Source organism: Mustela erminea, chromosome 2, assembly GCF_009829155.1.
Source record: "Mustela erminea isolate mMusErm1 chromosome 2, mMusErm1.Pri, whole genome shotgun sequence".
Classification (NCBI taxonomy): domain Eukaryota; kingdom Metazoa; phylum Chordata; class Mammalia; order Carnivora; family Mustelidae; genus Mustela; species Mustela erminea.
The window spans coordinates 127,986,933-128,059,021 of NC_045615.1; positions in this window are offsets into that span (position 1 = coordinate 127,986,933).

Sequence of the window (72,089 nt, forward strand, 5' to 3'; positions counted from 1 at the left end):
ACCTGAAACTAATATAGCATTGTGTCAACTATACTCAAAAAATGAATGAACTATAAATCTATTTTGGTCTGTTATACTCTTCAATCCACATCTATGAAAATTGTTAAACTGTGTTTCTTTTCTTCTCCTATTCCTTTTTTTCTTAAGATTTTATTTATTTATTTGAGAGAGAGAGAGAGAAAAAAAAAAAAAAAACACAAGCATGGGAAGAGAGGCAGAGGGAAAGGGAAAATAGGTTTCCTGCTCAGCAGGGGGCCCCATATGGGACGCCATCCCAGGACCCAGAGATCATGACTGAGCCAAAGTCAGACACTTAAATGACAGAACCATCCAGGTGTCCCTCTCCTCCTATTTCTATTGCACTAATAGTGGGCACTTAACTGCATCAAAAATGGCGCTTTTAGCCACTAGTCTGCCCAGCCTTGTGCAACGTAAAATGTAAAACTATGCCTTAACCAAATGTTCTCTGGTGCCAAACAGTTCATGCCACCTAGCATATTTGAACCCTGCAAAACCTTCTTCATTTATCTGTAGGCTGGCCTCCTTGATTCTCCCTTTTTATAAGAATTCTATTCATGGTGTTTAATTAAATTATGAACCTAATCCATATCACTTTGTATTTATTCCCACTTTTCCATGGCATTTTGAAGTTGTGGTTTGTACCTTCTTGGAAAGCTGCTTGCAGCTGTCCTACATCAGTGCAATCCCCAGCACGTGGGCATGTCAATTCTACGCGGTATTGAGCCCATAACACACGAGACAGGAGTTGGTGCTCCTTAAAATTTTTTGGGAAGAATGAATGAACCAAAAATCATATATTTACAGGGAACATTTTAAAAGTATGAGAGGATGAGTTTTAAATATGCACATTCAGATTGAATACAACTTAAGTTTTATCCTTTGAATATCTCATGCCCTTCTAGGTTACCTTTGGACTCATTTAAACTGAAGATAGGAATAATAGGAAAAGTAGTAGGATATTTAGTGTACTGAAAAGTATCTTCCCTCCAGCCCCATGGGCAAATACACTCCCAAGGACTGAAATCTTAGAGTACAGGTGAGATAAGCTGATTCTTCACAACTCCTCAAACCCTGAATTCCTGAATCCAGCAGGAACTTCTAAGACCACTGGTAGCTATTCTAAGACCCTTCAGAACCTCTTTGGTGACATTTATATGTATATGACTGTGCCAAGGTCAAAGTTAGATGAACACAAGCATGTTCTCTGATATAGGATTTCGGGATAGTCATTCCTACAAGAAATATGGCAGGAAAGGTGGATTCATATTTCTCAGTGCTTGGTGCCAAGACTGACGTTTGATTTTTCTTTTTTCTCAGTGTGGATAGAGTAAATAAATAGTTGTGAACTCAATTTTCCTTGAGAAAAGAATCAAACTAAAATACAACTATGTACGCTGCGATGACTAAATTTTCAACTAAATTTTAGGCGAAGACCCCAAGGATGAGTTTATATGCTTTTTCGTGGATTATAGTACAGATTTTTGGAAAATTTGTGTATTTTTTATGTTTCTTTGGTTTCAGTCAATAATTACTTTCTTCAAGACATTGCAAACGTATTTGATGAAACTTTTGTTCATAAGTACTTATAAGAAGGAAGTATATGTCTGAATAAACTGATTGTAATTATATGTAATCTGTGGAAGAAGAAAACTACATCATCTTGACAATGCAATATATTGAAAACTAAATGAGATTTTCAGTTATGATTAACACAATTTTATTCTTTTTATGACTACTGCCAGTAATAAAGAAAACCATTTTTTTATTTTTATTTACACCAGTTTTTACATTTTTGCCACCACTTAGCACTTTTGATATAGATGATCTAATTCCTGTTTATCCTGAAGTAACTGAAGAGTGAAGTATTCAGGCAGGTTGGGATGCTGACTGGGTAGAAAGACAAATGGTGTGGGTGTATAGTCCAATGAAATACTGCTTCAAACCTAATGTAGAGATTGTATGATGGAAAACAGGAGCCAAGCAATGTACAGATAAAGCTAAGAACCTTGTCACACAGTATCAGCTTCCTATATTTCATCCTCCTGAGTCCCTTTATTCATATATTTATTTATTTATTTTAAAGATTTTATTTATTTATTTGACAGACAGAGATCACAGGTAGGCAGAGAGGCAGGCAGAGAAAGAGGGGGAAGCAGGCTCCCCACTGAGCAGAGAGCCTGATGCGGGGCTCGATCCCAGGACCCTGAGACTATGACCTGAGCTGAAGACAGAGGACCCAACCCACTGAGCCACCCAGGCGCTCCTCATATATTTATTTTACACAAAAAAATCATTGGGAAGTCAAACCTAAAACTTTCACCATCACAAGTCTGTGTTTACTGTCTCAGAAAATACTTCTCCTCCTTCAGCAGGATTACTGTTTTCAACAGCAGTATTTATACTGGAATCTCTCTCCTTACTATGTCAAGAATAGTGGGGACACCTGGGTGGCTCAGTAGGTTAAAGCCTCTGCCTTTGGCTCAGGTCATGAGTAAATATGTCATTTTCTCATTCAGCCTTCTTCCCCTAAGGTAGCTCTGAGCTTGGCAATACATGGGAAATTTACTAGATATCTATCTATCTATCTATTTATCTATCTATCTAAATATATATATATATATATATATATATATATATATATATATATATATTTTTTGCCTATGTGTCATCAAGGGGAGAAGAAAAAGTACCTCTCACCTTTTTTTTTTTCTTTTTGCATTTTACACTTTGTCCAGTGGAACCCAGGGATGAATCCTGATAATTCTTGTGTCAAAAATATAACTTTATATCTTCAGAATGCCTGTATGTTTTTATAACAAATCAACACTCTAGTTAGAACACTTGATCCTACTGTTTAGGCCTTTATGTCTCTAGCCTCAAATTCTTATATGAGTATCAAAAAGATTTGGCGGGGGGGGGGGCACCTGGGTGGCTCAGTGGGTTGAAGCCTCTGCCTCCATCTTGGGTCATGATCCCGGGGTCCTGGGATCGAGCCCCGCATCGGGCTCTCTGCTTAGCAGGGAGCTTGCTTCCCCCCTCTCTCTGCCTGCCTCTCTGCCTACTTGTGATTTATGTCCAATAAACAAATAAAAAATCTTAAAAAAAAAAAAAGATTTGGGGGAATGTAGTGAATAGAACAACCAGCACCTACACAATTGGCTACTTATGCTCTCCACATTATTTATTGATGCGTAAGAATGGGCTTTATTACACCAAATATTGCTTATCAGTTATCAACTGACTAGTGATGATTTGAAGATCTTACATAATAAAGCTTTATGCCAGGACTTGTCCCTGGGGCTTCTCTTAGTATTTATGGGTGAACATTTTCTAAGATGATAGAGATCTTGTAGGAGAGAAGGAGGGCATTATTTTGCCCTGTTGTTGTGTTTGCCCATTCCCAATCCAAACTAAACAATCAGAATATTTTCTTGCTTGCCACTGTAAGTAGTTCAGGGATAGACAGCTGATTTAAGCCAAGCAAGGAAGATGAAACCAAAACTTGGCACTTTTGCCTGATCTTTGGAAGATAGACTCTACCTGCCAAGATATAGACCCAGAGTTCCTGGTGGCTCTCCTACCACCACCTGAGGAAAAATGTAGCTTAGCGCAAAGGGCACAGAAGGAAAATAAGAGCCAAAAATTAAAAAGGGTCAAGTGTCTGACATCACTTAAACATCTGATCAACCATTCCAGAAATGAAATAGACCACTGGAGGTTTCAGTTACATTATCCAATAAATCCTTTTTCATGCTCAAGCTATTTTGAGTTGGGCTTCTGTCATTTGCAAGACCTGAAATGTACACCACTTACTCTGTCTAGAGAGCAAAGAGGGCCACTTAAAGATTCCCAACTGCCAGGAAGCCTAGAGTTTTTTTTAACTGAAGATCATATTGCTTAAGTTTCTTTAGGAATAGCCTCTTCCGATCCCACTCTATCAAAGTTCCTCCCATTAGGGTGGGGAGAGAAAGGGAGGCAATAACCAGAAATGATTACGTGTGAGGAGAGAGTGGAATATTTGAACCTCCCCTGAATCATCATGTGTAGAAAAGATAGAAGAACAGAGTACATGTAATAATATTGGAAAAAAAAAATGTCTTGGGGACACTCAACTCCAAACGAATCGTATCTTCTTGTCAGATAACTAACACTTAACAGAGAGCTTATCATTTGTCAAACATTGTTTGATTTCAGTTAATCCTGTTAAATTAATCAAACAGGGAGACCATTAGACTGATATAGTGCTAATATTTTGGCAACCTCTGTAAGTAAACTGAAATCTAATCCTGTAAACACCTCAAAATTATGAAATCAAAACACTGAAGTCAACCGATTATAGCCAATCATAATCATAAGCTTTAAGCTATGGACATCAAATAATTTCCTTTCTTTGCTTCCAAACTTTCTATATTGTAGTCTTTTCCCTGGTTCCTGCATGCTGCCTGATTCAAATTGATTTTTGCTCAAATAAACTCTTGAAAATTTAATACAACTCATTTTATCTTTTTACAATCCTCAAACAAGTCCTTTGAGGTAGGTACTATTATTATCCTCAACTGGCTGATGAGCAAATTAAGGGCTTAAGTAACTTGCTTAACATCATGCAGCCAGTAAATTGGCAGAGCCGTGAATTGAATCCAGTATTGCTTCTGCCCTGTCTACTAGAATTAATTGTTAAAAACATGGGAGAGGCCCAAACCTTATTATCAAGTGAAGGAAAGGAATGGGTCTCAGTGTCTGCACACACAAAAAAGAAATTCTAAAATAATTATAACAAACCCATGTCACTGAGCTGATATATGCAGAAAAAGACCTATTGAATGAAATTATTTTGCATTATAATGGAAGTATTCACCTTTTCCAAAGGATTCACCTTTTCCTGCAAAAAGGTGTCTGCAAATTCACTAACTTTTACAAGTTTAAATTGGATATACTTATTGGCCTTACCTCACCTCTCTTTTTCTCCTCCTGCCAGCTAGAACGTGGAAATTATGGGTAAGCCCACTTTGATTTTATAGATGGCGAAAATGAAACAGTAGAGAAGGAACCTGTTCCTTGAATGACCTCAGGAAGTACAGTAACTTACTTTCCCTCAACCACCAACCTTCCTTGCATTTGGAAGTCCCTTTTTACCAAATCTTATCTAGTATCCTAATACAGACCCTTATCTAAGATAGGTTCACTTGGCATGGAGAAGAGAAGAATGATTTTTGAGGAAATCGAAATAATAAGACTGGGTGACTGATGGATTCTGTAGTAAGGAGAGATGAGGGAATGGAAAATATACCTGAGGATTTTCGCTTAGAGGACAGGGATGAGGATAATGTCATTAATCAAGTGAAAGATGTTATGTCAGGAAGGAAGGGTGGCATAATGAATCATGTTATGAATATGTTAAGATGGAGCTGCCTCTATGACCTCAGGGTGAATATTTCCAATAAATGTTCTATTCCTTGCTTCAACTAGAAAAGATACAAGTGTATCTGTGATTTACACATTGGCTTTCAGCATTAAGATTTCATGGTTCTGTGCCTCAATGTAAATGTTTAGTTCGCAGGAAACTTCCTCGTGCAATCAGAAATATAAGATGATAGGTAGAGATAAAAGACATTATGTATCTTATATTTATATACAAATAAACAATTGATATATCTATACTATTTGCAAAATATGTTATCATGCCTTTTTCTTAGAGTAGGTATTCATAATAATTTACCATGTAACTTGAATAAAAAACATAAATAATACATAAGGGCACATTTTAGGAGCTGCAACCATTTTGAAATGTTACTTAATATCCATCACTCTAAAAAAATATATATATATCCATCACTCTAATTACGGGGAATACATACGTTTCCCAAGGAGTTTCTAAAACTCAGTGTCTCTTCTCTTCAAACCTTGCTAGAGAAACAGATAAGCACATATTTAAAATGCTAGGCTAGGTCTAAATAAATTTTTATAAAAAGTATAAAAGTTTGTCCTTAAGATAACCTTTTATAATACAAAACTTGTGAAATATTTCTTGCTTCGTAAATTTCACCTCTAAATGTATGTACTTTCATTTATTTGTCCACACAAACATACATAAAAGCACACACAATATTCCCTGACTTAAGATCAGTGGTATCAGAAACTTCAGCTTGAAAGTGTCATTAACAAAAGAATAAAGTTCTTTTGGGAGTGGGGAAGTGGTTTTTTTTTTTTTTTTAAAGATTTTATTTATTTATTTGTCATAGAGAGAGCACAAGTAGGCAGAGTGGCAGGCAGAGACAGAGAGAGAAGCAGGCTCCCCGCTGGACAAGTAGCATGATGCAGGACTCGATCCCAAGACCCCGGGATCATTACCTGAGTCGAAGGCAGCGGCCTAACCGACTGAGTCACTCAGGTGTCCCAGGAAGTGTTTTTATAGTTCTCCAAACTGTTAAAATTCAGCACAAGTTAGCTGAGTTGATTGTGGTCCACCAGGCAGGGAACTTAATGAGTCAACCTTGTGGGTCAATGGTCAAGATTTTTTGTCTGCTACTCATCTGCTGTTAAAGACAACAAGAATGAACCCATGAAAAAGAAGCAAGTACCATGGAGAAAGGAAAGTCAAAGCAGAGTAATCTTCTCCAGACTACCAAGATATTCACAGCTGGAAAATAGAATCTTTATTTCACATACGGGAAATAGATTGTCAACAATTAAGTCACACCATAGTCTCTGAAGAAGGGGTTACTTTTCACCTTTAAAATGCAGCACAGGAATGCTATAAAACCCTTAGGAGTCCTAGGGCTAGAATTTGCTTTCATTGTTGCAAAGGGTGGAGGAGTATGTAAGAGATTATAGCATTCTTCTTTTATTGCTATTGTTATGTTTTCCAATAAAAAATGAAATTGGGATAAGGGTGAAGAAGCTTCACTGTCTTAAGGTGATTTTCCAAAAAATTCAAGAGGGGCACTCAAACATGGGTCATTACTCTCAAGACCTAGAGCTTGCTTTTGGAAATTGTTTTGGTAAAACACAAATGAATTTTTGATGCCTGAACGATCACAAGCAATGCTCATGGGAGAAATTTTCTTCCCTATGATTTTAGTCCATCAATAAATTGCTTCACTTACTCTTTCAAATGTAGAAACCTTTTCATTCACTATTTTTATATTATATACTACTTGACTGCCTCTCCTCAAATTAAATCCTCCTGGAAAATTAGCTCATTGAGGTATGTTGAGTTTGATATTTCAAATGTAAAAATAATCAATTTTAAATATAAGTACTTTCTCCTTTAAAGTATACTTATGAAGTATTCAAATGTATTCAAAATTTAGAATATACAAGACATAGACCTATGATGATCTCATTAGTTATGTAAGAGAACAGATATGTATATACGTATGTACAGCCTTTATGTTGTAGGAAATCCAGTGGCTAAAGTTGTAAATGTATATTCATTTAAAAATAATACACAACAAATAATGATGAATAAGAACTCTTATTCCTTGTCAGGCTTATTTCAAAATTTGGCATTAACCAGTCAGTACTTATTCTTTGAGAATTTCACAACCACAATGTTGACAAATGTCAGTGGTATGTTGAGACTGACACTGACATTAATTCCAGCCCAGTAAATATATCAAATGTTAGTTACTTAGTAGTTATGTAAGGAAGTCCACACTATCAGTAAACATGGCAGATTCTTTCCATTCTCTCCTGAGTCCATATCTATATACGTAAGGTGGGAGCATTTCTGTATATAGGTTAGGCTGAATATGCTGGGGACCAGCTCACTTGGGCAAGTCCTTCTCATCTGTTTTAGGAATATGCAACTTACAATATGAATTCAGAGTAGGGTACATTCTGATGTAGAGTCAGCTGTCTTTTATCATCCTCATTCTTCCCAGGCTAACACTTTTTCTACAAGGACTTATCTGAGTTAAAAGCTGCAGCATTATAGTGTAGGTCACTCATGAGATTTTCTGGAAGCTGCGAAGCCCTTCGATCAGCATGAGGGACAATTTTGTAAGAATTCTGGGTACTATACCTGAGATACTACATGGATAGTTTTGTACAAGAGAAAAACATGAATTTAGGAGCCGGGTCCAAATCTTGGGCTCACTACTAAGTGCAGCTTAGGGAAACATTCTTAAGTTTATGTAGCTAATTTTATTATTGGCTAATGCCTTATTATTTTATATTTATTTTTAAATTAAATATAAAATATATTTATAAATATTACATACTTACTTCTCTATATTTATATTATACTATTAAATATAATAGTATTTACTACTCAGTGTTGTGGGAATGAAATCATTTAATCTATGTAGAAAGCCTGGCCAGGAATAAAGTAAGTCTGCCAAAAATGTTTGTTTCTTCTTCCATGTCTTCACATAAATGAAGGTGTACTCACCACGTTTGTTTTCAAAATACCTAGTGTCTAACTGTGGGGAAAAGAGCTTTATTCTGATAATGATGTTAACTTTAGTTGATATCATATGTTTCATAATCTACCTATCAATGTAGGAGGTTGCTATAGATGAGGCACTGACCTGAACGTGATATACAGAATCTCTCATTTAATTTTCACAAAATGTAAGAGGCAGGTACTTTTGTTGTCTCAGTGTTGATTTAAAAGCATTACAGTTGTTCTTAAACTTCTGGTGAACTCTCACGCGATTGGCAAAACAAATCTTATGGTCAATCTCAACAATAAGTCAGAGAAATATACTTCACATACAGGGAAAACACGGCAAAGTCACATTGTTACAGGAAGAGAGATTTATGGCCTACCGTGAGGTTAAATATAGCATAAATCCAGAACTACACTCTAACAAGTGAAAACATCAATGTAGAGTCTTAACTAATAATTCTAAGCATCACATGACTGGTGATAAATTAGTACTAGAGACGAGAATTGATAGAGAGACAGAAAAGCAATTGGACAAGAGCTTTGCCAGTTACTTGACTTCCTTCTTAAAAGTCAAGGGATAAGAATAGGTAATTTTATTTGTACTAGAACATCATGAAAGGGAGTTATGGGACATGTATGCAGAAAGGAAGGCTGTACACTGATTTGCAAAGGTCAGAAATATAACTTGAGTGATTATGTCCTATAGTTTTGGATTAGGGTTTGAGGAATGTTTCATATTAGAGGGATTTTATTAGCTTCATTCTGTATCTGTCTGTCACTAGATATGCTTAAATGACAGTAGCTGGAGGGCAGGCATTGTGGTAATCCTAAGTGACAAGTGGAGGAAAGAAAATCTTTGTGGCAGAGGAATGCCTTAATTAAGGTTATTCAGAGATGCTAAATTTCAGCCATTCACTGACTTTTCAAGAGTTACCTCCCTTAATGATCCTTGGTGTGTATATATATGGTCATTCCCCTTTTTTGAGAGAAACGTCAGTTATATTAACATTAAGGTTTGTTTTCCTTAAAATTTCAAAAGCCTTCAGAATAAATTCTAATTCTTCAACTCTGATATGCAGCTATGAAATTCATATGTATTCTATTTTATTTAAATAAATCATTAATTGGGGTTGATGAGAAAGGCCAACATTGATTACTTTCAGCTGAAACAGAAACATAGTTAAGAGACAATTGGAGTTCGAACACCTGAGGTTTTACACATAGAAACATCTCTTCAACCTTGACACAGGTAAGGTGTAGACGCTATAGTTACTACTCTAGTCCTTCTCAGGAAAGAATGTTCAGTTACAGTAATCCCCACCGATCCATGAGGAGAAAGACCTCTGTGGATGCCTGAAACTGCAAATAGTACCAAATCCTATGTACATGGTGTTTACCTATTCACATATATCTGTGATAGAGATTAATTTATAAATTAGGCACAATAAGAGTTTAACAGCAGTAACATAGAACAATACAACAAAATGCCATAATAAAAGTTACATGAGTGCGGTTTCTCTTTCTCAACATGTCTTACTGGACTGTATGCTCCCTTCTTGTTGTGATGATATGAGATGGAAAATGCCTATGTGGTGAGATGAAGATCAGTGAGTGACGAAGTCTCCGTGACCTACAGATAGGCTACTGGTGACCTGTGGATTCATTAGCAGGGCCACCCTTCTCCAGACCACAGCTGACTGTGAGTAACTGAAACCATGGTAAGCGAAACAGCAAGTAAGGGGTTGGGGTGGGGTGGGTGGGGGCACTGTAAGTATTTGTTCGTATCGATTCAGGAAACAATTGGTATGTAAAGGCTAAAACTCAAAACCTCTGATGCCTATGCTACTGCCCTAATAAATACGACAAGTCCAAACTGCCATTAGTAGTCAGTCACCTTTGTTTGGGTCAAGTTCGCATTATTGCTCAGTGCTCCACACAAATTCTGTATCCTGAATATTCTGCATCCTTATAACAAACAGGAAATAAGGTGTTATCGTGAGGGCTTGAGACTTTTGGTTCTAAAATCAGTCCAGTTGGAGGTTCAACAACAGCTCCTTAATTTTGTAGCTCAGGGGATATCTAAGTAAGCCTCAGTGTCTCATTTGTAACATGGAATATTAAGAATATCCATTTCGCAGAATTTTGAAGCTTTAAATAAAGTAATGCATTTTCCCATGGCAACAATTTCTAAAACCTTCCCTAACCACATATTTTTAAAAAACCATATATTTTATTCCTACTGAGTAAATGTATAATTTGGGTTCTTTTCCCAACGATAAGGATAATAGGTGGAACCCTTTTCCTTCTTTATTCAAAAACCGTGTACTGAGCCCAAACGTGCATGAGACAGCTGCCCCAGAGCAGGGCTGAAGCACATTTGATCCCTGCCCTCAGAAATTTTCAGGGATGTGGAACTTAGAAGCTGAACTCCATCCCAGTATACTGGGAGGTGCTTTAATAAGCCATAACCACGTTTCTTCAGTTAGCTTCTTAACTTGGGAAATCTACTTTTCCTCAGTCTTTCTTCACAGCTCAGCTCGTGATTATACACTTTCATACTAGACCCACAAGTCTTCGTGGACACAGCTATTTTTTTGAAGTTTTCATGTCACTCAAATGGTGCCAGAGTAATTAGTGGATACTCAGAAGCCTTCCCCATTTATCTATTCATGGAAGAGTGATCTGGAGAAACTAGCCCCACTGCTCTGCTGTGTCATTACCAGTACTTCTAGTGTTCCACCCCTTCTAGGTTTGAAACACACAACATTCAATGCATTGTATTAATGCATTGTATTCATTCATTGTTTTTTTTTTTTTCGTGTGTGTTGAACGAATAGTTATTGAATATCTCTTTTATGTCAATCCTTGTTCCAGACATTGGAAATAAAATAGTGTACAATACCCAGAAGCCTCCTCACCTTGAGGAGTTTATATTCTATTGAGGAAGATACAATACAAAAACAAAGCAAAATCAAAAGATAACCGTAAGGACTTGGAAGACAACAAAGAATTCTATGATAGAAAATAGAACATGGCAGGGTGGAACAATAATTATAGAGGATAGAAGGGAAAAAAGCCTTTCTGAGGAGAAAGCAATTTTCAGCTGATACCCAGAAAATGAGAAGGAGCCATTCATGTGAAGAACCTTCCAGGCAGGCAGACTGACAGATCGAGGAGTCTGAGATGGGAGATAGGTGAGTGTGTCTGGGATCATGAAGACAACTAGAATTACCGATTAGAATAAGCTAAGGAAGAGTAGCATGAGATGAGTTGAGGGAAGGTAGGGACTAGGTAATTCAGGGCCATATGAAGCACGATAAGGAAGGAACTGGGATGGTATATTCTTTTTTTTTTTTTTTAAGATTTTATTATTTATTTGACACACAGAGAGAGATCACAAGCAGGCAGCGAGGCAGGTGGAGAGAGAGGGGGAAGCAGGCTCCCTGCTGAGCAGAGAGCCCATTGTGGGACTCGATCCCAGAACCCCGAGATCATAACCTGAGCCAAAGGCAAAGGCTTAACCCACTGAGCCACCCAGGCGCCCCAGGGATGGTGTATCCTAGGGTCTTGGAAAATGACTGAAATGTTCAAAGCAGTGAAGTCACATGCTTACTTTTACAACTGGATAAATAATAGCTAATATGTATATGGCACTTACCAAGAATTATTCTAAATCCCTTTATATCGGTTATTACTTCATTCAATCTTCATGACAACTCTTGAAGTGGGTACTATTATTATTCCATTTTATGGAGTGGAATATTTATTGTGAGATTAAATATCTTGCCCAAGATTGCAAAGCTAATAAGTAGCAGGACTGAGATTCACACCTAGGCAGAATCTTCGTTCCAGAATCTGTGTTCTGTATCTTGCCTTGTGGCATTAGTTTGTAGGTCTTGTCCTAACACCAAATCAGGGATGTTCAGGAAATATCTTGTGTACTAGAATCAGTGGAACTAGCATACTTATTTATACTTATGGCAACATATTACAGTGTAGCTACTAAAATCATATAATTGTACAATTTAAGTAGACATGAAAGATTGTTATGTGATATTTATAATGACACTCTAAGAAGATAAACAACTCAACTCAGATTGCACAGCTAGTTATGTAGGCATCATAAAAACTGCTGGGAGTTTTGTTAAGGCAGACATAAATAATTTAAGCAATGAACACTTGACTATATGTCAACATTCTTATGAAAATCAGTTTGGGGCTATGTAAATTAATCAGAATCACATGAGGTCCTTTTAATAAAAGATGGTTTAAATTATTTCATAATAAGGCATGGTTTCAAACTGGGGAAAACAGAATTCTTTGGAACACTGTGCTACATAAACTTGCAAACATGAAAATTCTGAAACTGATTAAATAGATTAAATAAATACTAGAATAAATGCAAAGATAAATTTTACCTCATTTCTTCTAAGATCTATACATTCACAGTAAAGAAGGTGGTTGCTACAGAAACAAAAGTACTATGACATCTGAGAAGATAATAAGTCTGATGAAGTTAACTGTCAAGATATCGTGAGGCTTTTAAAACATAAAGGAAGACAATTTCTGATCATAAAAATGTAACAATTGATGAAGCATTGGTTAGACAGAACATGCATTTACTGAATCACAAACATTAAGTGAGCACCCATTCTGAGCCAAGTAGTCTGGCAAAATGTAAGTAAAGGGGCTCCTGGGTGGCTCAGTCGGTTAAGCATCTCCCCTCCGCTCAGGTTATGATTCTAGGCTCCTGGGATCAAGCGCCACACTGGGCTCCCTTCTTGTGGGGAAACTGGCTCTCATCCTTCTCCCTGCTTTTGCTCTCTTATGCCATCTCTTTCTCTCTCTCAAACAAACAAATAAAACATTTAAATATATATATGTAAAATTCCTATCCTTATGGAGTTTATGCCCTAGCCAGGGGAACCAGCTGGGGAAAAAAAAAAAAAAATCAAATAGCAATACATCAAAAGACTACTAAGATAAATAAAAGTTGTGAATTTATAAGTACAAAAATTAATGCAAACTTCACCAGTAAAGAAAGCAAATCAGTCCTACTCAGGCATTTTGAGAATAAATAACATCACAGCTACTAATCTATAACAGCTAAACATGGAGTCAATGTAAACAATTTGTCTGCAACTCACTTCAGGAAGCATATGGCGCACCGAAGATGCATTCATCTGCCACATTTCAAAACCCACCTTCATCATCATTCAGTGTCTGGTACGCACCTCTCTCACTATGAGGACAGGCTAGGTCTCCATCAGACTGCAGTGTTAGGATCCCAGTCCTCAAGAGATTTATGTAAATGACATGAAAAACAGAAAATTAACAGGTCAGGGAAATATGTAATGGAAAACTGACCAAGTGGAAAACAAAAAATGTGTTTGACATAGGCATTCACAATATAGGCTAAAGAAAGCAGGGTCAGTTTGGAAGGGAGTGGTGGGGAAATTGTGCCTGTCTTTGGCAGTTTGTTCTCACGTCCATTTTTCATGTGTTTGTTTCTTCTTTGTACAAGCCACCACAGAGACTTCTAGGCTGTTTTCCTTGTTTTTTGTTTTGTTTTGTTTTGTTTTATTTAGGCATCATCTACTGGTGTTAGCGGACAGGAGAAAACAGCAGAAGATTGGAGAACCAGTGGGAGGAAAAGGAAAACTAGAGTATGTCTCTCCTGCTCTTGTTTTGCTTACAGTGGTGTTTTTCAGTTACTGGGATGCCTTCCTTGTTCCAGTTCCTTCTAGACAGTTCTGTTGTAATTCTAGCTCTTACCAGGTGACTCCAGGCACCTAGGGGACAATAACACTACCCCTTCACTTAGATCTTCTATATTAAAATAATGGCCCCTTCTTTTTTTTTTTTTACTTTTTTTTTAAAACCCTTTTTTTTTTTAAATTTTATTTATTTGACAGAGATCACAAGTAGGCAGAGAGGCAGGCAAAAAGAGAGAGGGGGAAGCCGGTCCCTGCTGAGCAGAGAGCCTGATGCGGGGCTCCATCCCAGAACCCTGGGATCATGACCTGAGCCAAAGGCAGAGGCTTTAACCCACTGAGCCACCCAGACGCCCCATAAAATAATGGCCCCTTCTTGATGTGTCTCTGGTTGCCTCAATGGATTGAGGATGCTGCCTCAATGTCCCTGGTAAGCTATCCAGCTCTTCTATGACTACTCAATGCCCTACACTAAGTCCATCTTTTTTAAAGACATAGGTTTCCTTTTTTTTTTTTTTTTTTACTGGCTATTTACTGTTACAGAAATGATGCAGAGTAATGTGGAAGAATCCCTTTATTTTTTAAGTCCTTAGAATCTTGGTGTGTCCGTTGGACTATCTGAACTTGGGAGAGAGATGTAAGCATTATATGCCTCCAGTTTCCATTCCTTTCATCCATTCACCAATCTACAAAATGATAATCCTAAAATCTACATTCTAGAATTATTGTGAGGATTAGATAAAGTCATGCAAAAGAAGTTCTTAGCATTGTACCTGTTTCATAGTAGGTCTTCATTCACAATACTTGACTTCACTCCATGACTTCCTCTCACCTCCAGCCATCATAAAGTTGTTCCTACCATGTATAGGGTCTTGGCTATGACCTTTGTATATATGAATATGTATATGTATTTATGTATATGTATTTATGAATATGTATATGTATTTGTTTGTCTATATATGCATATATATATATATATATAGTATATGTGTGTGTGTGTCTGTATTTTTAAAATTTAATCATTATAACAATCCTAAGAGTCTGTTGCCATTATTATATCCTTTTTCAGATAAGGATACTGAGGTTTAAAATGCTAGTTGAAAAAAATATATATAAAAAAATGCTAGTTGACATATCTGAAGTCAGACAGCAAGTGGTAGATTCAGTATTCAAATTTATGTCTGCCTGACTCTAAAGTCTTCAGTCTTTGCTAAGTGACCTTCCATCACTATAAAGATGTGTCATATCTGGTCCTCAGATATTCTGAAATCAGAGATAACACATACCCCCAATATTCCCAACCATCCTCCAGTTTTTGACCTAAGCTGTTGTATAGGGTCACCTATGGACTTGGAAACGAGGTTTTTACCATAACTGACCAGTTTTAGAATAGTAGATAATGTAGCATATGAAATCAAAGTAGTAATATTCAGATCAATCAGAATGTATAGCATCTGTGTAGTATGTAAAACTTAAGAAAAATAAAACACCTAAAATTTGAAAGTGTGTTAAGTATACTGTAATAACATATGAAGATGTAGATAAAGGTTTTTTAAAAGAGCATGCAAAAAGAGACATCTGTTTTTGAAATTATAAGATTATAGGTATTTCTTAAGTAGCAATGAGCCAAGTAATAATGTCTGAATTATATATTTGATAAAAAATGTGATTAAAACCATGAGAGAGGAGTACTCTCTCTTGTACATAACTGTGTATATAAGTCTACATGTTTCTATATGTGTATACGTATATATGTATATATACTTACACATATATATTTGACAGTTAAAGGAAAGATCATCAGAATAGGTTACTAAGGACAGTTAGTGTATTTAATTCAAGACACCACAACACATTCAACATTGTTCTATGAAGTTTCTATTTTTAAAAAGTAAAAAGTTTCTATTTTGGAAGGTAAACATATACATTGCTAAGAGTTACTACCATGTTTTTTTTTTCCATATAAGAAAATGAATAGAAATTTTAGAATTGAACAGATTTTCAAAAGCAAATCACTTCAAAGAAATGGCATCTATTATAAAGAAGTATCCAGCCTCAATTTTTGAGTCATAAGTAACTGCCATAACCAAAACTCAGCAGAGGAAAATTAATCTTTTAATCACTACTCTTAGTATTTTTTTCCTGTAGTTGGCACAAAAATGATAAGCAGAGCAAGTCATTCCTTATTCACTGATCTAAAACAAGTAGTGCCTTATTACAATAAAAAAATTACTACCAAACCAACAACAACAAACTTCCTGAAGAAGTCGTTAATGAAAGACTTTAAGAAAGTTTAATTAGCGGTTTTGACCAGAAGGAGAATATATTGTATTGCAAGAAGGGAAACACCAGAAAAGTAAATTGAAACAAGATTTGGAAGATCACTGAACTAGGAAGACTATCTGTGAAGAAACAGATAAAAGAAAGAGGAAAAATGCGCAGAACACCGTTACACAGAAATGAAATGAATTAAGAATATAGCGGGTCTCTCTGCTTAGATGTAGAGAGTATGAAAGAGCATCACTCCAAATTTACAAATAGAAAAAGTTAAAAAACCTAAAAATTCACAGCTTTACTTGAATCCACAAAAGACTGAAAGTTACAGAGCAACCAACTAACCTAAAATCTAAGTAAAGACTGGTGCTTGCAAGGAGAAAGGGATGTGATTATTTGCTTCCCTGGGACAGACACTGAGTGACATGAAAGCAAGTAAGAAAAATCCACTAGAATTTCTTTTTAATAAATTGCCAGAGGCCAAGCATGGGGAAGCATGAGAGTGTGGAAAGACTAGGAACCACACACATGGGGAAATTTGCAACTCACAGAAGCTTCTTTAGTGGACTTCACCTAGAGCTTACAAAAAAAGGTTTGGGCTGGTGAGAGACGGGAGAATGCTGCCCGTGGAGAATGCAGGAGAAAGGATAGTACCTATGTGAACAAGGCAAAAAGTCCCATCTAGGATCCTTCCCCGCATCCCTCCTATTAAAAAAAAATAATAATAATAAAAAGCTTTAAGCCCCTGTGGGGAGAGCAGCAAACTCTGATGCCTTCAGGGCATGGGTTAAGACCTAGTACAGATGGGGGAAGGTAGGCAACAATAACATCTACCCCTGGGAGAGAGGCAGGAAAATATACTGGGTCTAGACCATTAGAGATCCTCTACTACCAAGTAGGGAAGAATCATAAAGAAGATCCCAAAGCTGGTAGATGCCAAGATTGAGGATCCAGGAAAACAAACATTAGTCTACACCTCACCCCTCCCACATCTCACCAGGTGTCTATTGGGCAAAACAAAAGAGAGGGTGGAAAGAAAACTTCAAAGCACAGGCTCAATGCAGTTTTGTGAGGGCATCTCCCTCTCTGCTTTGAACATCAGATACATCAGAGTAATGCCTTATGGTATTTTGCTACACTTTATTCAATTGAAAGTCATATTTATTAATTATGCAAATGAAATAAAACTTCAGTGTGATTCTAGTATAACTTTTACTCAGTTAAATCAGATTTTTAAAATAGGGCAAAAATTCTATCTTGGTTCTTAGTTGATTTCATGTTGAGTCGTCCCACTCTAGCCTTGAACATGGGTTGAGGAGGTGATTTAGCTGTGTCTTAACCCCCCCGTGCTCACTCTCCTATACTCTGCACTGATGAGGTAGGCATCTAGCAGCTTCATTCCCTATGACCTGTTGCTAGCTGGTTTCCTAATAGGTTCTGTTGTGCCAGTAGAAGACTTGTGAGAGATCAAAAGATTGAAACAAAGTAAAGCTTTCTGCTTCTGGCTCTAATAGTATAGTACTTGGTAGCAGCTGATGAGAATTATGGTGTCTTAAGCAAAGGTAGGATGATTTTTGGTTCTGCAACATGGACAGAGATAATACCTGTTCAGAGTTCCAGCCGGGTCAAAATGCTCCCCATTTAGCAGATCCAGAACTGGTCATGATGGTGTATCCAACAACTCAACGGCAGGTGCTTGGACTCTAGTCCACAATTAGGATCATCTTTGGAGTTTACATTTTGAAGATTTCTTCTGCAGCCACCATCCCTTCCTCTTTTATAATTTTGGTCCTTCGAATAACTTTGTAACCAATTCCTTGCTTTTAATTCCCTCTGATTGACATTCCTAGAATGGTTTCTCTACTCTTGGTATATATGTGTCTTAATTCATAGACTTTCAAGAGAAGGAGCCGTGGAGTAGCTGGAACAGAGTGCTGGGATTGACCTGCCAATGGAGACAAAGAGCTTTTTCACTGATATACATTCACTGACAAAGTGAAGTTCTAATTGCACTTAAACAAGATTAAATTTGAAGTGGAAAAGCGTTGATTTAGTGATACTATTTAGTAGACTGTTGACCTTCCCTTATTGACCTGTCATCAATAAAGTGGAATTAATTTGGCTATTCTTAACAAAATGAACACATCCGCCACGTATTGGTAGGAATACCTGCCCTCGCTTGTATTCAGACATTTGGACGTGGGACTTTAATCTCTTACTTCTTCCTCTGTGCCTCAAAGATTCATAGGCATATCATCTGTGAGGTCTTCTTTGACATACTTCCTCTATGCTTCAAAGATCAATAGGCACTCTGTGAAGCCTTCTAAGACACACTTCTCCCCCTCTTACTGTGTTGTGTGCCTGTGCCACGAGCTTTCCTTGTACACCGTACTTTCCTATAAGGACATTTAACTGGCTTTATGATCTTTGCTTAATTGTTTTTTTCAGGTGAGTTCCATGAGAGCAAAAAAATGCCCTCAGCTTCCTCCCATGCCACAGTCATATTCCCCATTGCTTCTTTAGAACACGGTTCATCTATGTGCTGCAAGAATAGTTGTTGAGCTATGGGATTACTCTAAGTTATCCATTAAGCTACACTGCCGCCTATCCTTCAACAGGAAACACAAAAAGCATAAAAGATGTTTCTAAGCCCAGAAGAACTGACAGCTGCTTGTGAGGTTGAGGCATATACAAAGGAAACTGAGAAACAGCTGTTGTGTGAGCTGTAGAAGGACATGTGCCACAAATCAGTCTTTCACTGACCCCAGACACTTCTGGGCTTTTCCTTTTCATAGAGAGAGACGTGAAAGTAGGATGCCAGGTCCCATATGGACAAACTTACCTGCAGCTTTTTCTTTATTGTTTTAAATTCAGAATGTCCCCAAGAGAAGTTTCTGCAAATATGCCAGAGGAATTTTGTCACCATTGATATTTGCATGACAATCTCCCAAGTGGTAAATTTCTACTTTCACATACAGAAGGACTAATTACCACTAATTTATTCTTTTCCAATTTAATACATGTTGTCACAACAGCACTTTGGTCTGGCTATGATTTACAGAAGCTTGTAATATTTGACTTTCTTTTTCTAAAATACGGAACAATGGTTGGGAAGTTTTCTAACCGTAAGGTAAGAGTGCAGAATGTCTTTCCTCTACAATCTTTATGTCTAGTGACAAGAACATTTGCCAGAAGCTGTTCCAAAAAAGCCAACTCCCACTAGATGTAGTAAAAGTATAAATATAGACTGATTTTATTTGGAAATTGACTCATGCTTTTTACATAATTGCAATTGGATGAAATTGAAGCTTTAGAGATTTGAAATTCCAATCAATCTGATCTGAAATGAATGTAAATCCTACAATAAGTGAATAAATTACACATTTGCAAAATGATAAATGGCAGTTATCGAATTCGACTAAGCAATATTAACCAATAAACTTTAAACACGTTGAGAAAGGGGAAAATTACATTTGATTACCTATCAGCAAATGTGGGGGAGGGAGTTTTTTTAAAAGGTTATGGAAATTGCACAGCAGGCATGTTACGTTATCATGGGTGGGAATGTGTTCCTTACTTGAGTATTTGGTTACTCCGACTTCTTGTTCATGTCAAACTAAATTCCAGCTTAAAGTTGTAACGTACTAAATTCCATCTCCACTAAATTTATATGACAGGCTTGTCACTTCTGATGACTGTTGTATTCAGAAATGAGCCTTTTGGGAAACCCGAGTGGCTCAGTTGGATAAGCGTCTGATTTCTGTTCAGATCATGATCCCAGCGTCCTGGGATCAAGTCCTGTGTCAGGCTCCTTGCTCAGTGGGGAGCCTCCTTCTCCCTCTGCCTTCCACTCCCTCTGCCTGTGCTCTCTCTCAAATAAAAAAGTAATAAAAGAAATGAGCCTTTCCACCCGCTTTTGATATGTGACTGTAAAAATTTATGTGAAATTTAAGTCTTTGTGCTGTGGAATTCTTTTTTTTTTTGAAACAGGCTTTTATTCATTAGAGAAGTTTACTTTGACAAAAATGAACACTGGGAAATTCTTTAAGTTAAAATGTTCCTCCTTGATGCAAATATTACTTCCTTGCAAATATTGCTCAATAACACAGTAGATTCATCTGCAATAGTTTTACTATCCATTATCCTGGCCAAGGTCATGCTTTTGGAATGTATATTTTATGAACAAAATGATTTGGAATTATAGTTCCTGTAGGACTAAAGGAATAAATACAAATGATAATTCAACATGCTTTATTATAAGCATCCTTTCGATGTATATTTACATCCATAAGCACCCATTCAATGTGTATTCATGGAAGTCTGTTTCAGACTTTAACTAGATAAAGAGGAAAGAAACACAATCCTTAAAGAATTTATAGTTTCTTAGGAAGATCAGACAGGTTTGCAAATAATTTCAACTCAGGAAAGAACTTGACAATCACTTAGGTTAAATAAAGACAAGGCCATAAGAGAATTCAGGTGATAGGGACGCCTGGGTGACTCAGTGGGTTAAGCCTCTGCCTTTGGCTCAGATCATGATCTCAGGGTCCTGGTGATGAAGTTCTAGAACCTAGGTGAGGTTCGGTGGGCTGAGGTCCGGAGCTGATGACCAAGAAAGAATTCTTGAGACATCTTTGGTGCAAAATGGTGGTTTATTAAAGCACGGGGACAGGACCTGTGGGCAGGAAGAGCTGCTGCCCCGGCTTGTGAGGGTAGGCATGTTATATACCTTGCGGTTGGGGGAAGGTGAAGGGAAGGGATGGGAGGTTTCAACAGAGTTTTCACATGTTAAGGAGGGCCTACAAGGTGCCGGGGGGAGGCCTTGCCCTTATGGCTTAGGTCAGGCATTAACATGAAGATAGTTGGGAGATTCTTGGTGGGGTGTTATGATCCTGCTCTCATTTACATTCTCTTCTACCTCAGCTTCCTCCAGTTTATGGTGGGGAGGGAGACATTAGGGCTTCAGGAACTGAGAGTTATTTGCCTCTGGAAATTTGTGCTATTGATAAGGTAATCTCCCTGTTTAAGTCTCTAGGACATCTGTAGAGCAAGGGAGATTCCTGTTCTGCAGGATTGCGATCCCTGCAAGTTAACTATTTATCATTTTATGGCAGTCAGGGGTGCCTGAGGAATGCTACACATATGGAGGGGGGCAGGTGGAGAGGGGGTGCAAGGCGCCAGCTCTTGCTCTGTCCTCAGCCAGCCTCCTGCTCCCTCATCACTGGGATCAAGCCCTGCATCAGGCTCTCTGCTCAGCAGGGAGCCTGCTCCCCCTGCCTCTCTCTGCCTGCCTCTCTGCCTACTTGTGATCTCTCTCTGTGTCAAATAAATAAATAAAATCTTAAAAAAAAAAAAAAGAAAGACAATTCAGGTGATAAAAATAAAACTTTTGGTTGAAGAATGAAGGAAAACACCTACAGCAGGTTAAATTCTGTCTCTGAAAAAGATACATCCAAGTCCTAACTCTCAGTACCTGTGAATATGGCCTAATTTGGGAATTTTGTCTTTGCAGATACAATTAAGTAAAAAAATATGTAGGTAATTTTTAAGTTAGGGTAGGCCATAATCCAATGACTGGTATCCTTATAAGAGAAAAGAGAGAGAAAAAGAGAGAGAGAGAGAGAGAAGAAAGAGAAAGAGACTTGAGACACAGAAACATAAGAGAGAAGACAAAGACATAGATTAAAATTATGCTATTGTAAACCAAGAAAGTCTGGAGCCCCAGAAACTGGAAGAGGTAAATGAGCATTTGTCCCTAGAGTCTTTAGAGAGAGATTAGAGCCCTGCCAACATTTTGATTTTTGTATTCTGGCCTCCAAAATTGTAAAAAACGATTTCTGTTATTTTAAGCTATGAAGCTTGCAGTAATTTGTTACAACAGCCCTAGGAAATGAATTTAACACCATCACAGAGACAACAGTTGAGTTGGATCATGAAGGATGGATTGTATTTGGACATTCAAGGCCTATTACCTACCAGGATAAGTAGCATCCCTTGCAGGGGGAATACTTGAGTAAAAACTGGAATTAGGGAAGTTTGAAGAAAGGGGAAGTGAGGTCTTTAACATCCTTGAATAATAGATGTATGATGTGGGAAAGTAAAAGAGAGCAAAGAGAATGGGAGCGGGGGCATGGGAAGAGAAAGAGAAGAAACTGTAAGAAGGAACAAAAAGGTTGAAACCAGCGTGGAAGTCATTGGAGAAGAAAATGGACCAAAATAATGAAAAATACTACTCCAGTGGCTGAGGAGCATGAGACCTCGAGAATGAGATTTTTGGTCACCATTGTCCCTCCCAAGTACAGACATGTGAGGGAGAATATTTTTGAGAGAGAATAGCCAGCCACTATATTTGGATGCATAGTTATTCTAAAAATGTTAATAGATTATACTTATTTCAAGTTTTTATGTAATTTTAAAATCAGAAAGTGTGGTACTCAAGGTTGCTCAAGGTTGATTTGGATATTTGAGGTTTTGTGGTACCATATGAATTTTAAGATTGTTTAATTCCATTTCTTTACAGAATGCTGTCAGGACTTTGATTGATAGTGTTGGCATTGACGCTGTAGATCACTGTAAGTAATATGGAGATTTTATAACATTAATTCTTATAATCCATGAACACAGGATGTCTTTCTATTTATCTCTGTCTTCTTAATTTCCTCTATCAATGTTTTATCATTTTGAATGTATAGTCTTTCACCTCTTTGGTTACATTTACTAAGTATTTTATTATTTTTGTTGCTATTGTAAATGTGATTCTTTTTTTAATTTCCTTTTCAAATAGTTTGTTGTTTGTGTAAAGAAATGTAAATATTTATCAATAAACAGATAATTCAATCTTAAAAGTAAGGAAATTCTGTCTTTTGCAACAATATGAATGAAACTGGAGGACATTCTTGATGGGGTTTTGGAATATAGGTGAGGTTCGTTGGGGTGGAGTCCGGAGCTGATGACCAAGAAAGAATTCTTGAGACATCTTTGGTGCAAAATGGTGGTTTATTGAAGCACAGAGACAGGACCCCTGGGCAGAAAGAGCTGCTGAATAGAGGTTATAAGGGGTGACTGATTATATACTTGGGAGTTGGGGGAGGTAAAGAAAAGGGAGGTTTCAAAAGGATTTTCTTATGTTAAAGAAGACCTACAGGATACCAGAGGGGTTGCTATTGTCAGGTTAAGGTTGTTTTTCCCTATAGCAAGACATCAACATGAAGATAGTTGAGAGCTTCCTGAAGGAACATTACATTCTGGCTGCTTCAAGTATCTGTCAATGGGCTACAGATTATAAGGACATTTAATTATATCTACATTTCCCTCTGGAAGCAAGGCTATTGATAGAAATGCTTTGTTCTTGTTGATTGCTAAAACGTTTGTAAACTGAGGGAGACTCATATCTTGCACTTTGTTTTTCCTCTGCTTAGCTTTAGGGCAGCTAAGAGTACCTGAGGAATGTCATAAATATCCCATCTTGGTTTGGGGATGGGAAGGGTTGTGGGGTGTCAGTTTCTGCTTTGTCTTCAGCCAGCCTTCTGTTTCCTCATCATTATGCCAAGTGAAATAAGCCAGACACAGAAAGTCAAACTGCATAATCTCATTTATATGTGGAGTCTAAAATAGTCAAACTGATAGAAGTAGAGAGTAGAATGGTGGTTGCCAGGAGCTGGGGAAGGGAATCTGGAAAGTTATTGATTAAAGGATACAAAGTTTCATCTCTGCAAGATCAATAAGTTTTGGAGATCTCAGGTACAGCAATATGACTATAGTTAAGGATACCATATTATATACTTGAAATTTCCTAAAAGGGTAGATCTGGAGTGTTCTCACCATACACACACACACACACACACACATGAAAATGTTAACTGTGTGAGGTGATGGATATATTAATTAGCTTGATTATAATGATATTTTACAATGTATAGTTTACAATGTATTTTACAATGTGTACACCTTAAACATATACAATTTTTTTTCAATTATACCTCAAAAAAAGCTGGAAAATATGTTTTAGCATAATTTAAAAGTTTTTATAGATAAAACTGTTTTTCCAATATTTAATTTCCTGATCAACTTCCATTCTGTTTAGGATTTACTACTTTTTGCTTTCTTCTCTGCTAACCTCAATTCATTTTTATCCCATGTGGATTTGTTTGAATTGTTTTTTATCTTCCAAGAGAGAAAAGTGTATTACTTTGCTTTCTTATCTTTCCACTGATATTCCTTTGTGATAAACTTTTTTAGTTTCAAATTGTTTTTCATTAGACTTTTTAAGAATAAAATCAGACATTTTGAATTACAGATTAAATAATAGTTAAGAAACATCAGGCACGATTCAATGATAAGTCTTTTTGCCTCACACCTTTGATTTTTAAGCATGGAGTTTTGAAGATGTCTAAACAATTTTACATGCATTATCTTGTTTGCTCATTTGCTCTTTTTAATAGTGAGCAGTGGTGTACTAATAAACTAGTTCTTAAAAAAAAAAAAAAAAGGCCTGATTTATAGTACCTGACAACTTCTGTGGCATAAACACTCTCACCATGGCCAATTTCAACCTACAAATAATTTAAAAGTGGGCTTATAAAATTCATGACTATTGTAAGGACCTATTTAGCCAGAGGCTTCCATCCAGGTTAAACAATAACCTTGTTGTTTAACCCTTAAACTGTCCCTGCCTGCAGTCCCCCAAGGGACTTACTCAAAAACAAGTCCCAGAAACCAGCCCCAAGTAAAAAGGCCCAAATACAAGGGTGGGTCAGGCCAGGTGGAGACATCCAATCAGTGGGGGTGCATACTGTCTCCCTAGCTACCAAGGAGTGTGGGTCCCGCCTTTTGGGCGCCAATTCTGACCAAGGTGATAGGCTAGTTCAAACATCTACTAGGGTAAGTTGTAATTCAATTGGTCACTTATGTGTGAGCTAGCATAACTGTGCAGCTTTCTCTGTGTGTTGCAATCTCATCAGCCACCTGTGCGTGGCCAGGCCCAACCACATGGCCTTTGCCCTTAAAAGCTAGTCTGTGAAACAGAAAGAGGTTACCCTCTCTTGTAAGAGGTGCGGCCCCGAATGTTCCGTCTGATTCTTGATACTTGCCGTGGAATAAAGTTTTGCTCGACCTTCGATTTATATCAGTCTTCCTCCTTTAATCACGGACCCATTACTGGGGGACCTGACACTATTTAGCAATAAGCTCTTGCCAGTCAGTCAGCTCCAGCACATTGCTGAATGTTAGGATTTATATCCCCATTTTATCAAAGAAAAACAGGAGCCAAGACAGAGTTTTGAGTAACTTTCTCAAAATCACACAGCTAGCATGGAGCTCAAGCCACCCCCTTCCATGCAACATGTTTTTTTTATACCATGACTCTAGCTCCTTATTCATAACGATAGCAAGTTTTCATCAGTTGCATTATTGTAGAGCTCTTGCTTATTCATAAAATAATTTGGAGTATGTACAGATTAAAACTCATCTTTAAAAGAATAAAAGGCATTTATAGATAAAACTAAATGATTGTTTTTAAGTGAAGGAAGGGAGTCAACAGCACAGAGTATAGATATTCATTTATACCAACATTTAGTCCAGAAATATGTCATGAGGACTATTGTTTGGAGAACATTTAATGAGAGCAAAGTGTAGCCCTTTAGCTCTAGTTTTACAAAATAGGCAAATCAAATGCTTTTTCATAGATATTTGAAAGGTCCCCCACTAATGGGTCCGTGACTAAAGGAGCGAGACTGATATAAAACGAAGGTCAAGCAAACGAAGGTTGGTGCCAAGCATCAAGAATCAAACCGACCGGCCGGGGCCGCCCCTTACAAAGAGGTGACCTTTCTCTGCCTTACAGACTAGCTTTTAAAGGCAAAGGCCATGTGGTTGGGCCTGGCCATGCACAGGTGGCCAATGAGATTGCAACACACAGAGAAATCTGCACAGTTATGCTAGCTCACACATAAGTGACCAATTGAATTACAATTTACCCTAGTAGACATTTGAACTAGCCTATCACCTTGGTCAGAATTGGCACCCAAAAGGCGGGACCCACACTCCTTGGTAGCTAGGGATATAGTATGCATGCCTCACTGACTGGATGTCTCCACCTGGCCTGACCCACCATTGTATTTGGGCTTTGTTACCTGGGACTGGTTTCTGGGACTTATTTTTGAGTAAGTCCCCTGGGAGGTGGGCGTGGTGGGGGCAGGGTCAGTTTAAGTTTTCCTGCATAAACAACAAAATGACTGTTTAATCTAAGATGGAATCACTCTGGCTAAATAGGCTCTTACAATATTCAAAGGCAGATCATCTTACATTTACACAAAACTCCTGGAGGCAGTTGTGTCAAGATTGAGATATAAGAGATTAATTTAAAAAGCAGCAGGGGCACCTGAGTGGCTCAGTGGGTTAAGCCGCTGCCTTCGGCTCAGGTCGTGATCTCAGGGTCCTGGGATCGAGTCCCACATCGGGCTCTCTGCTCAGCAGGGAGCCTGCTTCCTCCTCTCTCTCTCTGCCTGCCTCTCTGCCTACTTGTGATCTCTCTCTGTCAAATAAATAAATAAAATATTTTAAAAAAATGAAAATAAATAAACAACAGCAACAACAGAAAAAAACAAACAAACCAAGAGAAATAACCCTTCTCTCAGACTGGCCTCAAACACGACATGTCTTACAAGCAATTTTTACCCAAAACAGATTGACAATTTAATCCTTTATAAAATTTATAGGCCTATGAGGCCACTAGTCTATATTTCTCAATAAAATGATAGGGAAAACTTTCAATACAAGACATAAAATGCAGATGTCATTTCATATTTGAAAAGTTGAACAGCAGGAATATGTGATCAGATGCTCAGAGCACTTTAGCTGAGACATTAGTAACAGATCTTGTCAAAAGGAAAGAGTCTTATTTTCTGAAATAAGCCTGGAATTTTCTCTTTCCCACCTACCTCCCCAAACAAATCATCATTCCATTTCTCATTCACTGATTTATCCATTCGTTCGACAAATACTATGTGACCCACTACTTTAGTACAAGGTATCCTGGTGGCAGCTGATGATAAAGTTTGCAGTCTAATCATGACATCCTTGTAAGAAGGAAATATTTTCCACTTGAAAGAGGAACACATCATTTTAAAAATTGTGTGTGGGGGGGGGGATACTTATCTGATTGGATTATAATTTTAATAAGTGTTTCAAATCAATGTTTACCAAATAAATTTAGAACAGAATTTAAAACCAGTGTTGCAACTTATGCTGCTTTCCTCCTCATTTGGTCATTCCTGTTGCCCCAGCGCTACCACCTGTCAAATCAGCTGGTCCTAGGAGTCTGTCAGGTTAGATATTTTGGCCCCTACCACTTTCACAAATCAAAATGGAAATGAGAACAGCTCCTTGGCCATGGTGCTTAGTCTGTATGGCTTTTCTCTCTGGAGCCACACTAACAAGGTCAGTTTCCTCCATCAGTCACCCCATCTGAAGAATGTCAAGCTTAATACTTGTTGCCTGGGAGCCAGAATGCTTTGCTTCTAAGCCAGCCTGAACTATGACTGCCTCTACTTGAGGTATTCATTCTCTTTTGTAATTAAGTTTGGTCTTTGGCTGTGCTATTGAGTCCCTTGTTGCTTTTGGGTCCAGCTGTGCTACTTTTGATTACTAACACATCTAGATTGTATTATGATAACCTGCTGTGATCAGGATTAGTTTGTAAGTACATGAAACTGATGGAAAATTAATCAACTAATTGCATAACATCTAAAAAATTAATTGTGGTTTTGCTATTAAAAAATAAAAAGATCAAATGTATACAGAATCCTTACAAATAATATCAAAGAAAACCAAATTATCTCAGTGTATAGGAGGTTCATTTGAACAATCATAATAAGATCCAGAGCTTTACAAAATCAATGGTGCACATAAAACCCTTTTTAAATGGTGGGTCTAATGACCTACAAACCAATTATGACAAGGCAAAATGCCTTCTCTAAGCATAAACTGCTATAATGGGGAGTTATCAGTCCAGGGGTAGAGACAAGGGAATATTTCTATGTGCTGAATCTTCAGCATGAAGTAATATATTTATTTGACACTGTTCTGAGAAAGGTTTTTATCTAGAAGGAAACAAAACAGCTCTGAAAATAAAATGCCAGGATTTTACTGCTGTGACACTGCATTGTATAACATTGGGCAAGTTACTATAATGTTTCTATGCCTCAAGTTTTTAAAAATTTTTAAATGAGAATACATATAGACCATGATTCATAAATTATGTGAGGACTTAATAAGTTGACCCCTATAAATTAGTTAGAGCAGTGCTCACCGTGTTCTAAGATTAAAAAAAAAAAAAAATATGTTAGCTATCATTACTATTAACTGAGGGTTGTTCCCAGGGTCAGTTTCGCAGGTGTGTGAAGTTACCCATGCTCTGAAGGGCCCATGCTTAGTTTAATGCTCTATTGTTGCTGCCTTAAAATTCCTAATACTGTTTAATCAAGGAACCCCATATTTTCATTTTGCCCTCACTGCCCAAATCCTGGTAGGGATAGTTATCAAAGTGATCTCATTCTTTGACACCAATTTTTTTCTTTCCTGTCATTAATCTCTCACTTTCTAGAATCCAAGGAAGAAGGACTAGTAAATGAACTTTTGAAGATTATAGAATGATACATACATAAGGCCAACCTCATTGCTCCCTCCCATCTTATTTTCTTATCTTTCCCTGCAGTTAGTCATAATATAAGCCATTCTGGTAGACACATCTGATTGCACAACTTTGCTTTATCACCTAAAAGAAAAGAACATTCAAGGCAAAAGAGCATTTTTAACATAAGTTGTTTGAAGCACAGATGTATTTTTCACATTTTATTTAAACTAAGAAGTAGGTTTCAGTGTTAACCAGTCTTTTTGTTTGGAAGATCTAAATACGGTTCTAATACAGTTCTAATTATGTAGTATTATGCATTGGTGAATGCTGAATCATGATGGCAATAGATGACCAATGTTCTTTCAATGTCATTCAAGTTATTTGTGTGTGTATGTGGTATGTGTGTGGGAGGTGTTGAAGTGTATGTATGTGAGAAGGGGTAGGGGAGAAAGGCACAATGGAATCACCAAAAAGAAGGAAAAAAGAAAGAAAGAAAGAAAGAAAGACCATTAGTTGACCATCCTTTAAATTTGGAATGTTCTTTGTAAAGCAAAAGCATTCAGTATATGTTTGTTGTCAAGCCATCTGGAGTGATACTGTCATCATACATGGCCAGTTGTTAAGGCTTTCTGTCCACATATATGCATCATAAAACATCATGAATCTATTTTCATTAAAATAAGCTCTTGTGTAAAATATCAACCTAACTTTTAATCAACTATCTACAAGAAAACTGTAAGAAATTAAGTTACAAAATACAAATAAGAAGAAAAGAGGAAAAACTTCCCTTCACAAAGTAATTGAGTAAAAGTTCTGGTTTAAGAGTGACTATACCACTGTACTCTGTGCAAGAGACCCTCTTACCATGTTCCTGTTTTGCTGGTATTATTGTAGCTCTGGAACACTCACCTTATTCCAGGCACTGTGCTATACAACAAAAATTTACGGTTTCACAGTTCTGGAAGATACAGTTCTGTAACTAGGGTTCGGCAGGATTGGTTCCATCTGAGGGCTGTGACAAAAGAAGCTATTCCAAGGCCTCTCTTTTAGGCTTGCAGATAGCGGTCTTCCCCCTTGTGTTTTTTCTCACTGCCCTTTCTCTGTATGGGTCTAAGTTGGCTTTTCTTTTTGGAATGCAGATTAGTGACTTAAGCTTTGATTTTTGAAGCAACCACTTCAAAGATGGAGACCTCCAGTAAACACACTGGTAGCCATACATTAGAGAAGGAGAAGGCTGACCTGCCCACAGACTCCTTTGTTTTAGTGTGTTGATTTTGCACTTTAATGCACTTTAAATTCCTGGCTTTATGTTTTTATGTTTTAAATTCACCAATAAAGAATGAGCTCACCCCTAATTCTCTACCCTTGACCCCAATTAAAAGCAGAACCCTAGAGGGCTGCTGGGGGAAGGGGGGTTGGGAGAAGGGGGGTGGGGTTATGGACATTGGGGAGGGTATGTGCTTTGGTGAGTGCTGTGAAGTGTGTAAACCTGGCGATTCACAGACCTATACCCCTGGGGATAAAAATATATGTTTATAAAAAATAAAAATTTAAAAAAAAAAAAGCAGAACCCCAGACTTGTGCTCTCTCTCCCCAGACCATACTGTGTAGCCTCAGCTGAATCATGTAATTTCCAGGAACTGAAAGTAATAAACTATTCTTTTAAAAGTGTTCTGATGGCTATTGCTGAGGATGTCTTGCAGTCAAAATAAGAACCACAAGGTCCAGTTCAGCCACAATACTGGTTTATAATAGGCTGAGACTGGCACAAAACAATGCCTATGTCCAAATTTCCCCATTTTATAAGGATATTAGTCCCATTGGATGAGGGGCCCACGTTATTCCAGCACTGACCTCATCTTCACTAATTACATCTGAAACATATTTCCAAACAAGGTCACATTCTGAATTCCTAGGGTTTAGGGTTTCAATGTATTAATTGTGGGGACACAGGACACAATTAAATGGAAAGAAGGAACGAAAGAAGGAAGGGAGGGAGGGAAGGAGGAGGAAAGAATTTAATTCCCAACAAGTCTATGAGTTTTAAGGAGTTTAAATGTCATGCCAAACAGCACATATCTGCTAAAGGTAGATCAGAGGAAGCTCCATATTTAATTAAACCTTATGTTATAATCTATTGATTCATTCCACAATTATTTAATGGGTACCTACAAATACCAAGCACATTGTTATTCGCATGTTTTCAAAACTGATTCATAATAGTAGCATGTATATTCATACATACGTGGATAATACACATATACATATAATATTATTCAGTCATAAAAAAGGGTAAGATCCTGCATTTGCAACACATGGGTGGACCTAAAGGGAATAATGCTAAGTGAAAGAAGACAGTTAAAGAAAGGCAAATACCATCTGATTTCACTCATCTGTGCAATTTAAGAAACAAAAGAACAAAGAAAAAAAAAGAGACCAAAATAAAAAGCCAGATTCTTAAATACAGAAAGCAAGCTGGTGGTTGCCAAAGAGGAAATGGGTGGGATATGGGTAAAATTGATAAGGAGGATTAATAGTACATTTATCTTGATGAGCACTGAGAAATGTATAGAATTGTTGAATCACTATTTCATACACCTGAAACTAATATAACACTGTATGTTAGCGATATTTCAATAAATAAATAAAAAGAAAAAAGATACAGTTTCTGATTAGAAAGACTGTTTATCTGATAAGCAAAACTCAAACCTGAACTGTGTGTGATGACATAGATGTGATCAAAGTAGCGCAAGGGTATGAAAGACTGAGCAATTTATTGTTCTTCCTGGAAGAGGCAGAGAAGGGTGTTCACAGGAAAAATGTCATGTGAGGTGGATCTTAGAGAATGAGTAGGAAATTTTCCACAGAAGAATTCAGGGAAGAACATTCTAGGCAAGGCTGGGGCATGAGCAAACCCACCAAACCATGAGGATATACCCCACGGATAAGGCTTAATTTTGTTGGCTTTTGTTAATTCAGTATAATACGAAAGAACTGTGATGGAATGTTACTCTCTCTTCTAGGGCTACCTCCCCAGACTCCAAAACACAAAGCCACTATTAAACAGATTTATACTAGGTCCCCTTTGGGAAATACGCTCTCTAACCCCAAATAAGAAATGGTGATCACTCCGTAAAGGAGATTATCAACTATTAGTTTTGAATTAGTTTTCTCCACTTTCTACATGATGCTTTCACTTCAGATAAGTCTAACCATGATCTCTGTTAAGTCTCCAATTCTGTGGACATTGTCTTGGAATTTATTGTCATATAATCTTGGAATATCTTCACACTATAATCATGTGGCAATGCTTTGAAGATTGTAAATATCAAGAGGGCAGAATATCATATTACATCGTGGATGCTGTTTGTGCCACACCAAGATGCCTTTTACGAACCCAAGCCCAAGCAGATGATGGCTCACAGCTGCCCCCACTCTTTCCAACAGATGACCACATGCAAAAGGATTCCTCTACACCCACAGAGAGATGACTTCAATCCATGACTGACCAGCACAGGGGTTCAAACAGTGTGCCCCCTTGCTTCAAGGTAGGACAAAGTCTATGTTGCAAATGGTGATCTTGAGGGTCCCTATTATCAGACCAAAGCTAACCCCTTTCAAAACCATTTCCTGCCTTAATTTTCTTTCTCTGTTCTATCCTCAGACCTCATTTCCTTCCCCTAAGAGCACTTGACCAAGAATCCCTGTCTTAGTCTCTGCTTCTAGACAATAACTTGGCACATGGCATGCTTTTTTGAGAAACATTTATTGAACTGAAATCCAAAGCTTAGCAATTATCAAAAAGTACTAGTCTTAACAAAAATCCATCTATACAAAGAGGCATATATATTTTTTATGGTTCTTTTGTTTATTTTATAATCTGATTTGCATTAAAATTAACTGTAGTTAATGATCTTGCCACACTTAATTGAAATAATTTGTCAAAATACAATGAGGAAAATAATTCACCTTCCTCCCCTCAACATAATAGTATGCTATACATTTCCAGGAAGTATAGTGTTCGATGCATGCTCGAGCATACTCTTTCTACCTCTAAAACATTTACTTTGTACCGATGGGTCAATACCTTAATTTATATTAAAATGAATTTGTCTTTTTGTATTAAAAATAATCATTACACTCAACAGAAACAACTAAGAAAGAAAGAAAATGCACTGAGATTCTGTGCAAATCTTATTAATTTTCAACAAATGAAATAGAGCTCAATTTTATTATTAGACTTTATTATGGAAAAGATATCAGAAGAATAACACATTCTAAAATTTAATCATACCCAAATCCTCAGTAACTTTCAAAAAAGAAAATGGTATAACAGACAGCCTTGAAAAATCAGGATTGATTTCTTTAATATGACTACCCATTGTTTAATTATATTCCTGGATGAAAGTTCTTAGTACAATATCGCCATCATGTTGAGCAATTTTTATTGTGCAGAACTAAGTCAAGGACAAAAGTAGGGAAGGTGATGAAGAACTGTTCTTTTATTTATCTGAGCATTCTTTCAATATTTAATCTGAATATAACATTTAGCACTTATATGTATATGGAATATGTATATCAATCTTTGTCTAAGTCAATAAGATAAGAAGTTTTTCACACACATGTGCACACACACACACATGGTTTCTCACACCAGAGACTCTTCTTGTGCTTTTTCGTAGTTCATTATAAGTAATTGAGCCATCTTGTTTTAGATGCTTACATGTCATCAACTTTCACGTTCTCATCTGTAAAATGGGCATGACATAAGCCATATCTCTATCTAGAGTTACTGTGGGGATGATACACATAAAAACTCACTGTCAATTCTAAAGTAAAAAACAAATGAGTTACTACACTCATCACTTGCTCTTCTCCATTACCATCATCAGATAAACTCTCTTTAATGTGGAAAAAGATTTATATTTTATTGGATTCTCCCTCTTTTTGTTGCATACGCATCCTATGCCAGAGTCTTTCCATAGAGCTTCCTAAAGAAACAAGGGTTTTTTGAAGCCAATAGATAATTTATATTATGATGTCTAAATCTCCACAACTTTTTCATTTTAACTCCAAGACAAAAAAATAGAGGTATTCAACCTCAAAACTTCAATAATCTCTGAAGATTTTACCCAAATTCTGACATCATTAGAACACATGTGTGTGGGTGACTTTACCCATTGCTTTACCTTAAGGCTAGATTTATTATATACTCTCTAAGGCATAAATTAATACCATGAAAATGACCTACATTTGGATAATTTCAATCTTGATCACATTGTATAGAACCCCAATAGAAACATTGCAGTGAATATCACAATTGATTTCTCATATCCTAAAATATCTCTTTAAATCAAGTCAACATGAATGAAGTGTGACTGTAAAATGAAGCTTCATTTTTTTAATTAAAATAACAGAATTTATACATCTGAATGAATTTCATCCTACTTATTAAAGTTTGTGAGAATATTTTCTTAATTATATAAGATAACAGCTTTAATATTATTATTAATATTTAACCTTTTATTCTACATAGAGAATATATCTTCAGTGATGGTAAGATTTGCTCAAACTACTTTAAAAATCCACCTGTGAGAACTGCCTTTTTTTTTAAAGTGCTGCTCCCTTATTATATGAGACATTTTTCCATTTTTAAAAATACAAGAAAATGCATGTGTTTAGCTTAATAATATAAAGCTAAGATCTGTATAACACAATTCCATGATCTCCCATATTTTCACCAGCAAAATGATGATACTGTAATCTAAATTAAGAAATAAGATATTACCAACCCTTCCTAAGGTCCTACATGGGCTTGTTCAACATCTTAAGATCCTGCAATGCCCTGAGGCAGAGTTCCAAGTCCTTGAGGGAGGAATGATAAAGTAGGCAGTTAGTTAGACAGGGACTGGACAAGGACAGTGATAAATAGGTTATCCATTAGAAGCCCAGGGGTTTCTAATTCTAATTCTAATTCTGATCTTGTGGCTTCCAAAACCCTGGGACTAACAGACCAAGAGCCACAGGTGCAGAGTATGCACTGTCCCCTTCCATTTATGCCCCAGAATAACCGCTAGACTCTTTATAATATATTTGTATTGAGGTTATAGCCCTTCCACCATGGGAAAATGCCGCCATGAGGGTTCTGGTACAAACCTGATAGAATCAAAAACTCCCCCTCCCAACCTTGGGAGGAGCCCCCCCAAAAGATTGGAAGTGGCCACCATTAGAGACCACCCTACTGAAGGGTTGCAGCTTTTCCTAGTCCAGAAAGACCCAACAGATATCCAGTCCCAAAACAACCTAGGGTTCAGCTCCACCTCAAAGAACCTGCCAGCTCTCCCACTTTGAGAGTGTACACTGCTCTGTGCTTGCCACTTTCCTTCTAGCTGTCTTTTTTTGAGCTCAGATCCTCACGTAAATCTTTTTGTAGGAAACCCAAGAACCAACACCTCCATTCACACATGCAGACTCTCCCACTTCAGACTCTCCCACTTGTAACAGTTTCACCATCTATGGATTCATATCAAAGTAATATGACTTATTTTAAAACCTGTAAATTGATCATATATTGTATATATTCCTTTGAGTTGTGATTTCTTCCTCATCCAAATATTTGTGAGATTTACCTTTGTGCTCTAGTTTTGTTTTGGTTTTCTCTTTTTCACTGAAGTGAAACCATACCACAATTTGTCTATTCATTTTGGTGTTAATGGACATTTGGATTATTCCCAGTTTTTAGCTACTATAAGCAACATTTCTATAAACATTCTGTTTATATCTTGGTGCACACATGCAAGAGTTTCTTTAGGGTATATATGTAGGAGTTATAATTGCCAGTATCATAGAAAATGTATTTCTACTAGAGAATGACAAAGTGGTTTCTAAATTGGTTGTTCCAATGTAGAAAACCATTAACACATTGCTTCACACCAGCACTTGGAATAGTCATTGCAATTAACACTTGCAATTGTCATTGCAACTTTTTCATTGTTGCCAATCTGTTATATGTGGAATGTCATCTCATTGTGTTCTTAATTTACACAAATCCAAGGCACTCATAAAATATGAAATCTAACAGGGGATATCTTCCCTGAGTGAAAAACTCACACCCAGATAATACAGCTTTTTTGCCCATTGTATTGTACAATAGTTACACAATGTTGACCAGAAGTAACTAGAGAAGATATCCTTGCCTTGTTCTCCATCTTAGGGGGAAGGAACTTATATTTTCACCATTAAGAATAATGCTAGCTGTGTTTTTTGCTTGTTTGCTTGTTTTGGTTTAATCTTTGGTAGAGAATCTTTATCAGGTTGGAGAATTTCCCTATTATTCTTAGTTTGTTCAGAGTTTTTACTGGAAGCAGGATTGAATTTTGTCAGATACTTGCATTATATCTGTTGACTGAATCATGTGGGTTTTGTTCTTTAATCTATTAAAATGGTCTATTTAATTAATTTATTTTTATATATCAAAGCAATCTTGCATTTCTGGGATAAATCCCAGTGTTTAATTCTTTTTTTTTTTTTTTTAGATTTTATTTATTTTTTTGACAGAGAGCGATCACAAGTAGGCAGAGAGGCAGGCAGGGGTGGGTGGTGGGGAAGAAGGCTCCCTGCTTAGCAGAGAGCCTGATGCAGGGCTTGATCCCAGGACCCTGGGGTCATGACCTGAGCCTAAGGCAAAGGCTCTAACCCACTGAGTCACCCAGGCACCCCTTAATTCTTTTCTAGATTTGATTCACTAACACTTTGTTAAGGATATTTCCATCTATGATCATGAGAGATACTGGTATTGGTTTATAGTTTTGTTTTCTTATACTGTCTTTGGCTTTGTTACCAGTGCATTATTGGCATTATAAAATGAGATGAAAATAACCCCCTTGGGTGGCTTAGTTGGTTAAGCAGCTGCATCTGGCTCAGATCATGATCCTACAATCAAGCAGAAAGTCTGCTTCTCCTTCTGAACCTCCCCCCTCTCATATTCTCTCTCTCAAATAAATAAATAAAATCTTTCTAAAAATACCTCCCCTCCCCCCACACACACACATCACACTCTATTTTCTGAAAGAGTTTTGTAAAGGAATGGTGATATTTTTCAAATATTTTCTAGAATTCACCACAAATGTCAAGTGGGTTCGGTTTTCTTTGGGGGAAAAATTTAAACTTTAATTATTTCACTTGTTTTAAGTCTATTCAGATTCTTTTTTTTTTTTTCTTAAGTGAATTTTGGCAATTTGCATCTTTCTAGAATTTTTCCATTTTACCCAAGATGTTTAATTTGTTGACTTAAAAAATTTTTATAATATACTCTTGTAATCCTTTTCATTTGAATAGGATGTAGTAATGTTCCCTCTTTCACTTTTAATTTGGTATTTGTGACTACTTTCCTTTTTAATTTGTCAGTGTGTTTAAGGTTTTGTCAATTTTGTTGATCTTTCTGAAAAGTTAACTCTAAGTTTTATTGATTTTCTATGTTTTTTTTGTTTTATCTTTCAATGATTTCTTCTGTAATCAATACAATTTCATTCTTCGTTCTTACTTTGGATCTTTCTTTCTCTTTTTTCCGGTTTTTAATACAGAAGTTTAGGTTATTAATTTGAGACTTTTTTTCCTTTTCTAATATAGGTGTTAGAATCTATAAACTTCCCTCTAATTGATGTTCTAGTCATATCCCATAAATTTTGATACATCGTTTTTCACTTTCATTGAGTTCAAATTCCTTTCCAATTTCCTTTCCTTTCTCTTTTCTTCTTTACCCCATCTAGTGATGTTTCTTGATTAAAAGTCTATTTTGTGGCAATTCACGGACCTGTACCCCTGGGGATAAAAATATATGTTTATAAAAAATAAAAAAATTTTAAAAAAAGTCTATTTTGTCAGATATTAAAATAACCCACCAGCTTTCTTTCATTTACTGTTCACATGATATATTTTTTGCATTCTTTTATTTTCAACCTATTTATGTCTTTGAATTTAGGGTGTGTCTTGTCGGCTTCATAGAGTTGGATGTTGCTTTTTTTATCCATTTTGACAATCTGCTTTGTTGGGATATTGAGAAAAATTATAATATGATTATTGATATAATCAGCTTTCTATTTGCTGCTTTATTATGTTTTCTATATGACTTCAGTCTTTTCTCGTCCTTTCTTTCCTCCATTCTTTGATGTTACATATTCTTTAGTGTACCATTTAAATTCACTTTTTTAAAACTCTGCTTTATGAGTTATGCATTACCTTCTAAGTGTTTACTCTCGGTATTGCACTATGAATCTTAGCTGTCACAATCTACTTCAAATTAATACTAGTTAGTTTCAGCAAAATTTAGAACTTTGATCCAATATAGCTTTCTCCCCCCCTTGTGTTATTATTATTGTGTATATATATGTATATTATAAATCCAACAATATAATTTTGTAATTACAGATTTAAATGATCTTTTGTCCTTTAAGGAGTTTAAGAGCAAATGCAAAATATTTTATAGAGTCTTTTATGTTAGCACATGTAGTTACCATTCCTGGTGATCTTCATTTATTCCTCTGGAATTGAGTTGCCACCTGCAATTGTTTCCTATGAGCTTGAAGGATTTACTTTACTATTTCCTATATGCCAGGTCCACTAGCCATACATCCTTTCAGTCTTTTTTTTTTTTTTTTTAAGTGGGCTCTACATTGGGATGTGAGGGGTATGAAGTCATGACCCTGAAATCAAGACCTGAGCTGAGATTAAGAGTCAGACACTTAGACAATAGAACCACCCAGGCACCCTAAATCTTTCAGTTTTTCTTTGAGGTTCTGAGTACTTTTAAAAATATGTAGCGTAGTGTCCTCCATCACTGTTGAGAAATTTCTCAATTACTATAATCAGATGTTTATACATTTTACAATAACTCACTAAAACAGTATTTTCAAAAATGAATGACATATATGCCTGGTCAATGTATTCTTTCTCCTCCAGATTTTTGGCAAGATCGTTTTACCTTCTATGTTGGAAATCTCTTGTCCAACTGGGGAAAAAAAAGGATGTTCTTTATCCTATGTGGTCAACTGAGCTACTACACAGAGATAAAAAAGTATAGCAAACTAAAACCTCAAGCTACAGAAACCATATATCTTTGAGAGCTGAAAAAAGCCCTCAACTCTGAAAATTTTATCTAAAGAGAGAAACACCTTAAATAAAGACATAATATAATAAGGATGGGGTATGACATATGACCTAATAAACACATACTCAAAACATTTTTTTAAAACAGGAGCAGGGGGCTTTATTTTTGACACTGTTTAAATAAATTTAAAATGTAAATCTTTCTTTTTATGTTTCAGAGAGCATAACAAAATCCATCATCAACCATCTTTTTTCTGTATTTCCTTGGTCTCACTATTAAAAATGCTTTGTTAAAGGCCAGATACTATAGCTTTTCAGTAAGCAGAATTCCCATTGACCTCTACTGTTGGCTGCATAGACATTTATCTCTATAAAGTTCACAGGGCCAAGTGCACCAATATTCATTAGGGAAATTACTTCCAGTGCAGAAAGGTCAGCAAAATTTTAATGATCATTTAGGTACATCATGATTCTAAGTCACAAAGGAAGATAATCAAAAGTCCAGTTTTAAGGAATAATTCCCCAAATTAGTTTATGTTATCTTGAACCTGGCCTAGTAAACCTATCCACTTGTATTATTTTTTTTTTAATACCCTATACATTACAGCACATGCACCTCCCTGTGTACCTTTAATCATGTCATTCTGGCTGCCTGGAATGCCCTCTCTACTTGCTACCATTTATCAAAATGCTTTCTGCTCTTCAAGTCCCTCTCAAGTCCCATCCCTTTCATGGAGCCTTCTGGAATCCATTCCACACCCACCAACAGGATTCCGCCCCTCACCTCATCTCCCACTGCACCTCCTGTCCTATCAATATCATTTGGTTATCATTGTTTTATGTATTTGTTTTATTTCCCTTTATTACAGTAATCTATTATGTTTACATAAGTACTTTATAAAGTATTTTATATCTCTTTCTTTCTTTAATTCTTAGAATAGAGTAGTAGACAACAGAAGTCTTTGATTTAATATTCTGATTCTTAAGAGCTGTGGAACTTTAGGAAATGTATTTAGTCTCTTTCAGTCTCAGTTTTCTTCTCTGTTAAGTCGGGGCATATAATGCATTTTTACTGTGTTGTGAGGATTAAATGTGAGTATGTAGCTAGATAACCTAGGAAAGGCCTGGCTCCCAGTAAGTAGTCAATAGACATTAGTTTCTGTGCTCCCAACAATTCTATGGTATTGTTATTATCAAAATGTATTATCACATGCTATGTTTACAGCATTCCAAAGTATATCAACATTAGCTATTAATAGTAGTATAAAATTTTACAGATGAAGAAATTGAGACACAAAGGATTGAAGTGGCCACGCAAGATCTGAAAGTTTGATTAACTCCAAATCTGGTGTCTTCCCACCTCTACTTATCAGTCTCTCCTGAACATAATTTGATCACCAAATCCAGCACAGTAACCGGCATATAAAACTTACAAAAGCAATAACTGATGCAGACACATGTCAGTGTTAAACTGAGCCCATCTGGCTACCACAGCTTCCTGAGAACGTGAGTGCACGTCTCAGGGCACTTCCTGATCTGGAGCCTGCAGCCCCACCCAGGAAGCAAAAAGGTCACCAGGGCAATTCAACTGGACCAGACGATGTTTCCTAACACAGCTGTGGAGGGCATGCTATTATTATTAGCTTATCCTATTATCTTCCACTCTCATCCATCTCCGCATGTTCTCTCCTTGACTCTTCTTACTCCGCCTTTATATCTCCTCCCTTCTACACTTCTCCCAGCTCAATAGTTTCAACATTTCTCATTCATTCAGTTGTTCAGTACACCCAAAGTACTTTCAGAATTACTTTACCTTACCACTATGACAAATCAAATGCACTCAAAAGAGTTCAGGTGTGCTTGCTCTGCCCCCCCACCCCAGACTACAAGACTGGGAGCATATAGTCAAATTTTGTGCAAAAATCTACTTGAATCAGTCCATTTATGCATTTTCCTTCTTCTAACAGATTCATGTTCTTCACTTGAAAAAAAGTGGGGTTAACTTTTTAAATTTACCTTGTCTTTTTTTTTTTTTTTTCCTATCCTTATGATTTAAAGTCCTTTTTTTGAATATGGAGAGCATGAACATGTTTCCTAAGTCAAGGGTACACAAAAGCTACATTCAGAAATGTGTCACTTCCTTGTCTCTTTCTGCATCTTATTGCTCCTCATTGCCTGTAGATAACCAGCTTCATTGTTCTCTTGGGTATCATCTTGGGTTAATTTTTGTGAAGATAGCATTTCTTAATTACCCATCTTTATCAAACACAAGATAACATATGATATTTACTTCTTTGTATTTTGCTTTTCTTCACTTTAACAATTGCTGTTGAATATCTCCTCGAAGTGACTCAAAATCAGAACACAGAAACCGTTATTTATGTCTATAGCTGCCTTTGCAGCACATCTCCAGCACCTGGAAGTTCAGACAGCAGCTAATATTTTGCCATTACAAATAAATAAATAAGTAAATACTTGCATATATTCATATAAATACACAACTATCTCTAGGGTAAATTCCCAGAAATAAGACTTCTAAAACAAAGGTAGACTGTAGACTTTATTGTCTTCTTATTCTCACCACCCTGTGTGTCAGTGCTTATTTTCCCAAAGCATTCACAACAGAAACTGTTTATAAGATTTAGAATTTGTACCCATGTGCTGAGTAAGAAATAGTGTCTCCTTGTCATTTTAATTTGTATTTTTTTTAAATTTATTTAACAGACAGAGATCACAAGTAGGCAGAGAGGCAGGCAGAGAGAGAGAGAAAGCAGAGCTTTAACCCACTGACCCACTGAGGTGCCCCAAATTTGTATTTCTTTTATTGTGATCATTGGATATGTTTTCATATGTTTAAAGATGATTTTATATCCCTTTTTGCTCATTATTCTTTGCTAAAATATTTGTGTTTTCTTCTATATTTTTATAAGTTCTTTGTCAAATGGTTTGCAATATATGTTGCAAATATTTTCTCCCACCTTGTCATTACTTTTAGACTTTCTTAAATATTTTTTTCAGGCAGGCAGGAGGGCTGTCAGCAGCTGTAGGCTCACATAATCTTAGTTTAACAGCCACAGCAGAAAATACTTTTCTTTCCATGTAAATCACCAAGACTCTGACCTTGCTTGGCTTATATGGCTATCCTCAGCTCTAGCCACGGTCATATGTTCACTCTGTATCCTGTATGAGGATTTCCCCAAGGAGAAGAGGCTACCAGACACAAATAACAGGTCCACTTCAGAAACTGAATTAAAATCTAAGTTATCTTTGTGTCTTCCACAGGCCTTTGACTTACCAGATTTTCAGTCATTGGATGCTAGGAGAGGACGGTACTGTGATAAGAAGAAAGAGGTAAAGTGGAGGCAGAGCAGATTGGCAGGTAAGAAAGTAGATGTGAACAGAAGAGAAAAATATAGAAAAAGGGAGAAAATAAGGTGAAATTTGTTTTTGCTTTGTTTAACATATTGGTATGGAGATAAAGCTATCACAGCTTTCTCTACGAGACAAAGTTTTTTTTTTTTTTTTTTTAAACATGAATAATCATTGGGATCATTTTTAGAGAGCCTTTATAAGATGCCAGGGAGTTTATCCAATATTTCTTGATTTGGTTGTTGTTAGCTGCAGCGTATCTGTTACACTGTTATATAACCATAGATACCTTGATGGGTAATTCCAGTGGGCTTTGTGAGTTTCTACTAACTATAATTACTGCTGTTACACATATGAAGATCCTGAAGTTAATTACATTAGAATGCCAAGGTTATTCAACAGTTATGGACTTGAATTGGTAGCCCAGCTTTTCACCACCAATTTTATCACCCAGTGCCAAAATTCTATCATTCTTCTAAAAGAAAACACGAATCAACATTGAGGATATAACATACAGATGGCATCCACACACTTCTCTACCTAAATCAACGATTTTTAATCTCATATCTTTCAAGAGATGAAATACGGGGTACATACAAACACACACACTCACATTCATACATTCACTAAAACAAAGCATCACCAAACAAGGGAGAGTTTACTGCTGATTTAGAAAATAAAGGGGTTAAAAAAAAAAAAAGGGGTTGTCACATTGCACTATATCCCTAAAGTCTGGACACTATCCCTTACGTGCTCTGTGGCTCAGGTCTACCACCTAAGAAGCTTATCAAAAATATTCAGCAACAGTGAGACTTTCATTATAAGAGGTTCCAATATGCAAGACAATGGAATAGAGCTTTTACAGATAATAATAATAAACAATAATAACTTGCTATATTTACTGAATCAACCACATTTATGGTCAATCAGTGTACTAAGTACTTTATAAGCTTATTACATTTGATTCTTAGACTACTCTTTTGATGTTGATATTATTGTTATCTTTGTTTCCCAGTTGCCTAAGGTCACACATTAAATGACATAACTCAGTTTCAACTACAGCGTGCTATAAATCCAGTGCCCTGGGTTTTTTGTCCAAAGCAGAGTACTTTTTGGTATACTGACATATGGTAATTGCCATTTATAAATATTCATTTTATATGAAAAATCAGTTTCTCTATGCTGCTCATTTGACTCCCTGGAATATTTTGGGTTAAAGTTAGTAAATGGTACTAGACTTAATCTCTTAATGTCTTAAAAACAAAGATAAAAATGGTCATAATACTTTTCACCTATATTGGTTCATTTAATTATTACCATACACTTGTAAAGAAGGCATTTTGTAGTGCATTTTATTGGGCAATAACTGAGAGAGCCAGATCCTCTGAATTCCAAACATAAACTCATCTAATTCTGCCATAGGGGCTAAACCACCTGAAGTTACCCACCGAAACTGAAAGATGGGTATAAAAATTCAGCTGAGGGTTGTGCTCATAGGTCCCTGTTGTCATCTAGAGGATTTCTACATCTGCCTCAATTGGATCAAAAGAACCTAGAAGAGAAAGAACTAGAGGATGAGCCAACACAAAGTAGCACTTCTCAAGAGTCTTGAGGGGCAGAAAAAAACAATCTCTGGTTTTATTAGCATGTTTAAACCTCCCATTTCAAATCCTTGTTTTCCTGTGTAATTTATGTGGGTCAGGAGACATAAATTTACTAAAGCAAGCAACTACTTTTCCAATCTCTTTTTCCTACCACAGGTTACTTTTCTAAGAGTCAGAAATTCATTCTTCTTGACTAGGGAAATAAAAACAAAAGGGCTTCCATACTGTTATTACAGTTCTGGGCAACTCTATTTATTCTAGGCAGGAAGCCTCTTTTGCATATGCCCTTCTTAAATTTTGAGCATGTCTTAGAGTTCACTGCGCAACACCAGTTGTTTAATGTAACTCAAGTCTTTTCTTTTTGCCTAGATCATTATCAAATAGAAATTAAAATTCTCTGAGCACTAAAAATATGTGCCTTATATGCCTATCCTCAGCTCTAGCCACGGTCATATGTTCATTCTGTATCATGTATGGGGATTTCCCCAAGGAGAAGAGGCTACCAGACACAAAATCAGCCACTTGTTTGTAGTGTTATAGGCTATAGAGAATGGGACCAAAGGTGGGCAGAGATCAAATTTTATTTAAGAAAAAACATTGAAAAATGAGACAAGTAATATTGAGCAGTAAAGTGAATATTATTGCCATCGATTAGGAGTCAAAAGCCTGAGTTCAAATTCAGGTTTAGTGCTTAATATCTATCTGATTTTCCTAAGTGGCTAAATTCTCTCATGCTCATTTTTTCCATCTGTACAATGGAGTAGCATCTATCATCAGAAGTCTTATGAGGATTACATTAACTAATATATATGAAACACTTAGAACAATACCTGACACATATTAGGAGTGCAATAAAAAGAATGAGGTATGTGAATGTAAATATTTGTAGTTGATTGGATAAGAAGCATAGATGATAAGGGATCTCTACAAATAAGTTACCAGCCTGTCATCAACCCAAAGGATAGTCTAGGGAGCTTCTCCTGGCAACTAGGTTAGACATTCAGTGCTAAAGTCTAGATCCTGTATGTATTTGGTTTGCTCTCATGGTCTCTGGATGCATTATAAAGTTTTTCTATTTTCTCTTGAGAAAGACAGAGAATTCTTGGGTAGAAGTGGAACATAAAGGAGGTAGAGAAAAAATGCCCTTTGCCCTGGCAAATAGAAGATATTACAGGACCTGTTATGAAGAAGCAGAGATAAGAACAGCAGTGGCTATTTGAAAACCTTCCTCAAAATAACCCCGATTCAACCTACAGCCCACTGCTCCTTAGGATCCCAGGAGAGAGATGCATAAAACTCCATTTAAAGAGAATTCTGTTTTAAAACTTCTCTAGAATGAAGGTAAATTGTGAATTTTAACATTTCCTTAAGGCTGGTGAGCATAAAAGATGTGTTTATAATATTCCTAATTCTGAGGACTTGAGTGGAAGCTCCTGCTTGGCTTGCATGCTCTGACACAGTACTTCTCACACTGGTAATTTTAGATTTTGTTCTTGATTATTTTACCACTGTCTATAACGCCCTCTCAGCCAAAAGTACCAGACAGCAGAGACCTCTGTCTAGTTTTGTTTACCATTTTATCTCTAGTACCTAGCATTGCTGCCTGACACTTACTAGATGTTCAATAAATATTTGCTGAATGAGTTAATGAACTACAAAAAGAATATCTCATTCTTTCTCATCTATAATCCCCAGAAGAAATTAGTCTGACAATTATGCATAGCAACAAATGTGGATTTCAGTTGATAATTACTGAAATATGCAAAAAATAAAATAATAATCTGATAGTATCATATCAAAATGTTAACTTCTTAAAAAATTGGAATATTGTATTACCATAAGTCCATCTTCCTGGCATGGCGGCCATCTACTCAGAGTAGCTGTCATCCTTTCTCAACAGAAGGTTATATGTTCTGTAGTGTCCCTGAGATCCCCTCTGCTTCTCACTGTCTCAACTACACCAAGGCTAAGTTTCAGTTGCAATATGAAAAACTAAAAAAAAAAAAAAAATGCTATTGAAATCTCAAAACCATTATACTTGATGAATTCATTCATTTACCTCCATATGCCCCACAGGCATTTGAATTTATGACCTTGGCTTCATACCAGAAGAATAATGTATTAGTGAGTCAGACAGTTTCTGACCAAACTACATAACATTCAACATAGAAAATGTGTTGCAAAGTTTCAGGTTAGGATTTTAGGCATAAAGCTCCTTCAAGGAGCTGAAAACACATACATTTGACTATCTACAGAACAATACCCATCCAAAGAGACAAATGATTACACCTCCCACAACAAACATCTGGTTGTCCTCTGCCAGGCTTTGAGCAATTCACCTGGCCTTTCTAGATGTAAAAGCCATTTGCACACTAAGCTCATAGTGGCTGGAGATATATATGTATATAGGAGAAGGATTGGAAAGAATGGAGTTAAGTCATTCATTCTGAGAATTTAAAGTCCTAATTTTAGCATCCAGAGAAATTTGAGGAAGCTTTTAGTAAAACTGTCTTCCCTGTCTTTTTTATTCTTTGTCTTCTTTCTTTTTACTCTTCACTTTTTTCTTTCTCATCCCAGAAAATGTAAAATGTCTTATCCAATATTGTTCTGGGCTGCAACTAAAAGAATGGATTTAAGATATCCCAAGAAAGAGTAATGGAGCTCTGTCAGTGGATATAGTGTCAGTCGGGAGAGATTAAGCATGCATTTCATCATATATTAGGAAATACAAATGTTTTAAAATCAGTGATCAAAGCTTCCATCAAGAAAGCCAAAAAAATAAAAATATCTACTCTTTCAACATTGTACTAGAAGTCCTGGTCAGTGCAATAATGGAAAAAAAAAAAGAAAAGAAAGAAAGAAAAGGCACAAACGTTGGAAAGGGGAAAATAAAGCAGCTCTATTCTCGGGTCATATGATTGCATACATAGAAAATTCAAAATTCTATAAAATATTAGATCTAGTAATATGGTATGGTGGTCAATAGATGAAAAATTCAATGTCATTTCTATTTTCCAGGAAGAAAGAGTCAGAAAATGAAAATTAAACAACTGCTATATATAAGAGCATCCCCAAAAATCAAGTCACAGATCTTTAAAAGAAGTATGTGAGAGATTTCTATACAGAAAACTGTAAAACACTGCTGAGTAAAAGGAAAAGAGACTTAATTAAATGGAGAGTTGCACCATGTTTATGGATTGGAAAACTTGATATTCAGTTCCCTGTTGTTCTGATATTAATCACTACCTGCTCATTGTCAAGATGCAAAGGAGTTCAAAACAAAATCACAGCAAGCCATTTTGTAAAAATTCATATCCTGACTCCAAAATGCATATGAAAGTACAGTGAACCTAGAGGAGGCAACATGATCATGAAGAACAATCAGAGGACAGATATTACTTCGAGACTTCAAGACACACTCTGAAATGCCAGTAATTAAAATAGGGTAATATTTGTATAAAAATTAACAGAGAACACAGACTAGAATTCATGGAGAGTCCAGGAAAGTCTGAAGGTTTTGATGTGCAGTATAAATTATAGGTGTTATACTGTATGGGAGGTCACTGGTTTGCCATAAATTCAATGAAGAAACAAGTCAATTATACATTTATTGAATACTTGCTATGTATAATGTGGAGTAAATGTATAAGAAAGTTAAATAAGTCACAGCCCCTGATCTCAAGAAATTCATATTTTGGATATATTTGAAATTATCTATGACATGACAGAGTAATATAACAAGGCATGTAGAAGATAGACTAGTTTTATCTAAAGAGAACCTGGAAGACGTAAGAGAGATAATTTTGAAATGATGAATAAAATTTTATCAACAGAGAAGCTTATCTCCTAAATGAGTACAAGGCTAGACACCTCAATCTGCTAAAATTAAAATATGAAGTTTACTATAATATTCATTATAGTAAATAAATTTCATTTAATAAACTTCTTGCTCTTTTTCATTCAGACCTGAGCTTGATATGTCCTGATTGTGTTCATATTACCTTTTGGGGAAGTATGATGTTAGATGACTCAACCAGAAAAGAGTAAAAGATGGCATCAGTGGTATTGAAAGCTATTGCCAAAGTCATAAATTGTATACTAGCAAGATGCGGAAGGTAGAGTAATGAGTCATTACTCTGCTGTTTAAAAGTCCCCAGAGGCTGGTTTGAAATAAGTTTGCCTAAGTAGTCCCAGTGAAAATTGAATTTACCAGTGAATTTTTACCAAGACAGTCTCCTTATTTTCAAGCAAAAATAAACCCAACATATTTTATTCAGCATATCCTGAGGCCAAATTTTCTTTGTTGAATGCCCAAAACAACAACAACAACAACAAATAAAACATCATGTACCCTTAAGGATTCTGGATTCAAAAGAAGCTATTTTAACCATGATTCCTTATCTGTAAAATAGAGCAACCTAACTCTGTGACTCCTAAGGTCATATAGTTTCTAAATTTCTTCCAACCCTAGCCTCACTTTCAATCTGTTTATATTTCTGTGAAAAAAAAAAAAGAGAGAGAGAGAGAGAGGGAGAGAGAGCAAGAATAGCACAAATCAATTTTTAATCAGGTATGTAGGATAATATAAGGTATCAGAAAAGGAGAAGATCATTTTATTTAAGATAGACATGGACTGAAGTTTAGACTCCAGGCAAATCATAGAAACAGAAGTGAGCTTGGATGTGAAAGGAGGGGGCAAAACTCTCTCCATTCTGTGGAGGATACTTGTTAAAAATATTCTGAGAATTTCATTTAAATAAGATAGAGTCATTAAGAAAAGATTTTTTAGGGGTGCCTGGGTGGCTTAGTTGGTTAAGCGTTCAGCTCAGGTCACGATCCCAGGGTCCTGGGATCAAGCCCTGCATCGGGGTCCCTGCTCAGCTGGGAATCTCCTTCTCCCTCTCGTGCTCCCCTTGCTTGTGCACTCTCTCTCTCTCCCTCTCTCTCTGTCAAATAAATAAGCAAAATCTTAAAAAGAAAAAAAAAAAAAAGAAAGAAAGAAAAAAGAAAACAAAAGATTTTTTTAGATATAGTGCTGTGAAATTAGGCATAAAAATAAGATAATGAATTCCTGAGAAAGAGTGTATCATCCAGAAAGTTGTGTTTGAAGAATCAAGCACTCCAGAACTTATTTATCTACTAGTTGCTTGTCTCTTCCCTTAAAGATTTATTTGTCTTAAGAAAGAAAGAGAGAGCAAGCAGGGGGAGGGGCAGAGGAAATGGGAGAGAAAGAATACCAAGCAGACTCCACATAAGCACAGAGCCTGATGTGGGACTTGATTTCATGACCCATGAGATCATGACCTGAGCAGAAACCACCAGTCAGACACTGAACAAACTGAGCCACCTAGGCACTCTTTCTGCTCTTAAACATCTCCCCACTGATAACCATAATTCTACTCTTTTGTTATTATGAGGTCAGCTTCTCAAAATTCTACATATAAATACAAATATCATACAGCATTTATCTTTTTTCTGTCTGACTTATCTCACTTAACATAAGGCTTTCAAGGGCTATCAATGTCACAAATGGCAGGATTTCCTTCTTTGTCATTGCTAAACTATATTCAACTGTATATACTTACACAGTTGATTGATTCTAGTCAACAATACTGCATTATAAACTTTAAAGTTGCTAAGAGATTAGATCTTAATTATTTTCACCACAGAGAAGAAATAATTATGTGACACGATGGAAGTATTAGCTAACTCTACAGTGCTAATTATATTGCAATTTATAAATGTAACAAATCAACACATTGTACACTTTAGACTTAGACAATGTTATATGTCAAATATATGTCAATAAAAATAATGAAGAAGTAAATTTAACTTTTAAAAAATAGCTGTAGGATCCCTAGGTAGCACAGTAATTTAAGCACCCCACTTTCAGGTTTGGCTCAGGTCATGATCTTGGGGTCCTGGGATGGAACCCTGTGTCAGAATCCACCCACTCAGTGTGATGTCTGCTTGAGATTCATGCTGTCTTTCTCCCTTTCTAAGGAATAAATAAATAAGTCTTAAAAATTTTTTAAAAAGATAGCCCTTTAATATTGTGAGCTCAAAGGATAAGTAAATACACTAACTATAAGCTTTTTGCCCTAGGCTTGGGCTAGCAAGTTCTTAGACCTTGCGGGGACAGTGCAGAATTAAAAGAATTGCCACAGGAGAAAATGTGGAGAGCATAATGATATATTTTACATACTAAGGCCAAATGCAGAAGAGAAGGGCATTTTATAAAGAGAGATAAAATCAAGCAAGGACAAATTGGTTACATTTAAAAAGACTGCAAATTATCCCAGTGGAGGTATCCTGTAAGTCAGATTGGAAACTAATGAAATAAAGTTTAAGACTGTAGATAGAGAAGGCAGACAGGAAGGAGTTCAGTTCTCATCTGGGCCGTTCTAGCTGTGTGTCCTTTGGCAACTTTTATTATGCACATAACTGAGTTACTGTGAGGACTGAAGATATTAACTGGTGAGGAAACAGTGTGAGACCAACAAAGGAGATCGGAAAAGTGAGCTGGCAGGTGAGGCAGGGGTATGGGTCCAATGACTGAAATTTTAAGGATGTTCAGGAAATGAAAGCACAAGAAGCAAATACATAAGATAGATGAGCTGAAAGATTTGGGAGTATATAGACTGGAGGGAAGAGTGAAAGTCGTACCATGAGATTGAGGACAATAGCATAAGCTTAGAATCTTGGAAATCACAAGCATTTAAAAGCCACCTAACATTTTCACTGCAGTCATGTTGCTTGTATCATTATATTCTAGATTTAAGAAAGTTGATATTACTTTAATCTTGCTTTAATTTATAACACATGGTATATACAATAATTATAAATGTTCTAAAGGAGACAAGAGAATAAGGAAAACACAGTTTTCTCATGCTTACTCTCTCTCTCTATTTTAAAGATTTTATTTATTTATTTGAGAGAGAGGGAATTTGGGGGGAGGGGACGGAGGGAGAGGGAGAAGTCATCTCCCTACTGAGCAGATAGCCCGACAAGGGGCTTGACCCCAGACCCTGAGATCATGACCCGAGGCGAAGGCAGACGCTTAATCACCTGCTTACTTTATCTCTTGTGTGGTACTAATGGCAGTTGGTTTTGTGAATTACCACTGCTCATGGCTGATAAATCAGAGGACCTGGATTTGAAATCTGCCTTTGCAATCTTCTAGACGCATGAGCCTGAAAACATCAGTGCAATGTTTCCATTTTCTCATCTATAGAGTAAGAGTAACAACACTGCTTACTTTAGGATGCCCTGAACATCCTATAAGCAAGTTAATATATTTTGAAGACTTAGAAATATATGTTGCACATAATAAGATCTCAATTAGTATTAGCTATTATTATCAGATAATTTATTTCTTGTAGTAATCTCTGTCTTCTGGCTTTTCTCAATATGACTTATTTAAAATTTTGAGTTCATGTATTATAGAAAAACACTTGTTTGTAGATGTGCAAATCATTCTCTGGAATTAAAGTCACTGAATTGGTTAGTCTGAATTTCAGCTAAAATACACCTACGTATACCATAATAACCATTATATGTCCTATAATTTTGAATCATATTAGTCATAATGATAATGTTAGCCTGTGGTGTTTCCCAAGATAAATGAATTCTCCACTGCCTCTACTTCTTTCTGTCACTAACTCCAGGGATAGCCATAACTGACTAGGCAAACCTATCCTTTATACAGCTCATATATTAGCTCTCCAAAATGCTAGAAAAACAAACAGAGGGGAATCAAGCTCTTCTTCAATGAAGAAAAGAAGTCATGTACTGGGCAAGATAAAGAAATGTCCATTAGAACTTTCTCACATGGAGTTAATTTTGTTGAAGATACATAGAAAATGAATTTTGACTTAATTGAAATGGACTTTATCAGAGACAAATGGGAACATGAGAATGTACATCCTCCTGGGAATCTGTGGAAATCTGGGACAGAACTTTGTAGACATCCAAGTAACAGAATTGAGGCTTCAGAGTAATTCCCTTGATAGCAAGTTGCAGAGAGCTCCTCATTTATATTAGGTATGCATATAGACATAAGAAACACGGTTTCACAACAAGACGGAATCTGTAAGGTGCAAGAAAAGGGTAACTTTATTCATTTGCATATCCTCCTATGGGGATCTGTCCTTTGTATGAATTTCAAGATTTCCATTGCTTTCCCACTAACTCTCATGTAATAAAGTATTTCGTCCAGTCTAATAGCAAATCTTTCTACTCGTATCCAGTATAAAACATGAAATTTACTCAGCTTAGACACACTTTGAAGGAAAAGTGAAGGAAACCTCTTATGGGGGAAAGGATTAGGGAGGGTTTCTTTCCTACTTCTTCATTCTATCTCCTTCCTGTCATTAGCTTCTGATATAGGTCCATCTAGCATAGGAGCAGACAGAGGATGGAGAAAGAAAAATCATAAATTAAGTCTTACCTTCTGAGTTATATCTCAGAGTAGTGCCATCTGGGTATAACAGATTTTCAGTCTTGGTTCTTTCACACAAGGGATATCATTGCAAGTCCCTTAGGGATATTTATCCTCAACCATGTGTATCCGATCCTTTTGATGCTTTCTCTTTTGGACCCCTGAGAGCCCCAATAGAGGTGGTTTAACTCCTTAAAAAAGGCCTGGTCAGGCAAGGTCTTTTCCAAGACAACTTGTAGCTGGTTCTCTTTTATGAGGTCTGCTTATGACTCATTTCCCTGCACTCTAAACCTAACAAGTTAGATTTTTCTAGGTGTGTGTCAGGTACCAGACCCTATGTCCCACAAGCTACAGATACCTGTTTCTTCTGCAAGGTTCCTTTAACCAAAGCTTGAAGTGAAGTTGAGAACATTTAATTGATTGAGGAAGACTCTTAGAAGAAAGGGAGTAAAAGCAAAGCAGGATAGTGTTAAGAAAGGACATAATCATAACTGAAGTTTCATTTCAGCTGATCCCATGAGAGCCTCTGGAGCAAGAACAGAATTGATATAAATGTAAAGCAAGGGAGCCTACATGCCCTTTATACCAGTTATTGTCAGCTGCAGGCAGCCTCTGCTAGGGGCTCAGCCTTACATGGCCAGTTTTTAGGGGACCCTGGGCAGGATGCTAATAGTACCTACTTCACTCATCAAGGTTTTACTAAGTTTTTGTCATTAGACTCAAAGTTGTGGGAAAGCACTCTCATCCTCTCTCCCCGCGTGGAGGGGCTAAGAATGAACAATATACTGCTTTCCAAAGAAATTCATATTCTTGCTCTCCTGAATGTCTTAATGAATCTCTAGTCTTCCCTTGGAGTAGCCTTGAGGGGGCTGTTGAGTCAGAACTGATAGAACTCAATTCACACCTGTTAGCATGGTTCACTTTAATATTCAGGCACCTTTGCCATGAGATCTAGAATTCTTTTTTTTTTTTAATTTATTTATTTTCAGCATAACAGTATTCATTATTTTTGCACCACACCCAGTGCTCCATGCAATCCGTGCCCTCTATAATACCCACCACCTGGTACCCCGACCTCCCACCCCCCGCCCCTTCAAAACCCTCAGATTATTTTTCAGAGTCCATAGTCTCTCATGGTTCACCTCCCCTTCCAATTTCCCCCAACTCCCTTCTCCTCTCTAATGAGATCTAGAATTCTTATAACCTGTTGTATTGTTCTTGGCTTTCATTGAAACTGAAAAAAGAGGTAAGCTTACATTCATCCTCCTTTTAACACCGACCTCTCAGACATAAGAGTGGTAAAATCTGCTGTACATGGCATTAGGATGACAAAGGGGAGCATAGATAATGGTCTGTGGCCCAAGAAATTCTGGATGTTTCCCATAGACCTCCTCTGTTACATAAACCAGGAAGCCTTTTGTCCAATATTGATGTCTGCATCCTTTGGGTATTTCTGGAGTTATGTAGAGCAGTGAAATTTGGTTAGAATTAACTCAGCACATTCTATAACAATTAAAGATTTTCTTCTGATAGACATCATTTCTTTGTGCTTTCTGTGGCAACCGAGCTGAATCCCTTTCTCTTCTCAGGGCCAGGTGACCACGACATTATGATCTTAGCAAGGTCACAGCCATAGCTGGCACTCAATAATCCACATTTGGCACAGAAGTATTTCTTCTCGTCCAACCTCTGCCTTCTCTGAACAACCTCTCTGATCATAACAGCATAAAAAATCTTGCTTAAAATTTTCTTTACAGTTGTTGATTAGGAATGACAAAGGATGCGCTTACACCATGCAGCTCAGTAACCCTCAGGAATCTTTGTGCCAAGCTTAGAACTAGAATTGACCACAGCTTGCTATGGAAGAGAGACAGTGGCCTTTTTGTAAGAAAGTCACTTGAGGCAATTTCCACTTTAAAGGCAGCTATTGAAGAGTAATTTGCTGATGCATTTTTAACAGCATTAATCTATTTTCACCTCTTTAGATTTTTGCTATTAGTGGCCAATAGCTAATGCAATTCAGAACAGTCCCAGTTTCTCAAACACATATATTGGTTTTCAATGAAAATATGACAGGCAGAAAAATTGCCTGAACACTGAAATCACTCCTAACTAAGTAGTTAGATTTCTCTGGAAAGTGGAGCATAATTTGTTGAAATTGTGGATAAGTAAAATCAAATTTGCAACTAGAAGATGGATAAGTTCTGAAGATCTAACACACAGCAATGTGATTGGAGTCACCAATATTGTAATACATTCTTCAAAGTTGCTAAGAGACTAGATCTTAAATGTTCTCACCACAAAAAAGAAATAATAATTATAGGACATGATAGAGGTATTAGCTAATGCTGTAGCGGTAATCACATTGCAATGTATCAATTTATTAAATCAACATTTTGAACACCTTGAGCTCACATAGGTATAGGTCAATTATATCTCAATTATATATAATTTAATATTTATACATAATATAATATATATTCAAAGAAGAATCATTGCCAAACTGAAATTTTCAGACCTGTATATTTCATTCACCAATAAAAAGGTTTTCTTGAAAATTATTAACTTTTATACTTTTAGATTTTTTCAGTTCTTAAGTGAGTGAATAGTATAGGCAATCCAAAATTGAAATCCCCATGTAACTACACAAATATAAAGTTAAGAGAAAAATTACTATCCTAAAAGGTTTTCTAATTAAAAACTAGCTGAAAATGTCTTCCTTGAGTTTTCTTTCTGTTCTATAAGGCGAGCAAAGAGCCATTTTCACAACTGTTCCTTTATTTCAGAACATACAAGAAAATTATAGAAGCAGGATATTGGCAATGAATTTCATGTCATAAAGGGCAGCTGGAAGGGAGAGCATATATAGTAACAGAATAATTTTTTTGTGAAGGAATTTAACCAAGCTACATATTGTCTTCCAGTTAATACTAATAAAATAAATCTATCATCTTTTTCTTATTGCTAAGAATATTGTTGAGGGGAGCACTGTAAAGTACAGGTACCAAAGAGAGTTTATAATCAAAGTTTCATTATAATAAATGAATTGTATCACACAAGTTAAAAACTACCTTCACTGAAACTTAGACCTAATTTTTAGACTCTTCACAGAGCCTTGGAAGAACCTTGAATTTATGTTTAAAATCTTCGAATTAGCACTGAGTTTGAACGCCAAGACTGATGTCATAACGAGCTATGGTGATTGAAGTTAAACTATAGATATTCATGTAACCTTTCCTTTTTTAAAAAAATATTCATGTAACCTTTCTAATTTTCACTGGCTTCTCAGTAAGCAAGATAAAATACTGTGTTTTTAAAATACCAGATCTCAGTTAACAGGCCCAGCAAAGGACAAGGAGTGATAAGCAAGAAATTTAGAATTGGGTCAATGGTTTGTATCTTGTTTTCTGAGGGAGGATGACCCCTCCCTGGTGAAAATGATTGATAATTCCTAACACACAGCAAGTACGCAAGGGGCTATGAGGGCCTATGAGTGGAGGTAGCATGGTGGAAGAGAAAAGTGTGCCAACAGACTATAAATAAGAATTGCTAAGAGTTTTTTCTTGATCAGAAGCTCAAGTACTGACAGGTACTGCAAAAAGGCCACATACCTAGCAATATACAGGGAACGTCTTCATTGTAAGAGGCAAAGGAAAGTGGACCAACCTGGAACCTAAGACCTTTAAAGATGCTAATCAAATTACTTGTAGAATTGACTGCATTTGTCTTCCTACTGAAAATGGGACAAATTGTCTTTGCTCTAAAAATGACCAATCTCTTTGCTTGAGAGGGAGAAAATGAGCTTGAGCTAATTTTGAGACAAGAATAAGACCTCAAAAAAGGACAAAAATAAAGGAAGTCATACCAACAACAACAAAAATAATTGCTTAGGAGCAAAATAAAATTAGAACCAGAAAGAGAATATGACATGTGATAAAGAGAAGGAACTACATGTCACTGGAGATTTAAATAACAGAGGGACCTCTATCCCGATCTTATGATGTCAGACTTGATCTCTGAAAGAGGTGTCCACAAAATAATAAGAAAGATTCACAGGAAGAAATCTGGCCCCAGCCTTTGGAGTCATACATGTGGTGATGGTTACTGACATGATTTGCAGCCAGGAAAAGTCTGTTTCTACCTGGAGGTGCAGGGTCTTCTTAGAGCAACACTGTCCAAAATAAATTTATTGTAAGATACAAATGCAATTTGAATTTTTCTATTAGCCACATTAAAAAGAAAAAAGCAAAGCTAATTTTCATAAAACAATTTATTTAACCCAATCAATCTAAAATGATTCCATTTCAATATGTACTCAATAAAAAATTATTCACGATATTTTTAAAAACTGTATTTTGTAATTTCAGTGCATTTCATTTAGGACCAGCCCCTTCTCAAGGGCTCAAGAGCTACATGTGGCAAATAGCTACCATATGGGACTGTTCTTTTGTAGAGTGTGAATTTAAAATATGGCAATAAGCCAAACACATCTTGTAAGGCTGGATAACGATTTTCTAAGTTTGAGCTTCTCATTCCTAACTCATTCTTCCTCCTCAGCAACCTCACTCAGTCAAATATTTCCTCTCTCACATTTTCATACAACCATCTCCACTGTGCTGCTCTTCTTTCTTGGGCTAGAAAAGTACCCCCTCTCTCTCATGGTTAAAGGCAAAGCAAACATTTTTTTAAATTTATTTTTTATTTATTTTCAGCATAAAAGTATTCATTATTTTTGCACCACACCCAGTCCTCCATGCAATCCATGCCCTCTATAATACCCACCACCTGGTACTCTGACTTCCCACCCCCGCCCCTTCAAAACCCTCAGATTGTTTTCCAGAGTCCATAGTCTCTCATGGTTCACCTCCCCTTCCAATTTCCCCCTCTCCCTTCTCCCCTTTAACTCCCCATGTCCTCCATGCTATTGTTATGCTCCACAAATAAGTGAAACCATATGATAATTGACTCTCTCTGCTTGACTTATTTCACTCAGCATAATCTCTTCCAGTCCCGTCCATGTTGCTACAAAAGTTGGGTATTCGTCCTTTCTGATGGAGGCATAATACTCCATAGTGTATATGGACCACATCTTCCTTATCCATTCGTCCATTGAAGGGCATCGTGGTTCTTTCAACAGTTTGGCGACCATGGCCATTGCTGCTATAAACATTGGGGTACAGATGGCCCTTCTTTTCACTACATCTGTATCTTTGGGGTAAATACCCAGTAGTGCAATTGCAGGGTCATAGGGAAGTTCTATTTTTAATTTCTTGAGGAATCTCCACACTGTTCTCCAAAGAGGCTGCACCAACTCATATCAAAAAATGGGCAGAAGATATGGACAGACACTTCTCCAATGAAGACATACAAATGGCTATCAGATACATGAAAAAATGTTCATCATCACTAGCCATCAGGGAGATTCAAATTAAAACCACATTGAGATACCACTTTACACCAGTTAGAATGGCCAAAATTAGCCAGACAGGAAACAACATGTGTTGGAGGGGATGTGGAGAAAGGGGAACCCTTTTACACTGTTGGCGGGAATGCAAGTTGGTGCAAAGCAAACACTTAAATTCTTCATTCCCATCTCTTTGGTTTCCTCCAAGTGATAATGTTCATCCTTTCCATTTCCTCAAATCTCATTCAGGTCTAAATCCTGAATTGGGGCACTGCCCACAGCATGGTCTTCATCCCCAAAGAATACCATAGAAGAGGTTTTCCTAGTGGTTATTACACTATTGAAATTTTCCTTCTGTCCACAACAACTTCACAGTAACAACTTGCTTTTAGTACATAAGAAATGACACATTTTAGTTTTCCCTTGCCCTAATTGTAGCAGCATCTGCTGGGTTTTTTTGGGTTCCCCTAATATCAACATGACTAGGTCTAAGTCCTCTCTCTCTTATCATTTCTTCTTGATCTCTTTTCAGGCTTACAGTTTTGGACTCATCCTTCACATGCTAGTGTTTCTTAGGACCCATATTTATCCCTCTCCTGTTCTCACATTGAAAACTTGTATGAACCCTTTATTCACTCTCATGTCATCAGCCAGGAATCATTCCTTCAAATCTGTATCTTTACCCCAGATTTCAGTTCCTGAACAACAAACCATTCTTAATTTACATCTTTGCATAGATATCCCTCAGGGATTTCAAAGTCAACTTGTCTAAAACATAGTCTATCTTATCCATCAGTAATTCCTGAATTTTCTGTATAATCAAGAGCATGCCTCCTCAGTCACTAAAATCAGTCACTTATCACCACTATTTTTTCTTAAAGGTCCTTTAACTCCATAGTGCCCTGTTATTTTACTGACTTTGTATTTCCATTCCTCTTGTTGCTACTTTATTTTGACCACTGTAAATGAGACACAATGGAAGGAGCATCTAGCTTTGAAATGTTTCCTAACCTTGGTGGATATCAGTTCTTTCATATCATGCATGTGAAAAATACATAAAATAATGTAAAATAGATATTCAATATTCTCCTACTAAAAACTCCTCAAAAAACTCTCCAGTCTTCACGATAAATATAAATCCCATAGCATGACCCACTATAGTGCTTACGATCTGGTTCCCAGTTTCATTGTTTTTACTTCAAAATTATTTCTTAGTTAAAACAAACTAGCTTATTCTTTTGTAGAAGGATCCATGTGTCTCTATCATCTTGACCCCTCTCATTGGACAGGTTTCATTGCGGTAATTCCTACCTGATGGCTGACTAGTAACTTTTATCTATTTATCTATTTCCAGACTTTGCTGAAATATGAACTCCTACAAGATTCTTAATACCACTCATACCCTCAGTTTTTACATATTTAATCATAACACTCAGTTAATAGAATTATATGTTCAATTATTTGTCTTAAAGACCTTATCTTAATGGTTACCAAGCCTCTCCGATGTACAGACTTGAGATACAAGAAAAAGCGAATGAATGAGTGAATCCCTTAAGATAAACATTTTGTCTGTGACACTCAAGAGTTTGGGAATTAGAACTGAAATAATACTAAAAGTGAAGAAGGAATGAGAAGGAAAACAGATAGTTCTATTAATGATATGAAAAGGTAGGATTTTGGTTTCTTTTTCTTTTTTTTTTTCTTTTTAAGATTTTATTTATTTATTTGACAGACAGAGATCACAAGTAGGCAGAGAGGCAGGCAGAGGGAGAAGAGGAAGCAGGCTCCCTCCTGAGCAGAGAGCCTGATGTGGGGCTCAATCCCAGGACTCTGGGATCATGACCTGAGCCTAAGGCAGAGGCTTTACCCCACTGAGCCACCCAGGTGCCCCAGGATTTTGGTTTCTTAACCAAGATATGTTATAGTACACTGATGAGCAGACTCTTGGCAAGTATCTAAGAGGTCCTCTGGAGAACTGAAAGTACATATTTGACAAGTACATATAAAGAGAAGTTCAAACCAAAGTTTAAAGAAAAGACTGACTTGGGGATATTTGAGAAAACAGTAAAAACCAACAGGCTAATTGCTATTGTTGGCAAAGCTATATAATAATTATCTGGAGAAAATAATAGGCATGATGTCAATGCATAAAAAATTTATAATGTGGAGAGGAGATGGACATAAAGAGCAGAAATGTTGCTGAGTCTACTGAAGAAATTTGGGGAATACAGACAGAGGGACCTCTATCCCTCTTTTTTGAGTAGAGTCCAGAAAGATGGTGAGATTCCAAAATTTTATTGTTTGCATCGTTGAAGAATAAAAGATATATACTTGAGAGTCTAAGAATGTGGATTTAGGTCAGTATCATAAAGGAGTTGTCTTATGAGCAAGACTCATGAAAGACTGAAATATTTTCTTCTTTCAGAGTGGCAATGCTCCAGAGATCTAGGGCATTTGAAGGCCACTTACAGTTGAGATGAAGAAAATGTAACATTGACATTCAAGGACCAAACCCCCTTCACAGGATTATAAAGGTATCTTTGGGCATCAGTGTGGGCTGCCCAACTCTCAGGACTTTCACCATATTTATGCCCTTCAGGACATGGAGAAAGCAGTGACAATGCTGAACTGATTGAGATAGTATCTGCCACTTGGCACAATGAGAGACTGTGGTAGAAATTTAGTTCAGTTAAAGAAAAATAAAGAAACTTATATTTCTTGCCCATCAGAGAAAAACAATTGTATCAATGAGAGTCTTTTTAAAATGGCATGACTTCTTTATTGGCATACTAAGCTCTGCTATTGGGGCCTGGAAGACAACAAATATGCAATGCTACAGAAACAGGTTATCAGTCTGACAAGAAAACAGTCCATATGCTTTCTGGTCCACTGTGATGATGGCATCAATCTTCACAGTATTATCAGAGCTTCAGTGTGTCGAAGTAGGGACAGGCAGTCTGAATGGTAAAGTAAAACGGGGTCAAAACAGCAAGGGTTTTAACCTGCATCTTAACAAAACTTTAACCGTAAAAGGACTTGAAGAAGTATGTGGCAACACTTACAAGCTTATCAAGTGTTGTCTGAATGGTTGTGCCTTTTATGCTTTGTTGAAGCCTTTATCCGACCCTGATACAAATCAATGATAAGATGTTGCCAACGATAATACTGACTCTGTCACACATAGGCAGTAATAAGATTTGAAATTATATGAATGCTTCTTGTGGGGAAAATAATGACAAGAGAAATTCAGCGTTCACATTGGAAGAAAGTTTGTGAAAAGAAAAATTGTCAACCTCACTATGCTTTTCTAACTGTGCTACAGACATGCAGGTGACAGAGTTGTACTGAAAAGTGTATTCTTTTGCATATCGGCTTTTGACAAAGGATGATTAGGTGCTTACCTAATCACGTTATTTAATGAGAGAGTTTCTATATGATTTTTTTTTCACTTAAAAACTGTTAATTTGGTAGTTGCATCATTCTATAGAATATTTGATTTAAAAGTGTTTTGAGACCGCTGAGACATTCACAAGTAACATTCAGTTATTCATAACTTTGGGTCTGTAGGCATCATTTTACCCTCTATCCTATGGACACTGGCTGGAGTAATCATTGAAATAATTACTTCTATAATATTGAATGGCAGGCACCATTGATTGAAAATTGTTGATGTAAAAAAGCACCAATGTAGGAAACCAGACATACTCAATTAAAATAATAAATAAATAAATAAATAAATAGGGATAAAGATGCTAACAATCTTCACTTATCACATTTTAGTTTATTAAAATTCCTGACCACACAACACATGATATAGGTACAATTTTATTCCCGTTTTACTGTATGGAAACTAAGCAGCAGAGAAGCAAAGTCCTGTTTCTAACTAGGATTTTGAAGTCATACATGTCACCACTTATTCTATGTCACTTCTTATAGGCTGAAGCATACCTGGTCTTTACACTTTAAAAAAGATGCTGAGAAAAAAAGATACTAAATATATTGGCTAATTGGATTTAAATAAATAATTTTTTTAAATATGCTGAAATAAAACTTTCCCTTATCCCACTTTTGGCTGAATTTCCAAATCTAAGAATATTTATTTAATGCCTGAACAATCTAGAAAGAAAACAGTGTACTATCCTTAGAGAATTCATTTAGCAATAACCACTAAAATTCAGGTTGATGACCTCTAAGCTATCACTGACCTTGAAGATATTTAGAGAAAGACTTGATTATTGAATACAAAAATAAGATTTCATTAGAACGAAGTGTTCTTTTAGAATGTAGTGTCTTTCCCTTTCCTGCTCCATAGTATGGTGTGGTTACTTCCCTGAATGTAGTCTTGGGACATCAATAGTTTTGGTTTGTTTGTTTGTTTGTTTGTTTGTTTTTTGCCATCACAAATTTTAGTGGCTTAAAATAAGTATCCATTATCAATCAACATGATACATCACATCAATTAGAGAAAGCTTGGGAACTATATGATCATTTTGATACACACAGAAAAAACATATGACAAAGTACAGCATCCATTCATGATAAAAACCCTCGACAAAGTAGGTTTAGAGGCAACATCCTCAATGTAAATAAAGGCCTCCTATGAAAAAGCCACAGCTAACATCATCCTCAATGCAGAAAACCTGAGAACCTTTCCCCTAAGATCAGGAAAAATATAAGAATGTCCACTTTCACCATTTTCACCTAGCCATGGCAATCAGACAAAAAGAAATAAAAGTCATCTAAATTGGTAAGGAAGAAGTAAAATTTTCACGATTTGCAGATGACAAGATAAGATATATAGAAAAGCCAAAAGACTCCACCAAAAACTTGCTAGAACTGATATACAAATTCAGTAATTTGCAGGATACAAAAATCGATGTATGGAAAACTGTTGCATTTCTAAAAACTAAAAATGAAGTAGTAGAAAAATTAAAAAACCAATCCCATTTACAATTGCACCAAATATACAATGAGGTACCTAGGAATAAACCTAACCTGTAAAAACACCTGTACCCTGAAAACTATAAAATACTGATAAAAGAAATTTAAGTTGACATAAAGAAATGGAAATACATACCATGCTCATGGGTTGGAAGAATAAATATTGTTAAAATGTCTATGCTACCCAAAGCAATCTACACATTTAATGCAATACCTATCAAAATAACAATAGCATTTTTCAAAGAACTAGAACAAGAAATCCTAAAATTTATATGGAGCCCCAAAGGTCCTGAATAGTCAAAGCAATCTTAGACAAGCCAAGCAAAACAGAAGATATCACAATTCTGGACTTCAAGTTATATTACAAAGCTGTAGTCATCAAAACAGTATGGCACAGGCATAAAAATAAACACAGATCAAAAGAACAGAATAGAAAATCCAGAAATAAACCCCCAATTATGTGACCTATTAATGTTTAACAGAGCAGAACAGAATATGTAATGAAAAAAAGATGGTCTCCTCAACAAACGGTCTCTTTTCTAATGTTGGGATAACTGGACAGCAACATGCAAAAAAAAAAAAAAAAAAAAAAAAAAACTGGGCCACTTTCTTACACCAGACACACTAAAAATTAAAAGTATATTAAAAAATCAAAATGTAAGACCTGAAACCATACATATCCTAGAGGAGAGCACATGCAATTCCTCTGACATCAGCTGTAACAACTTTTTTCTAGATATGTTCCCCGAGGTAAGGGAAACCAACACTAAAATATACTACTAAGACTACATCAAGATAAAAGGCTTCTATACAGCAAAGGAAACTATCAACAAAACTAAAAGGCAACCTACAGAATGGGAGAAGATATTTGCAAATGACATATCTAATAAAGGGTTAGCATCCAAAATATATAAAGAACTTATAAAATTCAACAACTTTTAATCCAATTTAAAAATGGGAAGACGCACCTGGGTGGTTCAGTTGTTGAGCATCTACCTTCGGCTCAGGGCATGATCCCAGCATTCTTCTCCCTTGCCCACCCTCCTCCTTGTGTTCCCTCTCTCACTGTGTCCCACTCTTCAAATAAATAAATAAAATCTTAAAAAATAAATGAATAAAAATAAAAGTGGGGAGAAGACAGGAACAGACATTTCTCCAAAGAAGACATCCAGATGGCCAATAGACACATGAAAAGATGCCAGTGAGAATGGCTAAAATCAAAACACGAGAAACAACAGATGCTGGCTAGGATGTGGAGAAAGGGGACCCCTTTACACCGTTGGTGGGAATGCAAATGGGTATAGCTACGCTGGAAATAGTATAGAGTTTCTTTAAAAAGTTAAAAATAGAATTACCCTGCAATCCAGTAATTGCACAACTGGGTATTTACCCATAGAATACAAAAACACTAAACCAAAGGGATAAATGCACCCCTATGTTTAGGGCAGCATTATTTACAATAGCAAAGATATGGAAGCAGCCCAAGTGTCCATCAATTGAAGAATGGATGAAGAAGATGTGAGATATATATATATATATAGATAGATAGATAGATAGATATCTATCTATATATATATATAATGAAATTTTACTAAACCATGGAAAAGAATGAAATTTTGCCATTTTACAACATGGATGAAGCTAGAGAGTATACTGCTAAGTGAAATAAGTCAGTCAGTGAAAGACAAATAATACATGATTTCACTCATGTGGAATTTAAGAAGCAAAACAAATGAGCAAAGGGGAAAAAAGAGTGAGGCAAACCAAGAAACAGGCAACCTTTGAGAACAAACTGATGGTTACCAGAGGGAGGTACCTGGTGGGTGGGTAAAACAGATGATGGGATTAAGGAGTGAACTTGTCATGCTAAGCAACAGGTGATTAAAATAAAAACCTAAAATAAATAGATTACTGATAAAAGAAGCAAATAAACAAAAACAACCACTGATTTAGCTCCTAGTTCTGCAGTTCAACTATTAGGCTGCACTCAAGTGGGCAGTCTCCTGGTCTTGGCTGGGCTTATGCTTTTGCATTCAGCTGTCTGGTCAGAGGCAGATGGCTGATTTATCTTAAGTGAGACTTCATCTGAGATGGCTCATTTAGGTCCCACGTGGCCACTCATCTTTCAGCAGGTCACATGCTTGCACACATGGCAAAAGGGGAAAGGGGTCCCAAGTGGGAGAGTACAAGTGTGAAAAGTCTTTTGAGTTAGGGCCTTGGGTCAGTCCCAACATTGCTTTTACCAACTCAGCTTAAGTCTGCAATTAAGAGTGGAGAAGTGGACTCCACCCCTTGATGAGAGGAGCTACAGTCACATTGCAAGGATGTGAGTATAGAAATAAATGGAGAACTGGGGGCATTTTGCACTTTACGCTACCAAGTGAAGCATACTCTGAGAAAACTGCCTGAAAAGTCTGTCCTATATCTTTTGAAATTTTGTCAATTCAGAGCCCTGGCATATGACTTATGGATGACAAGATTAAAATCAAGCCTATAGGAAGAGAAAGAGGGAGGGCTATAGAGGAAGAAAGCTGTACTATGATATGTGTGGGAGAAATATCCATGTTTCCTGAGGGATCTGTGTGAACCCTGCAGAGTTAGGCTGAGTTACATTGAAATGTCTCTTTCCAAAAGACCTCCTTCAGGCAAGTCTGTTGTGGAGTGGATTGCTGGAAAATAGGAACCGACGGGAAAATATAAGTAGTGATAGCAGAAGTTTTTAGCCCTACTGGAAAACTATAGTTGGAGGAAACTAATACTTGGATCTTGAAAGAGTTAACAATCAAACAAATAAAATCCCCAATATAGACTATGAGCCTTGATATCTGTCACCCACAGAGCACAGCACACCAGATCGTATTTCCAGCAGCCAAGTAACATTTTTCTGACTCTTCTGTATCTTTTGTCCCTTAGCTTCAATCCTTGGATCTGAAGCAGTGAAATGATTGAAGATGAGGTATAGAATAGATGAGCAAAGGTAAGTATTGAAGAAACCAGTGACATCAGTGAGTAGCTATATGACACTTTGCATCCAGAATATGACTCTTTCTTAACACCTCTCCCACCACTGCCCTGCTCCAGGTCTCCATGAACAGTTATGGATTATTTCATGAACTCAGTCCGTGCTTGTATCCTTGCCCATTACTGTCTATTCTCAACACAACCAAGGTGACTCTTTTTGAAACTAAATCAAATCATGTATTCCTCTGTTCTGAGCTACTTTCTTTCCCACTGAAAATCAAAACCAAACAATAACCTACAGGCCTGGAATGGACATGAGGGTGTGCTACTAAATTCTTCCTTCAGAAAATAAACGGGCACCCAGCTGCTCAGAGGACAGTTAGATGATGGTTTCTAGTTGTAGCATCCTACTGTCCACTGCAGCATTTGTGGACCCAGCATAGAGAGGGTCCTAGACTCACCTATTCTGGCCAACGTAAGATTTCTCTTCTAGGAAATCTTTGCTCTGACCCATTGGTTTGGCTGAGACTTTAACAAATAAGAATCACAATTAAAATGGTCCCCACCAAATTCTCCCTTTTCCTCTTTTGTGTTCCACAGATAATAAAAATGGAAGACAAAAAAACGAAAAGACTACAGAGTCAAAAGACTTGGATTCAAATCCTGTCAGAAATGACGGTCTGGGTGACCTAAACTGAATCACCTCCTCTCTAACAGATCTGTTAAATGGGGATATTCACACTTAGTTCATAGAGGTTTTGTGTGACCCTGATTTACTCAAAGTAAGTAAATGTAAAAGTGATCTGGAAACTATAAAAATTGCTATGTGGTTATAATTGGAATCCAAAAGAAGTGTTGATATTTCCATGATTATTCCCTGACAAACATTTTGGCTAATTCAAATCCTAAAAATTATATAGTCAGTATATAGAAAAGAAAAAATGATAGAAATAAAAATAGTCTCCCTTACTGGAAATCTGTTTTCCTCCCATATCACCCTCCTCATTCCTTGCAAGTGACCTCTATTTGTCTTAAAGATGACAGTGGAAAATGAAGGGGAAAAAATCTCATGCTCTTAGAAGGAATCAACAGAAAACTCATTCAACCAGAAGTTTTGAAGGGCACAAGATCTATATTTTTTTTTCCAGAAGGTTAAGAATATAAAGACAATTGATCAGTGATGTGTTATTTGGAAAACAATAATAAGGGAAATGAGTTTCCCCAAGCACACAACTCATCACAGCTATTTCCAAGATGTTTTAATTAAAGGCAAACTTCAAATTAAAGTAGGACCTGTATGGGTTGAAGATGAATAGAGACTTTGATAAGTTTGAAGGGTGGCTATAGCTCTTTTCTCTTACTCATTCTTTGAAGATTGAATAGCTCTAAGTTGATGAAAAAATAGTATGAAAAAAAAACAAAGTAAAAAGAAATGACTACATTAGTTTGCAGCAATTTATTTTTGGCTCTTCTGTTACCTTAGTAATAATCTTGAAAGGTGTTTAAATCCTGTTCTTTGCCAAACACAATTTTCTACTCATTATAAAACAGATAGATTATTTCACACATGAATACTTTTAATTGTCTGACATTTTACTAATGTTCACATTCCTAAACCCAAGTCTAGACGATGAAATGGCAAAGAGATGGAAAGAAAAAAAAGATCATCGCTCGATGTCAGCTGATTCAGCTAGTCAGAGTCTATATGATTGACTGATTCTTTTCCTGAAATACCCAGGTGTTAAGAGACACAACTAATACAAATCCACATAATTAACCCACTGTAATGAATTACCTGACTTATCTGGCATCGAGCCATTTTTAAAATGAAGAGCCGCTTCATTGTTAACATTACCACAATAGTGGGGAGGCCTTACTGGAAAACAACTGAATATTTAGACCAAATACTTTGAGCACACTATTTAAGATCACTTATTTGAACAAAACAAATGATGTCAAGGATCCACAAGTATCAACCCTAATAAGGACAAATAGCAGAAAGTTGTGAATACCCAGTATACTTCCAGGGGAGTTTTTATGGATAGACATCAATGTTTCTCCACAGAAGAACAGAATTTATATCCTTCAATAGACCTGCTTGAATGAACTTATGCAGTGTTTTGATTTGATTTATTTTCCTAGTCCTAAGATAAAATGAGGGAGATCTATGAGAGCATGCAGTAAAGTTCCCACCACTTCACTCTCTGAGATCTGTCTCAAGTTCTGCTTCATCTAGAAGTCATTCCAATTCACTCCAGTCAATTGGAGACCTCCTACTACATAGTTGACATGACTATCTACGTTCAGGATAAATGTACCGTGAAATAAATTGCCTGCCTCCAGAGGACATCTGTAACTTGGGCCTCAACAATGTGGCAGAGTACAAGAATAGTAAAGTTTGAAAGGGCATCTAACTCTGCAGTGGAGAGAACAAGTTAAGGAAGACAGTCAAGAAGAAATGTTAGTAGTGATGTATAATTAAAAGTAAGGTGAGCTTCACAAGATTGGTATCCAGGTAGAAGGAAAGGATGGAAGAAGGGAGGTGATTTACATTGTGTGTTACCCTATTCTTGATTTACAGCTCTCCCTTCTCTGGATTTCTGCTGTTTCCCTTAAATTGACATAGTTTTCACTTCCCAGTGTTTTAAAACTCTTCCATGTTCTTTCCCAAACCATATAGTCAATTCTCTATTTCCCCATCACTCTTACCCAGTGCCCAGCATGGAGCTGTGCACAGAGAACGTTCTCACTAATGAATGCATTAAATGAAAATGGAAATTTCAGAATGGGAACTTTTTTAAAGACCTTATAAGATCACCTTCAAATGATACTATGAAGATGCATTGAATCTCTGTCTTTACATAGATTTATCCTGGTAGCTATTTGACTGAGTTCTCCATTTCCCTTCCTTTCTTGTGGTCACTACAGCAGGTGGATTTTGTATACCAACAGAATTGAGTCCATGAGGCTAATTTCCTAAATAAAGTTTAACAGAAGGCAGTGCTAAACTGCCTTTGCTGCCTCACAAAGGGAAAGGGCAACATGACTTAGAGATGAAACTGACTATTTTTTGTCCCAAAATTGTTCTATCATTCCATGTTGAATGCAGTGATTCAATTTTATGAAAAGTTATTTATAGAAACTTTTAAGAGAAAAGGTGCTGCCGAGGTATGCTAGCAGCAATCCTCCCCGCCCCCCGGCATAAATCCTGAAACTGGAAAAATTGATTTAAAAAATAGACGTTCTTCAGATTTGATTTCTGACTTTTTTGAAAATTGGACATTCAGCCTTTTTCAAAGCAAATATAATAATAAAATAATGGTCTCACTAAGAATATATTCCTTTAAAAAGGGTTGTTTTTATAATTTGAAGAAGGAAAAGATTTTAAACAGAGAATCAGTGCTTATGGCTTTAAATTAGAATAACCATTTAAAATGAGAGGTGGCCACATTAGCAGTTTTCAAAATTATGCTAAAGCATGAGAACATGTTTTAGTTCTAAAAAGACAGGAATCACTGATTTTGAATGAATCACAGTAGCATGCAAATTGGCTTACCATTAAGGTATTGCCATAAATAACATTAATTTCTCTGAAACTCATAATTAGGTCAAGTATACCATTATAATTCACCTTGAGGTTGGTTAAGAAAGTACAACTTTAGAGAAAAAATTAACATAGGAAGCTACCCTTGGAGCTAAAAATGAAAGAAAAATCCCTTACATTTATATTGAAAATAAATGTAGCCACCCATTATGAGAAATTCTCTTTCTCTAAGCAGTCTCCTCAGGGCCAGATTCACCATTGGTAAAGTCAGGTCACTTTTAGCTTTTTAGAATTTTAAACTTCTAAGAGTAATGAATCTGTGCCCTTTCTCATAATATGACTTTGTATTAAGATCCCGACTTGGTTAATAATGAAGGGAAAGAAGCACATAGGGAGTGCCTCCCTTTACTTCTCTCTCTCTTTTCTTCCTTGCTCTGCCAACATGTGCTTGATGACTCTTCTTGGAAGAGCAGCCTTAGAACCTGTTTTCTAATTATTCAAATGGGGAAGACCACATTGGCAGAGCAGACTCTGAATCTACTTCCTGAGCAGTTGACATGACTGCATATGACAGGACTGCCTTTCTCACCCATCACAGAGAAGCTGAAACAGAGCACTCAGGAATAACAGAGTTGCTTTGAGAAGATCATCCATCCATATCTAGGTGGTACTTAAAATGGAATTGATTTCTATGTGTAAGCCATGATAGCCCAGCCCACTGATATAATGAGATCCAGTGACTAGACCAGCAATTTATTCTTCCTTGGCAGAAAAGTTGAAAAGGTAGTTGAAACAGAGGGCTAGAGGTTTCTCAATAGACTGAGACAGAAGAGAAGGACAAACAGGTACATGCCCTACCTAATATTCAAATGTTAGTTTAATTCAGCATTTCCCAATATGCATTCTACATATAATAGATATAGTTTTTATTGTGTCCAATTATCCTTTATAAAGTACATCATTAGTTTTTTATATAGTGCTCAGTGATTCATTAGTTGTGTATAACACCCATCGCTCATCACAACACATACCCTCCTTAATACCCATCAACCTGTTATCCCATGCCATCTTCTTCCCCTCTGAAACCCTCAGTTTGTTTCCTAGGGTCCATAGTCTTTCATGGTTCATCTCCTCTGATTCCCCCTCTTCAGTTTTTCCTCCCTTCTTTTATGGTCTTCTGAGCTATTCCTTATGTTCCATGTGAGTGAAATCATATGATAATTGTCTTTCTCTGCTTGACTTATTTCACTTAGCATAATCCCCTCCAGTTCCATCCATGTTGATGCAAATGGTGTGTATTCATCCTTTCTGATGGCTGAATAATATTCCATAGTATATATGTACCACATCTTTATCCACTCATCTTAGGAAGGGGATTTCAACTCCTTCCACAATCTGGCTGGACACTGCTGGTATATATCCCAGGGTGCATGTGCCCTTTTCTTTTCACTACATCTGTATCTTTGAGGTAAATACCTAGTAGTGCAATTTCTGGGTCATAGGGTAGCTCTATTTTTAACATCCTGGGGAACCTCCATACTGTTTTCCAGAATGGCTATACTAGCTTGCATTCCTACCAACAGTGTAGGAGTTTCCCCTTCTCCACATATATTTCTGATAATATTAATCCATAGATTTTTAAAATTTCACTTGAATTGTGATATTCAGTGATTCTTAATATGTTAAATCAATGGTTCTCAAGATTGCAGAAGAACAGATATTAGGTAGCACAATAAAGCCATTGGTCATTTTTGACTCTCAATTTAAATAGTTTGTTGTTATTATTGCTGTTGTTTTCCCAAAATAAGACAACAGTCTTGAGAACTATGTCAGGCCAACCTGTTACAGTAGTTTCCTATAAAAAGTAGTTAAAGAGAATGTCAAATGTGAAGTTGCATCCTGTACAAACAGAAGCAGAAAGCTTTGGGCAGAAAAAGGGAGAGAAGTAATGTCAATACATAGCTTTGATTGAGCAGCTCCCTGTGCCAGGTACTTTTCAAGCACTTAATACACACTATCCATTCAATCTTTACAACTCTCTGCTTTTATCTTCTTTCTACATATATGGAAACATGGAAGTAAAAGGGCTTAATTGACTTCTCCAAGTTGACACAGCTTTAAGTGGTAGAAAGTAGATTCAAACTCAAGAATGCTATGTCCAGAACTGATGCTTTTGAAGCTACACTCTACTACCTCTGCTATTCTACAAGGAGTTCAGCTTTTTTCACTTTAAACAATCTCATCTTTTCAGAGTCAAGAGGTAGGAAATGGGGTGGGGTGGAAAGGTATGTCAGAGAGGTCAAAAAAGTCTAAGAAAGAAGCTGTCAAAAGCTGCTGAGATCATCTGGTTCATGTTTGGAAATTTGGAAGAAGATCACCTCAAACAAGTGCACCTGTGCATTCATGGGCCACCACAGTGTTGTGTGAATGTTGTCCTTGATATTTAGACACAAAGAGGGCTTGTGTTATTGCTTTTCTGTGGTGTGAAAGCAGTCCAGGAATTCCTGTGTGTGCTGGGTTGAAAATTCAGAAGAAAGACATAAGAATGTTCTGACATGAGGGTTGGGAAACCAAATCTGTCTGAGACCCAGAGATCTGTAATGTCAGTGAAAACCAAAGTGAGCCAAATTCATCAAGAATTTAGTCCATGCCAGTAGGACAGACCATAGACAAACCAGCACAGATGCCAA